At 38.5% G+C, this 71,930-nt stretch overlaps 4 protein-coding genes and 2 long non-coding RNA genes across 10 annotated transcripts in view; 1 reads left to right on the plus strand and 5 right to left on the minus strand.

Annotated features, from left to right (window-relative positions):
- LOC131017474 (uncharacterized) overlaps window positions 1-1,410 on the plus strand; it is a 4,487-nt gene extending 3,077 nt beyond the window's left edge. The window contains exons 3-4 of the mRNA XM_057946224.1: window positions 121-348; window positions 1,031-1,410. Coding sequence (XP_057802207.1) covers window positions 121-348; window positions 1,031-1,084 — 282 coding nt within the window. The 3' untranslated portion in view covers window positions 1,085-1,410. The remainder of the gene's footprint in view (window positions 1-120; window positions 349-1,030) is intronic.
- Window positions 1,411-1,459: 49 nt separating this feature from the next.
- Window positions 1,460-5,988, minus strand: LOC131017473 (U11/U12 small nuclear ribonucleoprotein 48 kDa protein). 3 transcript variants are annotated; one of them, XR_009099629.1, is made up of 6 exons: window positions 4,645-5,988; window positions 4,162-4,276; window positions 3,585-3,692; window positions 2,490-3,355; window positions 2,124-2,395; window positions 1,460-1,770 (listed from the first exon to the last, which is right to left on the minus strand). XR_009099629.1 is itself a non-coding variant. In XM_057946223.1 (4 exons), exons 1-4 carry the CDS (start codon window positions 5,922-5,924, stop codon window positions 2,579-2,581), a joined length of 2,280 nt encoding a protein of 759 aa, XP_057802206.1. In that variant the 5' UTR covers window positions 5,925-5,988; the 3' UTR covers window positions 1,460-2,578. The 3 variants fall into 3 exon arrangements, 1 of the variants encoding a protein (XP_057802206.1); XR_009099630.1 differs by lacking the exon at window positions 2,124-2,395; XM_057946223.1 differs by having other exon boundaries at window positions 1,460-3,355.
- A 3,774-nt stretch (window positions 5,989-9,762) lies between these two features.
- Window positions 9,763-14,156, minus strand: LOC131017475 (disease resistance protein RPP8-like). Its single transcript, XM_057946225.1, has 2 exons — window positions 13,121-14,156; window positions 9,763-11,497 (listed from the first exon to the last, which is right to left on the minus strand). Exons 1-2 carry the CDS (start codon window positions 14,034-14,036, stop codon window positions 9,792-9,794), a joined length of 2,622 nt encoding a protein of 873 aa, XP_057802208.1. The 5' UTR covers window positions 14,037-14,156; the 3' UTR covers window positions 9,763-9,791.
- A 6,111-nt stretch (window positions 14,157-20,267) lies between these two features.
- On the minus strand, window positions 20,268-21,868 carry LOC131017476 (uncharacterized). The gene is made up of 5 exons (XM_057946226.1): window positions 21,699-21,868; window positions 21,490-21,619; window positions 21,096-21,407; window positions 20,907-21,011; window positions 20,268-20,813 (listed from the first exon to the last, which is right to left on the minus strand). Exons 1-5 carry the CDS (start codon window positions 21,851-21,853, stop codon window positions 20,454-20,456), a joined length of 1,062 nt encoding a protein of 353 aa, XP_057802209.1. The 5' UTR covers window positions 21,854-21,868; the 3' UTR covers window positions 20,268-20,453.
- Window positions 21,869-23,364: 1,496 nt separating this feature from the next.
- Window positions 23,365-26,995, minus strand: LOC131017478 (uncharacterized). 2 transcript variants are annotated; one of them, XR_009099634.1, is made up of 7 exons: window positions 26,410-26,995; window positions 26,228-26,338; window positions 25,865-25,977; window positions 25,559-25,663; window positions 24,364-24,940; window positions 23,729-24,252; window positions 23,365-23,621 (listed from the first exon to the last, which is right to left on the minus strand). It is a non-coding gene; the product is annotated as an uncharacterized LOC131017478 (long non-coding RNA). The 2 variants fall into 2 exon arrangements; XR_009099635.1 differs by having other exon boundaries at window positions 25,865-25,924; window positions 26,410-26,994.
- Window positions 26,996-41,014: 14,019 nt separating this feature from the next.
- Window positions 41,015-47,631, minus strand: LOC131017477 (uncharacterized). 2 transcript variants are annotated; one of them, XR_009099633.1, is made up of 3 exons: window positions 47,324-47,573; window positions 46,155-46,223; window positions 41,015-45,718 (listed from the first exon to the last, which is right to left on the minus strand). It is a non-coding gene; the product is annotated as an uncharacterized LOC131017477 (long non-coding RNA). The 2 variants fall into 2 exon arrangements; XR_009099632.1 differs by having other exon boundaries at window positions 41,015-46,223; window positions 47,324-47,631.
- Between the last annotated feature and the right edge of the window lie 24,299 nt (window positions 47,632-71,930).

Genomic DNA, 71,930 nt, shown 5'->3' on the forward strand with positions numbered 1-71,930 from the left:
ACTAAACGAATCTTATGCCTTGAAAATTTATTACAATTAGAATGTCATAAACATATTATACACGATAACCAGTAATCACTCGTACCAAACGAGCCTAATATATTTGAATATTTGTCTCAGACAAGAGGAACGAACAAGGGGTATCCACAATCAAATGAGCAAATGAAGAAAGTTAAGGTTCGTGACTTGATGAGTCAACCAAGAAATCAAGCACCCGCTCACAAACACCACCAAAAACAGACTACTAAATCTGGAAACCTCGTACAGCAGAAATCCTCAGTTTCTGCTAAACCTGTGGATGAAGATCTCTACAAGATCCCTCCCGAGCTACTCGAAAATTCCAAACGAGTAAGTTTGCTTTCAGTTTATACACACTTTTTTTTTTCACTCTAATCTGGATATATATGTGAAGTCTAATTTGTAGTAGTGAAAACATTTTTGTTAATTCAAAAACACTTGCATCTCTTTTATACTCCATCCGTCCCACGAATTTTGAGTCATTTCCTTATATGGCAAAAAAAATTCTCTTTATTCACCTTTTCACCTACCACACTGGACACACTAAATATTATTTTCTTAATTATTGTGCCGAAAAGAATTGACTCAAGATTCGCGGGACGGAGAGAGTACTTGCAATCGTTTATAACTCGATTTAGAAGCTGTGACAGTGGAAAACATGTATTTTTACCATTTTTTCATTTTTTTCATATGTTCTGTAGAGTTGATGATTTTTATTTCAAGCACAATGATTTTTTTTTTTTCTAGACAGCTCATTTTCTCTTGTTCTCACTTCAATTCATGATAATTTCATCACGGGGTATTGATATGATAATATTTTACCATCAGATGAGATAAACTTTCTTTTACACTTTAGAGAACATGAGATAAAAAGTGGGGTCCACTAAAATATGATAGAATTTTCTCATCTTTTTTTATTCCTCGTTTTTTTTATGATAAATTTGTAATAAAAGAGAATGTATCCTCGGTCTCATACTATTATATTAACCTCATTTTCCCAATTTTTGTTCAGAAAAAGATGTTGGGATTCTTCTCCAAATGCATGGTGCCTCCTTGTGCTGCATGAGTCGAGCTCTGAGTAGTTTGATATCTTTTCAACTAAATTGAGCTGAGGTTGGAGCAGGGAAGATGAACTACACAAAGCTATTGGACTTTGTGTAGGAAGATTATCAAAGGAATTTACAATCACTTTTCATCTTCCTTGAAATTTTTTGTACCACAAATTTAGCTAAATCGAGTTACGAAGAATATATAGTTGCTGATACCTAAGAATTATTAGTAATGTGTATGTAATCATGTTTGTAAACTGCTATTTCCAATAATGACACCATTGATTGATTAAACACAAAATTAATCTTGGTGCAATATATGAGAATTGATGGTTCATCTTCATTATTCACAAGTCATAACATGTCTGCTGTATACATAATGAAATGAGAAGTGCAATCCAAAGGCAATGATTGATTTCATATAATAAAATAAGGAAAACACCAAATTCAGAGATGCTAGAACTAGTCATACAAAGACTGGGGAAACATACTGTAAATGATCCAAAATACTAAATCTTTAATTATCTGCACAAAGTCAAGACCCAATTTAACTCAAACCACCTCAAACCAATCCATACAGCAATTTGACAAGGCAGTGTGCTGGTTCATCTCTAGCAAGACTTAATTCATCTTGCCAAAATTTGTTTGCTGGCAACGAATCCATATTTCGAGCGTGTGCATACCGCTATCCGTGGTGAAGCAGCTGCATAAGAAAACCAAAAGACCCCATTGACAAGATCTAAATATTACAATCCCAACAGAATAACATCTGGTAGTGGATCAGAATTACAAGGCTGTAAAAAGAATAGTAGATAGATACGCGAACAAGTAAATTCAGCAGTTTCTAGTCTTGGCACTATACTATGAATCCTAAATTGCATGCTCTCTATACATCGAACAGTAAGATTTGGAGCACAAAATTGAGAATAGTGAACCATCACATCAAAGATATTAAACCAACGGAAGAATTCAAAGTTTGGTGGAACTTAAACTACACATACTGTTTTAATTCACAGGTAACAAATAATAACACAGCATACTAAAATGGCTAATTACCTGAAAATGTCAAACTCATAGTTTTTCCATGCCCAAACTCGATGCTCAAACGAGTCAGTTAAAATACATGAAGAAACGAGTGAATAAAAAAGGCAAGAGCATATAATAAACAATCTAATAAACCATGATTTCCCATATCCTATGAACAGAGAAGCTCATTAGAACAGAGAGGAAAAACTCAGCTGTAAAAAGCAACAGAATTAGGAATTCTCAAGAAGGATACAGAGAGGATACGGGTGGTGGATAAATTGCTAACACCAGCATGCTGCTTGCTGCCAAATTTGGTGAACGAACAAAAGCAAAGAACCACGCTTACTATTAACCCACATAGAAGGATTTAGGAAATCTGATGCAAAACAAACTTACCCCGCAACTTCAATTATAGTTGTTCCATGTTTTGGTAAGATAATTTGTACGAGCAAAGCACATATCCATAAGCAAGTTCATTGCAAACGTCAGTAATCATCCTGATACAGATCATGAGAGACCAGAGGATCATATCTGTCATTAAACTCATGCAATTCACGTCGAGAGCTACTACTCCGAGTTGTTTTGCTTTTCCTCCTATCAACATGTCCTCTCTTGTCTTCATCTCTCTCTCCAGAATCCCTGTCTCTTTTGCTTCTCTCTCGGTCCTCATGCTCCCAATAGTCTTCACCTCTCTCCCTCTTGCGATTACTTCTGTCATGTTCATCTCTTCTTCTTTTATGAGTTTTGTGCTCATACTCATCTCTAGTGCTTTTATGATACTTTCTGTCCTGTGACTCACTCCGTCTTTGGTGTGATCTTCGTGAATCATCTTCCGCAAAGGCCTCAACAAAGTCTGACTTTTCTCTACCATGCATCGGCACTCTTGCGCGACTATTAGATCGTCTTCCATCTCTTGTTGCAGAAGTACCATCTCTGTCATACCGGATACCCTCATTGCTTCTATTGGGATATTGATGCCAATCATCCCAACTTGAATCCTGTCTTCGCTGCTGGTTGTCATCCTCAAAATCTCCTGCATAATGACGAGAGTGTATATCTTTCCTGTGACCAACTGATCGGCCAAAATTATCTTCAGGAACTTCAGAATTTCTTCTGGATCCAAAATCATCATCTGCGCTTGCATGGCTATCCATATTTTTAGAAGCCAAAGTTTCATTCTCCTCCAAAGCCTTTGATGTACCATCAATCCCTTCAGCTTGCCTCAATTCCTCCATATATTCGTCTATAATACCCCTCATTACCTTCAAGACATTAGAGGTAAAAGATAAAGTTAAATATGCCGACCAATTTGAACATTTGACATAATCATAAGGGAAAGGAATCATTAACTCTTATATATACATTATGTTGACAACTTGACATACACAATTTTTTCCTTCTTAAGGCTATAGTGACCAAAAAAATAGTTGACCATATACAGTGCCAAAATATACAAGGAGAAAGACAATTAGTTCCTTAAGAAAAGCTTACCTCCACAGTATTACGTTTCAGTTTCTTGCCACGGTATGACATTCGCCGCCGTTTGTAGTCTCTTTCCTCAGCTAATAACTCCTCCTTTGTCTTTACTTTGTTGGCATCCTACATGATCACAAAAATATACAATGTATCAGAAAAAGAAAGTATTAAGCAAGAGAAGAAAATGTCAATAATCTGAAATGTTTACAATTTATCCTCAAAATTATGGAATTCCGAGTTCTCAGTGAGGGGCAATTTCAAAGCAGTATGGTAAATGGGCTGTTAACTTTTGAAAAACCAAAAGTCAAACAGGATATCAACCACCTCCTTCCTCGTAAATGGAACATTTTGAAGAGTAAATTGTGAGTGTGTGTGTGTATCTGTGCACAAATAGCCAAGAGTGATAAATGTAAACATATGCGAAAGTTTCCATATTATAGGATAACACGGGTGAAAACAACAAATCTGCAGCAAAACAGAACATGATTACCTTCCTTGAACAGTGGAAAAACCTCCTCAAGCAATAATAGAATGCAGATGCATTACTAAAACTTAAAACATGAGAAAACAAGCTCACTTATGACGATGATACCTGATTGCTTGACCTATGCCGCAGAAAACCATCATATTCAATTATGGGTCTATAATCTGGACGTTTTTTTCGTTCCTCATCAGCTATCTTGGACACATGAGCATGTTCCATATTACTGTAAAAAGATTACCAACAGAAGGTGCCTCAATCTCTGAAAGCAAGCATCGAATTAAGACTACAATCAAGAAATTAGAGAAAGCAAAGATGAATCCATTAAGCTTCTCATCAAATTCATGATAAATCTTTAACTCCAGAGCCGAACTTCTGAAGAATGTAGAGTCCTATCCTATGAAAAACAGGAAAGACTTCGCTTCAATACAGTTCAACCTATAGGTTTCCGTGATGAAGTGCTTCTCCAGTTTAACACAAAATCATTCTATATATTATATATTGCTATTCATCATAGAAGCTAATGCTCCATAAAACTAGAGTTGTCAATACTAGATATGAATTTAAGCAGAAAACAACCGAAAAATAAAATACCGTTGGTACGTAGAGGTTGGCCTAGCATTACGCAATGCTTTAATCTTATCTTCAATAAAAGCGCGTTCATGTAATGCTGCCACAGCCGCAGCCACTTCAGAGATGAAAATCCGAGTGTTGCCAACTGTTTCACATTCTATGCTCTCTCTCTCATCCAGCAGCTTATCAATTGATACAACACTTTGCACCTGCTCGCCATTACTTCCCGCCTCACTCAACCCATCTTCCTCTCCCTCCAAAGAAAACAACGAAGCTCGCGATGCAGAGTTCAACACACATTCCTTCAACAGAGCAACAGCAAAATACATTCCATTAACTTCACCATACAATACATTGAGCTGCAATGCTAGCCACACCACCACTCTAACTAAAACCGGGCATTCAAAACTCTGATTGCCCAAACCCCACAAAGCCTTCTTCATTTCCTTCGTCTCTCCATCGCTATACGTAAAGCCTGCCAGCTCAAGAGCCTCCCCAACGATCACCTTCAAAGACAGCTTAACCAACAAAACCACATGATCCCTCATGGCACAATCAATAATCACACCATATCTGGGCGAATTCGCAATGATCCAATCATACAAATGCAATAATTTACAGTCTCTCAACCTCAGAATCGCACGCAAAATTCTCGAAGAGTAAGCAGCGGGGAAACCACCGCCCCACGATTCAATTTCACCACGAATTGCAAAAATCTCCGACGGAAGAAACCGAATAAAATCCAGCGCGGCAGCCTCCGGCCGAGGTTCTTCATTGAAATCGGCGCACTCGGTGTATAAAACCCTAGGTAAATTGAATGATGAAGGCGGTGGAGCAGAAGGTGTGACTGGGCCGGGGCAATTCTGGTAGAAGAAACTATTGGCCGGGGCATTATAGGCAATGTAATTATCAAGAGAGACGGTGAGCTCGGACGAATCGGCCGGGAGGGTCGGCGGGGCAGCGGTGGTGGATGAGGAGGAGCTGCGCGTGAGTGGGTAGTGGAACGTGTGGGGTAGAGAGAGAGGGGAAGGGCAATTGAGGTAGTGAGAGAAGAGAATCGAAGGAGGGAGGCGGTGGTTAGGGTTGAAAGGGCAGGGGACGAAGGTAGCAGCAGCGGCGGTGGAGGTTTCGGCGTGGATTGGTGTTGGGAGGGAACGGAGGGCGGTGGCAGAGAGGTGGAGAAGAGATTTGAGGTCGGAGAGAGCAGTGGTAACAGACGGCGGTGGCGGTGGCGGTGGCGGAGGCGCTGGATTTGGATAGTAGGAGGCGGCGGGTAACGGCGGAGGAGGTGCCGGATTCATGGCGGCGATGACTGAGAAACGAGAGTTGTGAAACTTAATAAAATCGCGTTGGTTTTTGGGTGTGGGAAAATCGCGTTTTGCCTTAATATCCGAAATATGTGGGCCGGGTATTCAAGTAACTTATTGGGTTAGAATTAATTATATTGGGCCTGTTTGAATGTTTGAATGGGCCTTCAGAATTAATTATATTGGATTGAATTTTGAATGGGCCTTTATATTGGGAAATTTACTTGCCCTTTCTTATCCGGGTAATTGCAAAATAAATTAAGAATTTGGGGAAAAAAGAGGAAAAGGATCATTTAAAAAAAATCAAGAATTTATATTTAGTTTATAATTTCGATCACACTTTCAAAAAATTTGCAAGTAAATAACAAATAACAAATTATTTTAATTTTTGTGATCGAAATTTTCCCAATTCTATATAATACTCTCTCCGTCCCACGAATCTTGACACGTTTCTATTTTGATTAATAATTATTACATTCCCTCTCCTATTTTATCACTTTTATTACATTCTCTCTCCTACTTTATTACTTTTATTACCTTCTCTATCATACTTTATCACTTTTATACTTTATTTATTACATACTTAAAACACTAATCTACTATTTCTTAATTCCCGTGCCGAAAACCAAACGTGTAAAGATTCGTGGGACGGAGATAATAATCGAAAAGATGAGATAGACATTAAATTATACTAAAATCGATTTGAAAAATGACATGAACGTCAATTTGGCCTAAAACAACGTTGCTCATTGTGTAATTTCAAAGTTCTTGGATTGGATCCTATTCCCACCTACTTCAGTATTGGGTTTAATTATACAATGAATAATGTTGTTTTCATATAAATGATTATTTTTCTTTGATTTCTATGTTATAAAGTCTTTTATTAATTATTGGAGAAAATTTAAATACATTAAACAAACACAAAAATCATATTATCGAATTAAAAATTAAAGTAATAAAATTTGAAAAATAGTAGAAAAAATTTCGATTAATCAGATCAACCCATTCAAATTTTGAGCTCGGATTATTTTTAATTCAGGCCATTCGGACTGAATTTTACTTGGACTAAAAGCTTTTAGGCTTAATCCGCCTTTTTATCATTTTATCAACTCTTTCGACTTTTTTTTTTATTATTATTAAATAGGTAATGGTTGGTTGCCACCGTCTTTTTTCTTCTTCGTTAAAGAATTAGCTCCCCCTATTATCTAATCCATTAGAGTTTATTATTACAAAAAATATTATTAAAAAGTTAGTTATAATTTGATCTCATATTCAATTTTTAATCTGAATTTACAAATATTATAGATAGAGTTAAATCTACGGATATAAGTAGAGACTATATTTAAATATTTGTAAATCCTATTAAAAGTTAATAGTATCTTCTCAAAAAAAAAAAAAATTAAAAGTTAATAGTATAAGATTAAAATTCGAACTAATTTATAATAGTACTTGCATCTTTTATAACTCTAATTCTCAATCCTAGATTCCTAATCAAAGTCAAAAAAGAAAAAGAAAAAATTATACTCCCTTTTCCTAATAATAACCGAGTTTATCTAATACTTCCATCCTAATCCTAATCAAAATCGAACATAAAAAATACCTCCTTATAAATATAATATTTCGTCCAACCCTTTAATCACATAGTTGGGAGCAATAAGCAATCAAAATATCACCCAATTTTTTTTTTTTTTGTTTGTGTGTGCAGTTGAAGTAAAGATGAAGATGGAAGAGTGGATGAAGAAGGAAGCATGGATCTGGTTTTCAAGTCCAATGGATGTGATTATGGTGGAATGGGTGGGCCCTCAACTTGGCTTTACTCCTCCGTCGTGTTCTCCTTTCGCGACGGAATTTCCAAGGCGTAAGCCGTCGCCCAATTCCTCCGCCCCACGATCGCCGGAGGCGGAGGGTTCCGCCGTCAAGACTCCAAAATCATGATTAATAAAATATTCTAGATTTATTTTAAATAGTGTACACTTGAATTTTGATTATTTACGTACCTTTTATTTTGTCAAATCCTAATACATTGGCTGCTTTTTTTTTTTGTCTAGTTGAATTATTTTAATATTTATTTTGAGTTAATTGTACGTAAATAAACACTGTATACCTAATTTCTTGTTGATTATTTATACATTAATTTTGAACATTTTTAAAAGTTTAATTCGTAATAAAGTTCCACGATTTATACCTAATTTCTTATTTTTAACTAATACTGATTTTTTGGTTAATAATACATAAATTTTTGAAGATTGATTCGAAATTAAGTAAATATAATCATGCAGGACTGCAGGAGTAAAACTAGTTCAAATTATAAGTCAACATTCAAATTAAAAAGTCAATACATCAAATTTCAAACTAATACTTCCACGAAAGAACATATCTTTTCTTGTTGGGACGTATCTATTTTTGGATTATACCCCACTACTTATAATTACTCTTACTTTACATTTTTTCACAACTCTTAATATTAATTATAACACTTTTTCACTATTTCCAATACACTCAACAATATTTTCTCCACTCTCAATGCACTTAACAATTTTTTTCTTAAAACTAGTGCCACTCTTCTCTCCTAGGAAGTTTCTTTGTGGACGGAGGGGGTAATAATAATCAGAATCTTCTTTTGGCGAGCTACTCAGAACCTTATTGCCACTGATCGCAACCTGCATCGTCATCATATTTCTACCACCGGAATTTGCTCATGGTGTCGAAAAGAATGGGGTATTATGGAGCATTGCCTTCTCTTTCGTGACGCTGTTAGGGAGGTGTGGAAGTATTATATTAGGTTTGGTGGCCTACCATACGTTCGAAGAGTTATTTAACTTTGGAAGACTTATGTAGAACTATTGCTGATGAATATGGAGTTGATAGCTTCGAATTATTTGGCGTGTGTCTTTGGTGGATTTGGAAACTTTTGTGTCACGTTAAGCTCGACAAAAGAGAACAAGGCGATCCGAACTTGATTGAGGCCAACGAGATCTTCCTCAAACAGTATAAGGATGCTCGTATTGAGGCTGCCGATATATTCTCCCTCGTGAAGGTGATAGTTACTGGATTCCACCGCGCAAGGGGACCTTTCGACTCGACGTGGATGTGGCGATTCACGATGGTGGTGGAACGGTAGGTGTGGGTTTCATTATGAGAGATTGGCTGGGTTCTATGAAAGCGGCGGTGGCTCGATGTGTGGGGCGCCGCACGGAAACGACCCTTATGGGAGAACTCCATGCGCTCTTGCTGGGTATTGGTTTCTGCATGAAAAATGATCTCTCGCCTTTGTTTGCTTATATATTCTGATTCTTTGCTGGCTTTCCATGTTGTTTCGGACTCGCCTGGAGGGATTGACTCGCTCTGTGATGATTTATATGAGGCATTTGCGCATGCCGAAGAGTATTTTGTTTTTGATTTTCACCATGTTAGGTGTGAGGTCAATGGCGCTGATCATAGTCTTGCGAACTTTTCCATAATGTAATGGCCTAGAAGTCGGACTTCCCATCATGGCTTCTAGATATTGCCTAGCTCGTCTTCCCCTCAAAAAATTAATATAATAATAATAATAATAATAATAATTCAAAATAATTCCCCATCGAAATTTGATGGATTACACACTAGTATTTTTTAATAATAACAGGATCTTTTATATCCAATTCTCACTTCTCACTCTAGTTAGAATTTTTCCATTAGCAATGGAATTTTACGTTGATGTACAATTGTTGTAGTGTGCTTGTGCAATGCATATATAATTTGTAAGAGGTAAAAAATAAATTTAAACTACTTGACTCATTTATTTTCTTAATTTTCTTTAATTTATCACATAGAAGAAGAAAAACATACAATAATAAACATAAAATTCATAACAAATTTTGATTATGCAGATGACAATGATGCAACAAAGTGTTCCGGCAAATTCCTAGTCTCCAAAGCAGGGCAATGACGGATGCGTAGTAGTTTGAGATGCGACATTCCACCTTCTTCCACATCAATACCTCTCAAGAAATACATCCCCTTGAGCGAGAGGCCTACGAGGCAAGGGAAGCCGTCGTGCAATACTCTCATCCTCTCGTCCAAGCACGCGTAGCCAGTTAACTTGAGGTACTGCAGCTTCGGCAACCTGCCGAGCTCCGCCATCGGATCCTCCTCCATAAACGTCTCCACCAGCGTCAGATAAGAGAGATTCGGCGGGAACACGCTCGGATCGGGGCATCTTCTCATCCCACCCCTCAGCTTCAGCTTAGTGAGACGGGCGAGGCGAGGAATCATCATAGGCTCGATCGAGAGCGACAGATCCCAGAGTAGTTGTAGTTTCACGAGATTCGCCATCTTCTCTAGCGACGCTCGCGCTTTCATCATCTCCCCGCTCTCGCTTTCCCCGTCGAGAAACAAACCCAGCTCGCGAACTGGGCAGGCGGCGAGAAACGCCGGTGACGAGCTGCACCGGAGCAAGTCGTCCACGCTGATGTATTTCAATGTATGCATAATTTTCCAGCTCTCGATGCTCGTTAGCCCGTGGACGCGAGCCGCGCTGAAGTGACGCAGCCGCGCCATTTCTAGCGTGGTGTTTGGTAACTCGACGTTCTCGCTCCTCATGTCGAGAACCTCGAGTTTTCCGAGGTGGTCGAACCACCTCGGGATCTTGAGTGTCTCGGAAGAGCTGCCGCGTATTCTCAGGTACTTCAACCCGATCAACGAGCGAAAAGAATGTGGAAACTTCCGCCAGCCAACGCCTTCTAGGTAAAGTATCTCGAGCAGCTCAAAACTCTTCCAGAAACGGAAGGGAGTCTTCACGCAGTTGTCAACTTCACCGGCGTCGGCATTGAGCACGAAGAGAGAGCGGAGATGCCGATTATGATCCCCCGACAGAGTGTCGAGGTTTCCATAGACGACGCGATGGCGAGGCTTGCACGATGAAGAAGTCCCCTCCTCACCCTTCATGATTATTTGAAACCCTAATTCGTCCTTGGCTTTTACCAAGCACACATCGCGAAACAGATCGTGGAGGTGACAGTTTTTGACGCGATTATCTAAGGTTAAATCCTTGATTTGAACCATGTTTCGATTGATCAGCTCATCTAAATAGCCTCTGGCTATCTCATTTACTGTTCGTCTCCCTTCGTGCTGGATCAGCCCCTGTCCAACCCATATATGAACCAACCTCTTCGTGGGGATGTTAGCATCTTCTTTGAAGCATGCCAGGCACAAGAAGCATGATTTCAACTGTGGAGACAGATTTTGGTAACTCAATTCCAAAATTGTTGATATGTTGCTTTCTGCGGTTCCGAAATGAGAATTGACTTGATCCAAGACATTTTCCCATCCACTCTTCGTCTGTGTCTCGACTAGTAAGCCTCCAACCACGCTGATTGCTAATGGCAGGCCATTGCATTTCTCCACGATTTCTCTCCCGATGGGCTCGAGTTCTTCTGGACATTCGGTGTGGTTACTGTGGATGAATGCCTTGTTAAGGAACAATTGCCAGCTCTCGTTGAGGTCTAGAACATTCATCTCGAGGGCGTAATCACCATACTTTGTGATAACCTTGTTGCGAGTTGTGATTAATAATCTACATGGTTTATCTGTCGGAGAAAGAAATGATTCAAGAGATATCTTAGAATAACTTTGGTTCAATTCTCAATGTATATATGAATTGCATGCACGTAATTTTCTAACCTAAGAAAAATCATAAGTTAATGTGCCTTTCTTGTATTTATGTTTTACTTGATCGTTAAATCTTAGCACTTATACTAACGGATGGTGAATTGATCATTCAACTATCAACTTTAAATGCAACTGTGATGAACTTTTAAAACTTTTAATTCTAAACTATTCTTACAACTTGCTTTCTAAATTATTTATTCTAAACTATTCTTACCGGCCACCTATCCACATATACACTTTTCTTTGACTTTTTAGTATTTTATTTTTTGTTTACAAAATATTATTTTTTATTTAGATTTTTCTAAAATGTGCACAAACAGTTATTGCTCTATATAAGCATAAATAATATAAACTGATAATATTTTTTACACCAATAATAATAATCAAACTAAAAAAGCAAGGTCTACATACTCTTATGTATACGTCCATACTCACATACTTTAATAGAACATTTGTATGTATCCTATTAAACACACTAATAGGACATTTACAAGTGTTATATTAGAGTATGTGAATGGTAGTGTGCGGACGACCTCATAGGAGAATATGTGCAACTAGAAACCACCAAAATATGTTACAATAACCAACAAAACCCTAAATAATTTTCAGATTGGAGTTTTACATTAATGATCACGATTCTAAAAAATCCTAATTAATTATACACAAATTTAGTACATTTAGGAGAGGTCTAGTTGTGTTTGATGCACATATAACAAATAATTAGTTAATTTTTAAATTATATATATTTATTAGTAATAATGTTACATAATTAGAACACCATGAAATAAATAAATAAATAAATTTAAGCATAATAAAGTAAAAAGGTAATAAAATTTTGACTTTAATACCTCGGAAATTGGACACAATTAATTTTATAAATTACATAAACATCAGAGCTCGTTTTGTTATATATATACATATACTCACTTTGTCACATAATAAGTGTCCTAGTTTCCTAGTCCTAAAATAAAAAAAAGTGGGCTCCACCACCTTTTACCTGTTATACCTTTTAATTATCTATACTTTAATTCTTTTCCTATCACAAAATAAAAGTGGGCTCCACCATATTTTTATTTTTTACTTTTAAATCGTATTTATCTAAATTCTCGTGGCGAAACAAACTAGGACATTTGTTATGAGATGGAGGGAATATTTTATATAACAATTTAACGAGCTGATTGTAAAAATAGGACCATAACTTAAACTGTTTTTAAAAAAGAGGATGTACTATATGTTACGAAATTTGCAAATGAGGACTATATGTTACGAAATTTGAAAATGAGAACTATAACTTTCATTTTTATATTTACACTCTTATTTAACACATCAAAATAAGGACTATAGCTTCCATCACGGTTCAAAATAGGAGTGTAAATGTAAAAAATGAAAGCTATAGTCCTCATTTTCAAATTCTGTAATATATAATCCTCTTTTTGAAAATACTGAAAGTTACGGTCCTGTTTTTACAATCAGCTCACAATTTAACTACAACATGACTTTGAATTGAGTAGGAAAAACGTATATATGCAATTTGTACGGACCTTGTTCATCTGGAAAAGCACACCTCAGTGATTCCCAATCTTCCTTCTCCCACACATCGTCGAGAACTATGAAATACGTTTTCCCCCGCAGCTCTCCGTGAAGCATTTCTTGAAGCTGTTCACGGAGGTACAGCTCATCCCTCGTCGACTTCTCCATCTTCTTCATCTCGTCGCGCACCTTCTCCTGATCCTTCGCGGACCTCGGCAGCTGCATGATCAGCTGCTTGATCGTCTCCCTCGCGTTAAATCCGCTCGAAACCACAGCCCAGCAACGGCAGTTGAATCCGCCAACAACGCCGACGTTGTTGTATATTTTCCGAGCAAGCGTCGATTTCCCGATCCCGGCCATGCCCTCGACGACCGCAATCGAGAGCCCTTTCCTCCTCTCCTCATCCAAAATCGATTCCCGCAGCAGCTTCTGCATATCGCCTCCCATGCCCACCAAGTGTTCGTCGTTTTGCCAAGGAGGCAGCCGCCGCCGCGACTCCACCTGCGATCGCGACACCGACTCCGCTTCCTCTCCGAGATCCTTTATCCCGTAGCTCTCGCGGCTTCGGTGGATGGCCACTAGTCTCTTTTGGATCGAGTCGATCTCGATCCCGACTTTGTTGACGTAGTGAAGGTGTTTGGGGAAGGCGGAGAACCTCCCCAACCGCCTTTTGCTCTCGACTTTGAGCACGAAGATCTCGATCACGTCTCTGGCGTCGTGGGCGACCTCTCGGATCTCCGACAACCAGTTGCGCACTCTGTCGTCGTCGGCTTGCTTTCTGTTGGCGTCTTTGAGGAAGGATTGGATCCGCTTGAGCTCGTCTTTGAGCAGCTCCACCTTTTCTTCGACGCCTCCTAGGAAATTCACTTTGTCGACAAGTAAGTCGCTCAGCAGTTGCAACGTTGTTGAGACTACTGCCTCTACCATCTCTCTCTATGTCAATGTGTTAGAACTTGACTTTTTTTTTTTTTTTTTTTGAATGTGTTGGATTTTTAATGGTTCGAAGGCAATAGCTTGCTATATATGGATTTTATTGGCTGACAAAGGCTGAAACTATCAACTCTCTCTGTCTCTATCTGCATATATAGATGACGAAGATGTAGTAGTTTATGTTGGCAACTAGGGAATTCAAACATCACAGTCGGATTTAATTAATTGTTATAGGATAATACCACTAATAATCATTACGTACACTTGTGCAACAAGTTGCGACGTCAGGTCCCATTGGACACAATTCAGATTATTTAAAAACATGTGCGACGTTTTCTATTGCATTCACTGATGATTGACATGTTACTATATACTCTTATTAGGAATTAATGTGTTCTCTTTGATTGATAAATTTATCGATCATGCATTATCACTTTATTTTTAGTGTGCTAATATCATCCCTCATTGAAATGAAAAGAAGGAATGAAAATGATGAACTTCTAAATTTAAAGACATAAATTTTTATTATCTCTTCTTTGTCCATGATAAATTTATCAATAAAAGGGAACACACCCTGAAGGTGTTTGGTTTGAGTGATAAGGCATGATTGATAAAATAATCCACGTTAATTAAGTGTTTGGTTTGCATGATTGAGTCCGTGATTGATAACTTGGCCCATATCTAATCACCCAAATAAGTGATTGTTTATCACCTCAAAGTTGAGTGTATTATTTAATCACCCCTCCAATCCTATTAATTTTATCTATCCCATCCACTTTAGGTAGGGAGTGGTCATTCTATAGACTACATTTATAGTGTAAGGGGGTGTTTGGTTTGATGGATGAAATAGATAAGATTGATAGAATTAGAGGAGTGATTAATTAAATAATCCACCCAACTTTGGAGTGATAAATAATCACTCAATTGATTGATTAGATGCGGGCCGAATTATCAATCACGGGCTCAATCATACAAACCAAACACTTGATTAAGATGGATTATTTTATTAATATCATGCCTTATCACTCAAACCAAACATCTAAAGGAGTCCATTATGAATCGTGGTGGTCCCCCTCGGACCGTCCGGATCCACAAGTGAATCGAAAGTTGGATCTACATTGAATATCACCCAAATCTCCCCATCTATCCTCTTGAGGATGAGTTTGGTTATGCCATACTAAAGTGCCTTGGATGATCCACATCTTAGGGTCAGGCGCCGACAAGCTAATAGCCAATTGTGTGAGCCTTCCATTGGGGGATCCACTATGTCAAAAATGAGAGAAACGCTGTGAAACATTATAAATTCAAAATATATATTTAGAATTTTTGTCACCTACGAAATTTAAACTCTAAACCTTGAATTCATTCAGTAAAATTTTATGCCACCATAGATCATTACGATCTAAGAGCTAAAAATTTAAGATTTAGGATTTATATATTAAAAATATACGCCATAACATTTGGCAATGTTACATCCTTAGGATTGCCACATGTCATTAGTCTATGTATGTCATTAACCTTAAATGCATCATATGATACTCATATCTAGTAGCATGGATGTGTTTGTTTTTTATCCATTTAAATATAGAGATAATATAATAGGGGAGGGCTAAAATAAAAACACTTCTTAAAATATAAAATATAAAATATAAACAATTTTCAGCCCTTAGATCATCAAGATCTACGGTTGATTCGTAACCTTGTTGGATGAATTCGTGGTCTTGGGTTCGAATCCCAAATGTAGCAAAAAATTATTTTTCACAATTCGTAACCATGTTTGATGAATTCGTAACCTGTTGGATAAAATTCGTAAATCAAAAAACGTTTATATTTATATTTTAAGAAGTGTTTTTACCATAGCCCTCCCCTAATATAATAAGGTATAAATTTATTACTTAAAGTAGGGATCATATTTATTATATCTTGTTTGTTTTATATTTATCTCACTCTTTATAAGGTGGTATAAAATTATACAACCCCCTTAAGTATAAAATTATACATTGCACAAGGAAAAATATGTTGCTCGAAATTTTATGCTGCTTGCTCAAATATTTATTAGGTCAAATTAAACAAAATATAAAATTATCCATTATTTACATCTCAAAGCACATACACTAGATCGGATCCCATGTCCCCAATACCGTGTCCCACTCCATGTCCCATCCCAATATGCAAATACACCCCATAAGTATATAAGCATATTTGTAATTTGTTGACATTAATTTGATTGTTTAGATCCCAATATGATGAACTAGAATATATATCGGAAACAATTAATCAAATTAACTAGTATAAACTAGATTATATTTGAAATTAATAATTAAATTATTACAAATTACATTAAATATTTAAAATAAAATAGAAATAGAAATATAACTCGGTACGTCGATGGAATTGAATCAATGATCTCATGTAAGAGACATGTGAAACAATCAACCTATCATTGAATAGTTCAAATTAGTCAACGAAGGCACCAACTAATGCAATTTTTTTACGCCACCAAATAACATAGTTAAATAAAATATTGCGTTTAGTTCAAATTAGTCAACGAAGGCACCAACTAATGAAATTTTTTTACGCCACCAAATAACATAGTTAAATAAAATATTGCGTTAACCACATACGTCATAATGTGACTCCAAAGCATATGATATTTTAAATCACCAATAGTAGAAGGAACTAAAAGTCTGATATGTTTATCTTGGAATGAAGCCCACTCAGCACTATTATTTTTCCTTTTATTTACTATCAATTTATAGGAGCTGTTGTAATTTTTTTTTTTTTTGATAAATTAACAGTATTTAGATAAAGAAATTTAAAGGTCGTGCCACAAGGGACTCGAACCCAAGACCTTTAGTATCGGGTGTTAATCCCTTACTTCTTGGCCAACACACGCACACAACTGTTGTAATTCTAATTCCACTTGGGATGATCTATTCCAATTTGGTGTCCAGGCCAATACTATTTTTTAAGTTTTTTTTCTTTTCTTTTCTTTTCTTTTTAATACCAACCACACACATATATATACATAGTTATTTATTTTTTAGAATTTAATTTAATTTTTTAAAATTAAAAATGGATTATTATTTATTGAGGGCATATAATTTTTAAATCTTCAATTTATAATAATGAATATTCATTAGTTTTAATATAATATGATAAATTTTATTTTTATAATAAGCATTATTAAAAATAAATTTAATTGTGGGTCACAGGTGGGATATACTCCCTCCGTCGACGAAAATTAAACTTCTTATGAGAGAGTGATACAAATTTTAAGAAAAAAGTTATTGAGTGTAGAGTGGAGAAAAAAATTGTCGAGTGTATTGGAAATAGTGAAAATGTGTTTTAATTAGTATTGAGAGTGGCAAAAAGGTGAAAACGTAAGGGTAAATGAAATATTTATAAGTGGTGGGTATAGTTCAAAAATGAATAGAAAATTATTTTGTGAACGTCCTAAAAAGATGAAGTAGAAAGTTCTTTCGTCGGCGGAGTGAGTGTATAACGCTGTCATCGTTTTTATCCACGTTCATCTTCTCTTGTTTGATACAGGGTCGAATGTGTTGATGTGTTTTTTCCGAAAATATTCAAATAATTAGATAAAAAATTTGGTATTTTGTCTAAACAAATGTGTGGCTACTATTGTTTGGATAACAATAATTTTTATAACCAATAAAAAGAAGCATATTGTTTTGATATGAGCAAGAGGTGTATATATATATCTTGTATATAAAAAAAAGAGACACTCTCCCTTGCAATTGGTTGCACCGTGCAACTGGTTTCTGAATGACACTACTTTAACATACAAATGACACTTGAAGATCTTCAAGTGTCATTTGTATGTTGAAGTAGTGTTATTCGGAAATGTTTAAGTGTCATTTTCCGAATGAAGTAGTGTCATTCTGGAAACTAGTTGTATGGTGCAACCGGTTACACGGGAGTATTTGTGTAAAAAAAATTTGTTAGGTTGATTGATATGTACGTTAAACTAAAATACATAACATGCTTTAAGATACAAATTTCAACGCGAACGATAAAAGCTTGATAAGAAACGGAATCAAACACTAATGAAAACATAAAAAATATTAAATTATCTTGGCGTGTTAAACACACATATATATACAAGGTAAAATTATGCAATTAATACACAAGTTACAATCACCAATGAGCCCATATTAAAATGGTCTTGTCAATTCTATAACAAACAACTAGGTATCTATTCTATAAAAAATGATGCCTAGTAGTTATGTAATCTATACTATATTAAAACAGCAGTTTTCAATTAGAAATTGATTTCAAATCAATTTGAAAATTGAATGACGATTTTGTAGTTAAGACAAAATTGAAGATTTATTTATAAACTCTATTTATTCTTTTCATTTTCTTTTCTTTAACTTCTTATTTTTTTGTTTTATTTATTTCTAAAATTATGAAATTCGATTAATTATAAAATATTCAATATGCCTATCAAATTAAAGATCACGATAAGAGCTTTAATTTGATATAGTTTATGTAAATATAAGATTTAAAATGTAAAAATTATATTAGTTTAAATATTAAAATTTTAAAAATTTCTCTCTCCTCTCTCATCTTTTTTTTACTAAATCTATTCTTTAATTCATTTTTCATTATTTTTTAATTTTGTAAACTTTTTTTTACTATTCATAATTTAAAATAAAATATTAAAATATTTAAGTCAACTAACTCACATTTCTAACAAACGTTTATTTACAGTTCTAGAATCTATAAAAAGGATTTTATTTTCTTTTTCTTTATCTTTTTATTTCTTTGTTTGTTCCTTTCAAAATTTTTGAAATTCGTTTAATTATAAAATATTTAATATGTATATTAAATTAAAGATTGTGATAAGAACTTTAATTTGATATATTTTATTTATAATATAAAATTTATATTTATTTAAAAATTAAAATTTTTAAAAATTATATCTCCTCTCATTTTTTTTTTGAATAATTTTTTTAATTGTTTAAATTTTTAATTTTTTAACTTATTTTTTTTATTTACATAATATCAATTTTTTTATTATTGGGGATTCTTTTTTTTTTTAATATTCAATAAAATATATTTAATTAGTTAAAGTTAATTTTTTTTATTATATGTATAAATGTGATATTGAGTTATTATCAATTTGATATAAATTTAGAAATATAAAAATATTTCCCGTGCATTGCACGGGGTGCAAATGCTAGTAATTTTTTATTTGAGAATGTGGTTAGGTAATTATTAGGTGGTAATGTTTCTATCCTAGTTGAATATAGAAGTCGCCAAAATGTTTAATTAAATCTCAACTAGAGATGAGTGCTTTCCCAAATCTACAAGGATGAGACATATTTTGAAAGTCAGCTCTGATACATGAACGTACAATAAGTACAACTTGACTACATGAATCAACAATAATAAATTCAATATTCATGCATGTAGTTTAGATAATATCAAATTAATGTTTCAACAAGCACAAAACACTCCGTTTCTTATCACACATGACACATAGACACAAGAATAACAAAAGATAAGTAAAGTAAGGTTGAGTTTATTGAGTAAATATGTTGATGTGTTGCGGTAGATTCCTAGGGCATTCACGGATTCGGAGATGTTTGAGCTTCGGCATTCCACCTTCTTCTATGATGACGCTCTTCAGTTCATCCAAATCTCCAAGGACCAGGGCTTCGAGACAGGGGAACCCATCGCACAAAACTAGCATCGTTTCATGCTCCACTACAAAAAAATTCGCAATTCTCGACGGAAAATCCTGTCGACAAATATCAAAAACCCGTCGTTATTTTTGTTCTCGACGGATTCTCGACGGAAATCGGGAGTCATTAATTTAATCGTAGGGAAATTAATTCTCGACGGAATTTAATTCTCGACGAAAAATTCCGTCGAGAAAATATTTTAGCCCGTCGATAGATTGTTGGAGAATTATGCCAAATCTGACTAATTAATGGCGGATTCTCGACGGAAATTCCCGTCGAGAAATTCTCGACGGAATTTTCCGTCGAGAATTTGTTTTCCCTCTTAAAGTGGATTCCGTCGAGAATCCGTCGAGAATTCGACAAGTTTTGCTTTCCGTCGAGAATTTGTTTTCCCTCTTAAAGTGGATTCCGTCGAGAATCCGTCGACAATTATTCAGTTTGTATATATATATATTTCTCAATATTGAATATCCTGTAAAAATCAATATAAAATATTCAAATTCAAATATACTTATAATGAACATCCAAATTCAAACATATTTACTAGACATCCAAATTCAAACATACTTACTAAACATCCAAAGTCAAACATACTTACTAAACATCCAAATTCAACATACCTAAATTAAGCTAAATATCAAATATCATAAGTTCTAACTCCATAGTTACTACATAAATCCAAATTCAAACTTCATAAAAAGTATCAATTATGACCCTTATTCATATTTGCCATCAACTGCGCCACCATACTCTTGAGATCATTAATGGTGCCATCTTGCTCCAGCAGACGTGCCTCGAGTTCGTTCCCTCTAGTAGCCTGAGCATTCACTTCAACTCTTAGCGCCTCGACCTCCTCAAGAGAAGCAGCAGGGGCAGTCTGAGACGTGCTAGTGGACTGAGTACTAGATCCACTAGACACCATCTGTGTCATCATTCCCATCCCGAGCACACGGCCTTTCGTGTCCCTCTTCACCACCTCCTTAAAGATGGCGTGTACCTCTTCTGGTGTCGGATCCCTACCTTGAGTGGCTTGAATATCTTGAATGCGACTCTCAATCTCCACCTACAATTAGTTTAGTTGAATCGAATTAAAACTATATATTCAAGTAAAAATGGAATAATGAAACTTTAACACATATTAAAGTAATACACTTACCGCGTGTGCCTCGGAACGTATGCCCGTGTATAATCCTTCCTTCCGGTGTATGCGTAGAAATGTATCATACGCAGCACAGTCAACCGGGATATTCTTTTCCCGAGCCTATAATAAAAACATAAGATGTTAACAATATATATATAAAAAAATAATTTAATTTATTACAATGAAATAAATTATTTAACTCACCAGATGCTCGGCGTGGTCAATGGCACTACGCGAGCCGCCATGATGTATGGCGATTCCTGTACCGGGACCACAATGTTCAGAGCGCCGGTTCTTGCTCGCCTGCTCGGATATGCGCTTCACTTCAGGTAGATCCCAATAGGCTTTCCAAGCCGTTTCAACATGTTCCTTCAGATATGCTGGCGTCTTCTTTTCAATTAAGACGAGCTTCTTTGTCGCGCTTACAAAGTCCTTGTAAGCAATTCTAGCCATCCTGATCCATGCAGTGCGGATAACTTCTCTTGAATACATAGAAGGGTCCCACTCAAATGCATTCTGTATATTTTAGATGATGTCAATTTCTTATATAACATTAATATTATAATAGCGTTAGGAAAATAATTAAACAATCACTTACAACAAACCGATTGAAGTAAACTTCAATCGTGTCTTCAGTAAGCGCCTTCCATGAGGTGCCGGTGACCTCTATGTATGCTTGAAAAGTATGTGATGTGTAACGCCGGATTTTATTGGTTGGTCGTAAAATCCTTCAAATTACAAATTGGAGGTTATATATTTGTATATTAAAACAATATAAATTGTATTAAAACATTATAAATTACATACCCATTAGTTAAAGTGCATAAAATCTTCCCATTAGGAAGAACAGTGATATTCTCGCCTGACCGAGAGATATGTGACGATGCAGGCTGCTGCTGCGGCTGCTGTTGCGGGATCTCATCACTAGAAGTAGAGGTGCTACCAAGTGGCTGGGTGCTCATCTATATCACAAAATAAGAGTTGTATAAATAAGATATATGCCGATTATATAACAACATGAATGATTTAGAATTTTAATATCATAATATCATATCATTGCATAAGGTAGAAAAAAACAAGGATGATAGTCATTTTAAAGATCTAAGCAATCATTTGAATCACTATTTACCTGAATTTCAAAGATCAAAGGTAGAAAAAACACCATGCCTAAAATAAAACACAAGCACGTGTTTTATTCGCTATCATCTGAATCATTATTTGTAGAGTCAGATGTTTCTAAGACATATTCATTGGTGTCAACATCTTCTTCATCATCCTCATCTACTAGATATACCAAAGCACCATCTGGATGAATTGGCATTGTATCATCATCAATTGTCGTGTGAGGGGTTCTACCAACAAGCTCTTCTTGAAAAGGAGTAGGATCGATAGGAATATTTTGAATAGTTGATACTTCTACAAGTGGTCTTGCCTTCACCTTACAAGCTGCCAACCAATCTTTCCTACTTTGATTTTTACTTGGATATGTGCAGTAAAATACTTGAGAAGCTTGAGTTGATAGGATGAATGGTTCATAGTTGTCATATCGACGACGTTGGTTAATTGAAACCAATTTGAAGTCACGATCAACTAACGTCCCCGATGGTCTGGGGTCAAACCACTCACACTTGAAAAGTGTGATCGTTTTAGTTGGTACACCAGAATACTCAAGCACCACTACTTCAACCAAACGTCCATAATAATCCAACTCCAAACCTTTTCACTACTAGAAAAACGCTCATAGATAACGGATTTTTTCCGTTATCTATGAGCAAAAAAACCGTTGTGTATAGTGGTGTTATCTATTCTATACGTCATACACAACGGTTTCAAAACCGTTATGTATAGTAGCATAGATAACGGTACGATGCGTCATACATAACAGTACGCATCCGTTATCTATAAAGGTTATACATAACGGTTTTTCACCGTTATGTATTAAGATTTTTCCATTATGTATTAATTTTTTTTTATTTTTTTTATCATAGTTAACAGTTTTTTGTACTTTTTATAACGGTTTTAACCGTTATCTTTGATAGAATACATAACGGTTTTTCACCGTTATGTATTAAGATTTTTCCGTTATGTATTATTTTTTTTTTTATTTTTTTTATCATAGTTAACAGTTTTTTGCACTTTTTATAACGGTTTTAACCGTTATCATTGATAGAATACATAACGGTTTTTTGCACTTTTTATAACGGTTTTTTGCACTTTTTATAACGATTTTTTGCACTTTTTATAACAATTTTTGCACTTTTTATAACGATTTTAACCGTTATCTTTGATTAGAATATATAACGCTTTTTTGCACTTTTTATAACAGTTTTTTGCACTTTTTATAATTGTAGTATATTTTTAAATTTTGCACTTTTTATAAAACGACAAAATGATAAAATCAACAATAACAATATTATATATCATTCAAAATATTCATACATTATTATACAAATGAACCAAATATCAAGTATACATCATCATTGCATATTCCTATTCAAAATTGAAAATACCAACTACCTTATAGCTAAAATAAAAATCTATCATACAATGTTTCTAGCACCAAGTCCTCAAGAACTAGTTAGTCAACCTGCTATGATTCTCTGGTTGTCTTTTGACCTCAAAATAATTGTAAAAAGATACCCACAGCTTGACCAATTTCCGACATCAAGCATGAAAGTCCTCCTATCACTTTCTCATCTCCACTCTTAGGAGCTTTGCTGACTTTGTTGCCTGTGTTCATAAAATAAATGTCAAATGGAAGCATGTGAAATCAAAATAGGTTTAAAGTCACACAAGGATCATTGTATTTGTATACGAAATGAATGCAAATATCTCACCAGATTTGGTGGTGAATGTGCGACGGTATGTGTTGACATACTTCCTAACATCATCTTCCTTGTTAAGGTTGAAGAGCTTGCGGATCTTTGAAGCCCTCTTTGGACCTCTCATCCTTGGTTTCTCAGTATCAGTGAGACCAGGAAGATCAGACAAAAGAAGAAGCAAATTTAGGATCTATCTGTGAATTGGCATTTTAATTAACTACGAGAAGGAAAAGAAGAAGAGGAAAACAAAGCAAAGATAGGGAAAAAGAACAGACTGAAACAAGTAGAGTACTACTATAAACAAACCATCCGAATTGAGAAAAAGGCAAGCTAATTATGGTTCACAAAATACACAAAATTTCATTGTCTGATACTCCACAAGAACAACTAAAGCAGCGCAGCAACACAAAGTTTTGTGCCATATTATAGAATGAAAAACCTCTTTGGAGACAATGCAGAGCTTCCCATCAGCCACTCCATGCTCAACAAAAGTCCGAGCAGCATAACCAACTGAATTTCCACCACCTACTATAACATATCTACAACCACAAATACAAACAGACATAAAAGAGTGATTAACGCAAATTCACCTCCAAAAACAAATATATAACATTAGTTAGATGTAATAACCAAAAGGCGGCAGTAATTACTCCCGATTCTCGTTCACTGAAGCTAACTGGGGGCACCAGAATTGGGAAGTTATTTCTTGGCCAACCATGAAAAAGTACCTTTCAGTATCTTTGCAATGATATGTATTACCACTACCAGGAACCAAAAGAAACACAAAGAACAATAACAAAAGGCCAAGCCTAATAAATTTGGTGGAGAGAGGGATGATAAGAAACCAGAGTAATAGAGCATCATGAAACCAAACAAGTATGCTTCAGAAAAATATATTAGATAGTTTACCTGTTTGATAGAGTTCTAGTATGCTAAATAAGAACTAACACCAATTCCAACCTCACCCTTCTCAATATATTAAATTGTTCCAAATTATTCAATAAAAGAGATTGATAAGCAGATTACCAAATACCAACCTCTCAGCATGCAAGCGATAAAGTTGCAAAGAAAATGAGTGGAAAGTGCTAATAGTGAGTATTAGCACTAAAAGCAATGGTATAAAATGTAGGAAGAGGATATAAAACTAAAACTAAAAGCAAGAGGATATAAAACTCACCTTGAAGCTTATCTCTTTATCAATCTCTCTATCACCGTGTACTTTCAAACCTAAAACAACATAAATGTAAAGATTAGGGCACTTAAGCTCCAAAAATTAAAATGAAGGAATGAAACCTTAGATAAGAAGATGAAACAGAATGAGGAATGAGCCATACCCTAAAAGTTTGAGAAATATCCTACCTTAACATAGAATCGTATCTAATCAAATTTGAACCAGAATAACCTTAAATTTCTTATAATTTGAGATGACCAAGCAACATCGACTTACAATCTTAATTAAGATCTTAATAAAACACGGAGTAAAACACGGTCAGTAATCATACAGAAGACTTGGAATTCTCAGTACCACATCCTATTAAACATAGAGCTACTTACAGATGTTGGAGGTGTTTCATCTTCTCTATCGAGTATGGAAAGCTCTGACTAAATTTGTTCTCAGCGAAGTTTCTGATATGCATTGAAGAGAACCAAAACAGTTACTATTGTAAAACTTTTGAAGCAAATGGTCTTAGTTCTTACACGAACAAGCATATGTCGAGTATCTTACAGGTGCGTGAGGTTGGGAGGTAAACTGTAGGGGATTGATCCCTCGATGTCATTTGAGAAAAGATGGATGCCAGGGGAAACAATCTTTGAGCAGAAAATGAATAAAAGAAATCATGATACCAGCTCTAGGGGTAACAGGTCTGATTGTAGATATAACCTCTCTGACAGCTTTGCTTTTGCAAGTTGTTCGGCAAGAGCATCTAGATTAAGAGAAAGAAAAGGTGCCTGCATAATGAAGACCATATCAAGAAAAAAGATATATCAAAAACATCACAAACACCTTCTTGATTATCTTGGTAAATTCAGCAATCACACTATCCATCAAGAAAAATATTAATCAGGTGCAACCCAAAAATCAATTAATTAGGTGCAACCCAAAACAGGAAACAAAGTATAGAAAAACAAAAAAAAACATAAAGAACCTACATATCAAAGCAGCAACAGCAGCAGATTTGTTATTCCAACACTTCTTCTGCTTCGAACAACCTAATTAGCATGCACAGTTTCAGCCCTAACTTTGGGGAAACAAACAGTTTCTCCTATTGGGAAGGAGAAAGTGGAGCGCTCATCAGAGATAGGGGCAGCAATGGCGATGAATTTAAGCAACTTCTTTTCAGAAAGCAGTGTTCAATATTCTCAATTCAGAATAACCAAGAACAAAAAGATGAGATGAACTGAAACAAGAAAAAAAAACTAGCGAAAATTCAAGCCATAAATCCCTAAAATTCGAGTCCAAAATGCCCTAAAATTTGCTACCTAATGCACTCTTCAATTTCATTTAGTTGTTACCTGAAGAATGAGGGCGACTGTTGTCGGAGTCAGAGGCTGGAGGCAGGTGCCAGGGGTAGTGGTGGTGCGATTGGAGCGGTGGTGGGCGCTGAGCCGACGATGGAGGTTGCTCTGCCCAAATTCAAAAATTACGCAAAGATAGAAATACATATAGAAAATGGAGAGAGAGAGAGAGAGTATACCGTGGTGGTGGAAGCGAGAGAGGGGTGATGGGGATGGGGGGCGACGCCAGGCTGGAGAAGGTGGCGGCTAGCGGCTGCTCGCCGGAGACAAAGGCGGCGCAGAGAGGAGGTAGAGAGAGGGAGAAGGGGCAAAACTCTTGTTCGACGCCCAATTATCAACCTCATCTGCTCTCGATTGCAAATTAGAGAATTAGGGCTTTCCCCCTTTCCTGCCTCGATTATGTGGAGTTGAGAAGAGAACCGGCCGTAGAACACCATCGGCTCGCCGATCCTCGGACCACCAGCAACGATGGGCGGGCTTTAGGTCGCGAACAGAGAAGAACTAGGGCTGGGTTGTTTCGAACAGAGAAGAACTAGGGCTCGACCAATCGAATAGAGAAGAACTAGGGCACGGGGCAGCAGCAAGGGTGGGCGGCGACGGGCCGGTGCAGGGCAGCGGCGTCGGCGGCGGAGTTGAGAGGGGAGAGAGGGAGTCGAGAGACAGATAAGGGGGAGAGAATGTTCTTTAAATTTTTAGGAGAGCTCGATCTTGGAGGGATTTGAGAGAAAGTTTCAAATGATATAATATAATATAAGTTTTAAAAAAATTTTAAAAAAAATAATTAAAAAAATTAAAAAAAATTATACATAACAGTTTTTAGATACGCTCAAACATAACGGTTCCAAAACCGTTGTAAATGACTCTTATACATAACGGTTCTTTAACGTTATGAATAAACCGTTATAAAAGATGGTCATAGATAACGGTGGCTTAACGGTTTTGTAATACCGTTATGTATGCAACTAATAGATAACGCAAAAACATAACGGTTTTTCAAAAACCGTTATCTATGCATATAGACAACACTACATAGATAACGGATTTTTCCAAAACCGTTATCTATTCCTAAAAGTGCGCTCATACATAACGGTTTTTGAAAAAAACCGTTATCTATGCACTGTTATGTATGTAAACTTTTGTAGTAGTGTTTACACACAATCCACTATTGTAGGTTGATTTCTTTGATCCGTATTCGATCGTGTGAGAAACATATGTTGTTCTCTCATGCACATCCAAGGTGGAAGATTATATGGGGTAATTATTAATGGCCATGATGAGTATTGTTTGCCATATTTATTGAATGGTTGAAATCCATCTGTACAGAGCCCCAATCTGACATTTCTAATCTCAGCTGCAAATTCTGGAAATGTATCGTTGAAATGCTTCCACGCCTTCGAATCAGAAGGATGTCTCATCACACCATCAGACACCGAGGTGTGATGCCAACGCATTTCAGCTGCAGTAGCTTTAGATGCATACAACCTTTGAAGTCTTGGAGTGATTGGGAAATAGTGCATCTGGCTGTTTGCAACACGCTGTCGTTGTCGGCTCCCACTTGCACCACTCAAATCTTTGTAACGTTTTGCCTCACAAAACTTACACTCATTTAAATTTTGATCAACCCCCCAAAAGAGCATGCAATTGTTTCGACAGCAGTCTATCTTCTCTACTGGCAAACCCAGCCCACGCATCAGTTTCTTGGCACCGTAGAAGTTTTCTGTCACCAAATTATCTCCAGGAACAAGCTCCTTCATTAACTCACAGATTTGATCAAAACAACGCTCTGACATGTTGTTTTCTGATTTCAAACTCATCAATCGCGCTACTAATGAAAGTTGTGTGTGAGTTCTACAACCGGGCCACAACTCTCTCTCTGCAGCTTTTAACATATCATATAAGTGTTGGGCTGCAGCATTTGGAGGTTCTTCCACTATTAATGACGCAGTGCTGATCTGAACATTAGCCGCATCCATTATCATCGACTCATACCGATTCGCTACAGTTTCAGGCGTATTGATTTCTACCTCATGTGTAGAATGGATTGTTTCCCCGTGATACACCCACTTATGATAATTAGGAACAAAACCATGTCTTACGAGATGAAGTCTCACAGTCATCGGATAATCATATTTTCGATTTTTGCATTTAGTGCACGGACACTTAATCTTTTCCCCATTCATGTGTGTTGGTTGAGAACTAGCAAAAAGCACAAAAACTTCGACACCCTCTATGAATTCCGTAGTTAGAGATCCATTCGCAACACGCCTATACATCCACCCTCGATCTAAACTCATTTCTAAACGTCCTGAAATAGAATTATAACTAGAATTAATTTTATATTGTAGTTGATGGTTGAATGCTTGTTATTAATTTTTTTAGTTCTTAAGTTTTAGTCACAATAGTTATTAAAAACCAGGGCAGTAGCCATTGCTACCACCTCCGCCTCTCCCCCACCGGCGGCCCAAACTCCAAAATAGAAAATCGCCTCTCCCCCACCGGCGACACAAGCATACTAATATTAAAATTAAATCATGCTCAACGCACATAATCATGCTTATTCAAATTCAATCAAACATGTTATTCGCCTCTCCCCCACCGGCGACATAATTAACAAAAATAAAATCAATTGCAATAAAATTACGCATGTATTCATACAATAATCCTAAAACCTAACACATAAATTAAGTAAGTTTATAAAAGACTAACCTTTTAGCAAATCTTGATAAAAGCTCACGAGATGTCTGTATTGAAGCTCACCCAACAATCTTGCAAAAGCTACAATTTTATACAAATACATTCAAGTTAGCTCAAGTTCACTATCAAAAGCAAAGAAGACTAATAATGGGTACGAATCAAACAAGTGAATGAGTACAATATGTTATAATATTTGTTGCAATGACTTCATTCCCTACCTTAAATATTCTGAATTTCTCAATCTATATCTTCACTAAAAAGTCAAACGTAGTGAGCTGCTCCAAATCTCTGAAGTGAGCACTCAGCTGTTTCGAGACCTGCCCAAACATAATTCAACATTCATGCATGAGTCCACTAATTTGAAAACAAATAATCAACAGAATTAGAAAAACAGAGACCATATGAGTGTTTCATGCACCACTCGCCATCTCTATTCTGATTGTTTCAGAGCATCAACAAATGCATCCTTTAGAAAACCATTTGAAGCTGCTACGCATTGAGCGGTGATATCAAATTCGTTCCCCGAGCTGTTACACGAAAATATATCATGATCTGCTGATGAATTGCAGCATAAATCATTATCACCACTAATACAAAAACAAACAGCTTGACTTTTGCTTGTCTGCGCGTTTTGTAATGAACTACGTCAAGCAAGGTACCTCAACAGTCAACAACTTTAGAGACAGCATGTTGCTTTCTAGCCCATTGAAAGATTATACAAGATGAAATTGGAGAAAGTGGGACGACAGTCAACAACTAGTGTTCATCTAGTTCACAAATGTGTCAACTAGCCAACAAACACTTAAGGCTCACTGTGAACTCATGTGAAATCACAAGTAAACTCATGACTCATATGATTAAGCAATTAACTTATAGAAGGAACAAGGAGCAGCCCAATAAACAAGAAAAATATAATAACATGTAAATGCTACACAAACACATCTATCAACATCCAAGATCCAACCAAAAGCACAATCTTAATTAGCCAAAAGAAGAAATGAGAAATTTCATCCTCAAACATTCATTGCTAAATTGGTGCTTGCTTATTGCTAAAGTAGAACTAAGCTAGAAGTTGGAAGAGGAATATAAACCTAAACCCGGATGCTAGTGATACAATTCTCTACACTGAAAGAGGAATCCGAGTTTTTATTTTCGCCTTTCATTTCGTTTAGCCAGTACGCAACTGATTCATCTTCACCAAAAAAGGGGGAAAAAGAGAAGCAAAACTAATAATCAAAATCGACAGCTACCTTAATCCGCTTAGCTTCCGCAGCAAAGCCTGTCGCAGCAGATAGCAGACCGAGAAATCCGACGACGCAGCATACTAGAATCACCTTTCTTCTCTCCAATAGACAGCTAATTAATCAAAATGTGATCTGCTCCTGCTAGCTAACAATAGTGTGCGAGATGAGTTGCTATATAGGGAATGACTGCACTTCAAAATGGCAGGGAGAAAGAGCGAGAGGGAGAGAGAACCGTGGTGAGCGAGAGGGAGAGAGAACCGATGGTGAACGTCGAGGGAGGGAGAGGCAGCAAATCGACTCCGGCAGGGGGCGAGCAGCGGCGGCGGAATCCGGCAGCAATTGAATTTGGGTGAACTGACCTTAATTTGGGGGAATGGTGTAGGTCAATTGAATTTGGGGGAGAAGATACTATTCACTATTCAACATTAATATTCTCGACGGTTTAATGACGGGAAATAAAAATATTAAAAATAATTATAAAAAAATTATATTTCTCGACGGATTGTCGACGGGCACGTAAATTTTTAATTAAATTTAATAATTATCGACAGATTCTCGACGGACGAATTAAAAAATATATATATTTTAAGAAATTAAAAATTCTCGACGGATTTGTGATGGATTTACGGCGGGAATTAAATTCCGTCGAGAATCCGTCGAGAACGCCGCCATTTTTCTCGACGGAATCCCTTCCGTCGTAAAATTCCGCCACTGTTCACGCGATTTTTTGTAGTGCTCGTAAGCATTATTCTGTATCTTGAGGAAGAGCAGCTTTGGAAGCTTACCCAGCTCTGCCATCGGATCATCCCATAACCGGGAACGCGTCAACGTGAGGTGAGAGAGATTTGGAGGAAACATAGTCGCAGTTGGACATTTGGGCATCTTACCTTCCAGTTTAAGTTTGGTGAGATTGGCGAGCTGCGGCACAGCTAATGCTACGTCAGTAACATAACCATACAACCATATTAAGTGAAGTATGACAAGATTCTGCATCTTCTCCAACGACGCTCTCACTTTGATCAACTCTTCACGCTCTATTCTTTCTTCATCAAAACGTATACCTAATTCACGAAGATGGCAACTGCTCGTTAGAGATGAGATGCACTTCATCCAATCCTTGTGCGTTATCTGTCTCAAACACTCAATATCTTTCCACATGTTTATCTTTGTCAGTCCACGGGCAATATATGCACTGAGGTAACGTAGCCTGTCCATTTTCAATGAAAATACTATTGGGAAATGTACAAAGCACCGTTTCATGTCAAGAGCCTCGAGGTTTCTAAGATGATCAAACCAGCTTGGGAGTTTCATACTGCCACCTCGGTATATTCTCAAGCACTTCAATCCAATCAATAACCGAAAAGAGTTGGGCAATCTATCCAAGAAAAAGCCGTCAAGCTCAAGTGTCTTAAGGAGTTGATAGCTCTTCCAATAATGAGATGGAACACTTACATATTGTTAGAGTATTTCTATACTCTAAGTTTTGTTGTCATTATGTAGACAATGTACCAGAAGTATCTCAGGATGTTCTGATACGATTACAAGCAAAGTACCATTCAATGTCTGGTACTTTGGGTGATACTTTCTTGTGCAGATTTCCTGCAGCAACATTGCGATTTTCCAGTTCATTAGTGTTTGAGTATATCATGTCTCTTATGGTTATATCTCACATTATATCATCTATATGCTCGAAATATTGAGGGATTATGATTATAGATTGAGTATATCATCTTTATTAGAGTTCTACTCAAGATATAACTCTTTCTAGGGTTTGCCTATTTAAGGAAGAGAATGAGGACGTTTTTGGTGGCTGATTTCATTGATATTCTTCTACATATTGGAGTGTAATTTCGTGGGTTTCAGATCATACAATTTCGTGAGTGTGTGTGATCTTGTTCGATTGCTTTTTCGTGGGTTTATTGAGCAATCTGTTGGAGTAGTGTTTTCTTATTCGTTTGTTGCTTTCTCCAGCCTGTTGGTGGATGATATTTTCATGGGTTTAGGTGGTGAATGTGTAGTATTCACGCTTAGAGAGTTGATTATTATTCTTCTCTCAATTATTCATCGTTGTGAGGGTTTGGGAAGATATTGAGGCTAGAAGGCTAGAGAGTCTGTCGCATAAGTCCTGTAAATATCTTATCTTCACTAGTGGATAATTTACCCTGGGCGTGGCCCCCCAGACGTAGGTTGTTTAACCGAACTGGGTGAACAACTCTTGTGTTCAGTGTTGTTACTTTCGTTGATACTTTGTGCTGCACGTTTGCTTTTTGTGTGTGCGATATATGCAATTGGATAGGTAACTTTTCACATATCTATAATCATCGTGGACATGAAGTAGGAATAGAGAGCGTACATGCTTATTTTGATTCAATGAGGAAGTCTCAAGATTTTCGGCATAGACAACACGATGGCGAGGTTTAAATGATGATTCTGATGAAATCCCCTCATCCCCATTTACTATCTCCATACCTATTTCCTCCTTTGCTTTTCTTAAGCAAACCTCGTGAACAAGATCATGGAGCCGACAACTTTTTACTCGATTATCGATAGTTACAACCTGAATTTGAAGCATGCTTCGATTGATCAACTCATTTAAGTAACCTCTTGTTATCTCATCAGTTGTACTGCTTCCTTCCTGTTGGATCAAGCCTTGTGCATCCCATATGTTTACTAGCCTTTTTACCGGGATAGTAAAGTCTTCTTTGAAAAAGGCTAGGCACAAGAAGCATGATTTTAATTGGGGAGACAAATTCTGATAGCTCAACTCCAAAATTGTTGATACGCCGCTTTCAGTCCTTCCCAAATAAGAGTTTATTTGGTTAAGAACTTGTTCCCATCCACTCTTGGTTTGTGTTTCCATGAGTAAGCCTCCTACCACGCTGATAGCTAATGGTAGACCATGACATTTTTCCAAGATTTAACTGCCCACACTCTCGAGTTCTTCTGAACATTTGCCAATTGCGGTACCAGTGAATGCCTTTTTCAACAACAATTCCCAGCTCTTTTCGGGGTCTAAGAGACTCATCTTGTGCACGTATTGATCATACTTTGTAATAATCTTGATGCAAGTTGTAACCAATTCAGAGTAACAACTAATTAATTTAGAAAAATTCAACAATTCAACGATTCCACTAGTCTCAGTCTGTTTTGTATTGTATGATGTATCTATCTTGTAAAATATACAAGTGAAACTATGAAACAAGGTAAGTCCAAATTTGTCAACTAAAGAGAACATTTTTATTCAATCATTGCCGTATATCATTGTATAAGTAGATTTAGGCTCCGACCATAAAATAAGTTGTTGAATATATTTCTAAACTAATTAAAATTTTCTTATATAAATGGATTCAATGGATATAGACTAGAGATGGCAATGGATATTGGACCCTGCCCAGATCCGTGGATTCAGATCCATTTTTCAGGGTCTGGAACTCATTTTTTTGGACCCGACGGATCTGGATCTGGATCTTGAAATTTTAGATTCGGATCTGACCCGTGGATCCATTTTATTTAATATATATATATATATATATATATATATTATATTTTATATTTTATATTTATTTTACTAATAGTATTAAATATATTAAAAATTAAAAACAATAAACAAATTGACAATGAAGCGCAGTCTATTGGTAAGACGCTTCTCCTCCAACCAGTAGGTCGGGGGTTCGAGTCACCCTAGGAGCTAGAGTGTGAGTGGGTTTTTTCCTTTCTTTGGTTGTAAAAATTAAAAAAAAAAAAAAAACAATAAACAAATTAGAAATCAAAACATAGAAACCCTAGTTTCTTTCTACTCCAAGTCCGCCTCCCTACTCCAAGGTTGTGACTTTGCGTGCTGCGTTGCCCATCTCCATCTCCGGTCGCAGCCTGCGACTGCGACTCTGCCTCTCTACCCTCCCTGAGCCCGCGACTGTACGTGCTGCCCATCTCGATCTCCGGTCGTCGCCTGCGACTGCGACTCTGCATGCTACACTCCCTACGCCACCGTCCGATCGCCGCCTGAACAGGCCACCATCCGGTGCCAACGTCGCGAGTTCAGCGGCCCAGAACAGTGCATCGCCTCGAGAGTTCAGCCACCAGAACCTCCATCTTTAGCCGCTATTGTTCGTCACCAGACTCCACCGCCGCCGCCGTTCAACCTTTCGTAACTTTTTTTTGAATTTAATTTAATAGTAGTAGATCTATGGATCTAGACCCATGGATCCGCGGATCTGACGGATCTGGACCAGGATCCCAAATTTTCAGATCCGTTGAATTTGGGGCAGATTTTGATCTGATAAATTAAAACGGATCTAGATCTGGTATTGATGAGATTCGGTCCAGATCTGGCCCGTTGCCATCCCTAATATAGACAGTGCTATTTGGGCACACTGTGGGTAGCTACACGGCCTGTATCTAATTTAAGCAAACAACTGATTTTCTCTAAAATCGGACCCATTGAATATAATGTCTGGTTCATCTAGAAATCATACATTTTTTGAGACTATTATACCATTAGGCTGCATTTTCTTTAATGGATAAATTTATTCATGGAAAACGATGAATATAAAAAATTTATGCCTTTAAATGTCTCATTTCGTTTCCCACATTTCTCACAAAAGAGAAGTTCACTATTTTTCCTTCCTTATTTTCATTTCATGGATGAATAATATTATCTCTCCATTCTCTCCACAAATGGAGGGATAATATTATCCATCTTTGAAGTGAAAATAAGGAAGGAAAAATGTTTTTGTGTCAAATGTTGTAAAAGAAAAGAGACATTTAAAGGTATAAATTTTTATGGGTAAATGGTTGAAAATGCCCATTCCTAAAAACAAAACCTAAAATATACCCACCTATTTAAAAACCTATAAAATCTACCCACTTTATGTTGGATTTGTATACTGAAAGCAAGAACGTTTTATGCTTGTATACAATGTTTCCTGAGTTCACTATCTAATCTCCTATCTGATTGTGTTCATGATTGCATATGTATGTTCTTTATCTCTATATAAGTAGATTATATGGTGTGTTGTAGATCACAGAAGACCATATAATTGGAATAACCTTAAGAGATATAATATGATCACAGCCGAAATAACTCTAGGACAAGTTATTGGTTTAGGCTGCAGTATAGATGGAAGTAGTTTGTCTTGGCTACTTGTCTATACTGGTACGTCATTACGTATTGATAGGACCACAGTTTGAGATGTATTCTTCTATCTGACTTAAGTGAAGAATCAAGATCTCGGTGACTTATAAATCTTAATACTAATAAGTATTCAGATATATATATTAATTCGTATATCACTTTGACTTACTATGGGTGAAAGTTATATACTAACTCGAGTACTCTGTATCTTGGGTGATAGCGGTTAATATATGATATTTGATTATCTGTATTAGTACCCGTATCCGGTATAGGATAATGACATCCCCTTAAGGAGCTCAATAAGGTTTATTACGCTAAACCCTGCAGGTTGATTAAGTTCAGGCGTAATAATAAAGTTTGAGTGGTACTGCTTAAGGAATTATTAAGAGATTAATTAATTTAAGCTGTCAGAGCTCTAATTAATTAATGGATGTCGGATATTTTAAATACGGAGATTTAATAAGTCTAAATACAAGCCCCCGACTCATCACTGGCAATAAAGGGGTAAGTCAGTATCGGTTCTCTAGTGGAATGAACTGATATTTATAAATTAATTATGGTCTGGGCTGACCATAGATAAATTAATTTATTTGAGGCCCATCTTTATTCCTTGTATCTGGTCCCTGGACTGGCCCAAAGACTCCTAGCCCTAGTATAGAGAGAACACGCCTCCTACATTATTTTCTGGCGCCTCCTACGTATTTAATTCTATTAAATACAGCTGTCAGCTCTCAGGAAAATAGACTGATAAAATATTAGGGTTTTGAGAGAGCTGTGGTGCGCAGGAAAACGTGTGGAGCATTCTCTCTTGGGACTTTCATAGATCGTTGTCCATCCAACGGTGAAAGCTGAGCGGGATACAGTCGAGAAGATCAGAGCTGGAGTCAGATTTTCGCAGGAAACCAAGTTCTGGCAGTCTCCGTAAAACGGCCATAACTTCCTCCACAGAACTCCGATTCAGACGAATCAGGCGGCCACGGAAAGCTCTTTCGAAGACGAAGAAGTCGTATTTCTGCACAAAATACGATTGGAGGTCGTTTGAGGGGTCAAACGGAGCGTTGAAGTTGGCTGACCTGTTCAGCGACAGATTGACGAATTCTTCTGAATTCTTCAGGTATTTCTGAACTCCAACGTGCAGCTGTTAAATTCATAGGAGCATGTTAGGATTAATCGTTGTATGATAAATTGATAATAATCCAAGAAACGATCATCGGGCAAAGCGGAACGTTAATTCAGTTTAATATTCCTTCACTTTAGACATCTTTACCCCTTGGTTATTTCCACTCTTAATATTACTATGTCCAATCTTGCTATTGTCACTCTAATTTTGCTTTTGACAAGTAATTTTTGGAATTCTCTTTACTTCATTATATGCATTAATCCGCGCTTCGAAATTCCCTCTTGAGACAATTTTGCCCTTATGCACATTCTGGTGCATTGCTCGCTGCAAAGTGTCGAGTATGTCGAGCGTGTCGAGCATTATGCAATTTTACCCTTAAGCATGTGATTCTCTATAGTTCATTATGAATACAATTCCTCGTTCTTTATTGGAAATAGTCGGTAAAGACTTTATCAGGCCCAACATGCTTTCGTAACAATTCAAAATTAATCTAAACATAAACCAACATTATACCTTATTACCTTTAGTCGAATGGTCTTCTTCGGGAGTCAGTTCTTGTTGCGTTTTACGGACCGTCTGCCCCCAAGGCTCCGTCCAACCACGCACTCGCAAGGGATGGTTGCAACCTTCCTCCTTCACTAAGTTCCGACGTAAGTATGCCGAAAAAGCCTTTGAAGAAAAAAGGCTAACACTTTGGCAAAACAAGATTGCGGGGAGCAAAGAGGTTCGTCGCAGATTCTGTAATATGGTTCACTTGGGCCATTGGAATGAGCATGTCTGCATGGAATGTCCCACGCAGAAAGAACCAGAATTTTCCAAGGGTTTCCTTCCGAAACCCGATAAAAAGAAGTTTCGGTCCGACGAGTATGAAGAGCACAGGACTTACGTCGGAACTTAGTGAAGGAGGAAGGTTGCAACCATCCCTTGCGAGTGTGTGGTTGGACGGAGCCTTGGGGGCAGACGGTCCGTAAAACGTAACAAGAGCTTACTCCCGAAGAAGACCATTCGACTAAAGGTATAATGTTGGTTTATGTTTAGATTAATTTTGAATTGTTACAGAAGCATGTTGGGCCTGATAAAGTCTTTACCGACTATTTCGAAATAAAGAACGAGGAATTGTATTCATAATGAACTATAGAGAATCACATGCTTAAGGGTAAAATTGCATAATGCTCGACACGCTCGACATACTCGACACTTTGCAGCGAGCAATGCACCAGAATGTGCATAAGGGCAAAATTGTCTCAAGAGGGCAGATTTTATATGTTTTGAAAAGGGTGGGTATATTTTTGTTTTTGTCTTTAAGAATGGGTATTTTTCATTTTGCCTCAATTTTTATTATCTATCATTTTTCATTGATAAATTTATCTATTAAAGTAAATGCAGCCTTAATTTAAAATCCCTCAAGATTAGTGTAAATAATTTTTTTCCTCCCATTAACTCACCAAAATCTTATATATATATATATATATATATATATATATATATATAGGGAAGGGATCAATAGAGAGGCTTCTCAACTTCTCAACGCATTTGAGCTTCTCAATTGAACCACTCCCTATATATATATATATATATATATATATATATATGGGGCCGCTCCAATGAGACCCCCTAATTTTAGTGAGATCTACGGCACGATCTGGTGCGTTTATTTTATCAATCCTATGTCTGATATTGTGTCTGGAGGGTGATTTTTTTTCGCAGGGTTCGAATCCTGGAGGGAGCAGAATATTTTAAATTTTGTTATTCATCAGTATATATTGCATTGTTCATCAGTATATACGGCCCTGTTCATCAGTATATATGTCTTATTCATTACGAATTTTTTAAATTTTATTTTTCATCAGTATATACATCTTGTTCATTAGATATACGTTTTATTCATTAGTATTATATGTCTTATTCATTGTACTCATGTTACACGAAAAATAGGGGGTCTCACTGGAGCGCGCCCCTATATATATATATAGGGGGCCGCTCCAATGAGACCCCCTAATTTTAGTGAGATCTAGGGCACGATCTGGTGCGTTTATTTTATCAATCCTATGGCTGATGTTGTACTTGGAGGGTGATTTTTTTTTTCACAGGGTTCGAATCCTGGAGGGAGCAGAATATTTTAAATTTTGTTATTCATCAGTATATACTGCATTGTTCATCAATATATACTGCCATGTTCATCAGTATATATGTCTTATTCATTACGAATTTTTTAAATTTTATTTTTCATCAGTATACGCATCTTGTTCATGATTAGATATACGTTTTGTTCATTAGTATTATACTCTATTAAAACATATAACACTCAATTTCTTAATCTCCGTGCCCAAAAAAAAGTGGCCACTTTTTTTGGGACGGAGGGAGTATGTTTTATTCATTGTACTCATGTTACACGAAAATTAGGGGGTCTCACTGGAGCGCGCCCCTATATATATATATATATATATATATATATATATATATATAGGGAGAGGATCATGTGCGAACTGATGAACAACGATGTTCATGTGCGAACCAATGAACAAATACATAAAATACATGAACAAAAACGCATGAACAACGATGTTCATATGGAGAACCATGAACAAATACATAAAATACATGAACATAAGCACATGAACAACGATGTTCATGACAGTAAGTCATGAACACCGTTGTTCATGTGACGCATGAACAGCGATATTCATGACTTAATGTTGAACAATCGTTGTTCATGTCCAAATAAAGGGCTGTGATTGGTTCCCCATTCTCACAAAAGGATGTAATTCTCACTTGATCCCATCCCTATCTATATGAGGCAAAATGGAAAGTACCCTTTTTCAAAGACAAAAACAAAAATGTACCCACCCTTTACCAAACATATAAAATCTACCCATTTGAGACAATAATACCCCTATGCACATTCTAGTGCATTGCTCGCCAACAGACTGTCGAGCATGTCGAGTGTGTCGTGACAGACTGTCGAGCATGTCGAGTCTGCCGAGCATAATGCACAAATCCCTTTAAACAAATGATTCTCTATAGTTCATTATGAATACAATTCCTTGTTCCTAATTGGAAATAGTCTATGAAGACGTTATCAGGCCCAACATGCTTCCGTAACAAATTAAAATAATTCTAAACATAAATCAACATTATACCTTTTGCCGAATGGTCACCTTCAGGAGTCAGTTCTCGTCGCGTTTTACGGACCTTCTGCCCTCCAGGCTCCGTCCAACCACGCACTCGCAAGAGATGGTTGCAACCTTTCCCCTTCACTGTGTTTCGACGTTTAATACTTTGTTGATAAATGTAAGAAAATCTTTTCAAAACCGGAAAGTTGAGCAAAAACAAAAGCGTTTAATGAGAAATTATAAAATACTTAATTTATTTCATAATATCTCCCTAAGGAGGAGACTAACTTGTTTAGCTACTCATAGTAGCTAATTCTTGTGTACATAAAATTAAAAGAACTAAACTAAAACTTGAAAAACTAAATTTTAAAATACAAAGATAGATTCTGAAGAGAGAGTGTTGTGTGATGAAGTTGTGAGGATTTTCGATGCCTCTTCTTCTCCAGAGCTTGAGTTTATATAGAAGTTTGATGCCCTCTATAATTGCTCGGTAGTTGGCCTTGGATTCCTTCTTCGTGGCCAGCTAGCTTGGATGGTGATAGCCACCTTCTTTTGTCGGCCATAATTGCCGACACTGATTAGTGTCATCACATGGTGCTGGACCCTTGCTTTATCGTTTTGTGATAATGCTGGTAGGGGCCGGCTGCTTTTTTCTTCCACTCACGTTTGTCCTGGAGCTTTTGGTGAGTGGTCCTCCTGTCATTCCACCCATTTTTTGCTTTCTTTGTGGGTGCGATCCTTGCTGTGAATCACATGATTCACTTTGCTTTGTCGGCCACTTTACTTTTTTGGTGCCCGGGGTGCTCTTCCCTTCGGAATCTGTCGCTCATCATGTTCATCGGACCGAAACCTTCTTCTGTCAGGCTTTGGGAAGAATCCTTTTCCGAATTCCGGCTTCTTCTGCGTTGAACATTGATCGCAGATTTTTTCGATCCAATGGCCCAGATGAGCCATATTGCAAAATTTGCGACGAGTCTCCTTGCTCCCCGCTATCTTGTTCTCCCACAACATTTGCCTTTTATTTTCGAAGGATTTTTCGGCAAACGGTGTCGTAGTTCCTGTCATGGTGTTTACCAGGAACGTTCCCAGATCTGAGCTCTGGTAGAACTTGAATCTGGACTTCATTTTATCCATCTCTGTGAGACAGACCCATAGACCCCATGCTCGTCTGGTGGAGATTTGGTCCTCCTTAAATGTTGAGACGATTGCGGCCTGGAAATCGGGAACTTTGATCCGGTTAAGGGCTCCCGTGTCAGGTCTCCGAAGCTTGATGAAGTGAAAAGCTTCATGGATTCCTTTTCCAACTGGTTCTGGGGCTGCACTGAAGAAGTACAATTCCAGAACATCTCCCCGTTTGAGGGACTCGTTGTGACAGCCCTGATTTCCCGGGAGAATAAGAAATGGGCTATGTGACGAAACTACTAAACTTTATTTGAATTAAATGGGTAATAGGCCAATAGAGCCGGGCATCATTTCATCAATTGAAAAATATGTCATATTCCAAAGGTAATAAGCATGACATTATGATGTAATTGTTCTCCCTATCAGGATCGAAAGTTCGAAGGTCTGAGCCCAAAATAACATTTCATATTAGGCATATAATATATATATGCAGAATAACAATCACTTGGGAAAACGATGGAAAATGGAATCCAGATTAAAACAATTTAAAGTATAGTTAGACATAAGATTATATTCACCAAGTGAATTTATTTCAGCGGAAGTAAAACAGAGTGTTCTTCAATATTACAGCAACAATCTTTCCTCAGCCTCGCACGTCACCACCAGCTGCTCAATCTGCAAAAGGTTTTGAAAACAATTGCAGGGCTGAGTACTAGTGTACTCAGTGGGTTGAGCCATTTAAAAACATTTTAAAAAAAATCATTTACTGAAAAAGATAATCCATGCCTTAAACAGTATAACACAGAATGTTTTTAAAGATGAGTCATTCCATGCATACTAAAATAATCTGAGCTCATATTTTCCTGGCCATCTATTGGGCATGCTATCTACAACTGGTTGTCACCGATCTCTCGAGACAACAGGTTCTGGTGTACGTACACAATTCTGGTTAGCAGAGCTAACAATGTTCTGGTTGGCGGAGCCAACAATGTTCTGGTAGAAGCAATAACCAATAGAGAGCAAAAACATTTTAAGCATGAACTATCAACTTTAACTTTACATAAAACCGAGCTTATTAGCTCAAACATACATTTCGTAAATAAAGCCTCACCTGATTTGGAGAAAATTCAAACAATATAACTCAGCTGATCAAGAGCCTAAATATCCTCTTCTGTAGGACCTACAAGATAAGTTCTCAACTTAAACTCATAGTCCTAAAATCAAGCTTAACATTCATGACTTGTCAAAATTTTCTAACTAGATTCGCAACACCCGGGTTTTCAAAATTTCAACATATAACTTAAAAATCATCAATAATACCCTTGCTCGGCTTTTACATAAAAACTCATCTTGAGCATAAAATCAACTTAAAAATATTTTGCTTACAAACATTTGTAAGACTTTAACTTATAATAAAAACATATAACCAAACAAATAAACATGCAGCCCAATAGAAGTATATGCATGAAGCCCAATTACTTAATTAATCTGAGCCCATTAATAGATCAACCTAGGCCCAAGCCCATCTTCCCTTTTATCCTAATTTAAAACCCCAATTACATCACAACACAACACAACACATACGCAGCCCTACACCTTCACTCTCTCTGCTGCTCTCTCCCTCCCTCGTTCTTCCTGCCGCTGCCACCAGACGGCAGCCAGTCGCCGGAGGCCGGCGGCTCTGGCCTCCTTTCTCTTCCCCTTCTTCTTATCTCCCTCTCACCCCTCACTCTCACCCTCCTCCCTGCCCCTGTCCTCGCTGCACCAGCCGCGGCCCCATCTTCCCCTTCTCCGACGACCCTTCGTCGCCTGCCAGCACCACCACCACCGCCCTTACCTCCTTCTCGCTGACAACAGCAGCAGCCACCATCGCCGCCCTCGCGTCGACAGCAGCGCAGCACAGTCATCTCCTCCTTCTGTCGCGACCGGAAACTCACAGCAGCAGTCAACACGATAGCGCCGCCGCCGCCCCTGCTTCTCTTCGCCGCCGCCCCTGCACACGCAGCGGCGTCGTTGCTCCGGCGAGCAATCCCTCCCCCAAACTTCATCAATTTTCCCTTTTGTCCATCTAGATTTCTAAATCTGAGTTTCTTTCTTGTAAAAAAAATCAGTGAATATGCATTCTATTCCAATTTCTTATGAATTACAGATGAGATGAAAATGATTCATTATGCAGTGTAAAGAAAAGAAACAGAATTTGTGGGAGTTTTTGGTTTTTGATGCAGATATGAAAATAATGAAGAAATTGTGAATAAAGCTTTACAAAATAACTAAAATTACCATTGAGATTTCTGCAGTAGGAAGAACCAGGATGAATTATAAAAGACTGAATTTTTGTTGGATTTGTTGGGTAAATGCAGTGAAATAGATGAGATATATATACTGGGTTAATACGTGCTGCTCAAGAATTTGGAGGTAATGGTTGAGAATGAAGCGTAAATGTGTGGCTGATGAAATGAAGAAACGTGGCTGACCAGGAATCAATTACAAATAATTATACTGGGCTATCAGCTATTGGGCCCAAGCTAAAAATCAAAATGGATCAATATGCTAATTCAAATGATTAAAAACAATCTATATAATTAAGCTCAATTTGCTTTAAACTTCAACCAATAATTGTTGGAATTAAAACAATTTTTCTCCGGGGTGCGAATCGATGTATTTCTAAACTCAGTAATTCTTCTAAAATCATATTAAAGAAAATTCGGGGTATTACAACCCTCCCTCCTTAAAAAAAATTTCGTCCTCGAAATTTCGAACTTCTAAGTGTCATTCTCAGCTCGTAGCTATCATATACTCATTCTGCTTCATAGTGATTCTACTAAAACAATATGCTTGCTTTTCTAATTCTGACTATCATGCCGAAGGATAAATACTTTCTATAACTACGAACTTCAACTTATTCAAGTACGTCAATTCTATATGGTCGTACCTTCTACGTCTTCTGGTGCCTGAGCTTCTTGCTGCTAATTAAGTGCATATGCTCTTGCTATTTGAAGTGGCCTCTGGCCTCGATTTCTTCCATTATTCTGACGTCCTTGTGGTGTTTCTGGGCATTGTCGAGCAAAGTGACCCTTTTCTCCACACTTGTAGCAAGCGCCGCTCCCAGCTTTGCAAACTCCGAAGTGATTTTTGTGGCAATTATGGCAAAACGTTCTTGTTGCTGGTCATTTCGCTCTTCTTGTTGGTTTTGCTGCATTTGATTATCAGTTCCTTGCCATGCTCTTTTACGTTTGTTATTGTTGTTTGCACGCTTATTGTCAGGGGCATGAATAGGTGTTTTCATTTCTTCTGCCATCATAGCTTCAATAACTCGAGCTCTGCTCAAAGATTGAGCATAGGTTAGTATTCCTTGACTAGCCAGGGGCACTCGTATCTCATGTTGTAGACCTCGCCTGAACTTCTCGGATCTTTTCTCCTCCGAATCCACCAAATGTGGAGCGTAGCGTGATAACTGGACGAACAATCTATCGTACTCAGTGACAGATTTATTCTCTTGTTGAAGATTCCAGAATTCCGATTATTTCTTGATTCGATAACTCTGAGTAATATACTTCTCGTACAACTCTTCTTTGAAATTTTCCTACGTATACCCTTCCCATTGTCGTGGCGCTAAAGTCCTCTGCACTGATTCCCTCCGATAATCGGCCTCGTCCGTTAGTTGAAAGATAGCACATGTCAAACGTTCTTTGTGAAGTCCTTGAGTCTTCCATACTTGTAGAATGCGTGAAACCATTCATGCATCATTCCACTTATCTTCGGCTCATTCATTTGTGTCTTGTTCTTCTCTTTTGTCTTTCCATGATCTATCTTTCTAAATTCTAAACTTCTACGTTCTATCTCTTCGTATGATGTCTTTCTATGTTCTGTCTTCCTTCGTTCTATCTTTCTATTCAAGCATTCTAAGTTTACGTGCTTCCGTTGAGCACTCTAATTTTTTCTTGATTCTTCTATAGCATTTCATGCTAGCAGTGTATCTCATAAGATTCTCGTGTTACTATCTAGTGTATTTCTCTAACTGCGAGAAAATAACACCTTTATGAACCGATAACTGAGGCAAAAACTAGGTCTGCCTATTAATAACTGCTTGTCATAAATACGTAAAATCATTATGACAATTTCACTGACTGTTCTGCCTGTAACATATAACTGATTCTGGAGTCAAGGCTCAAATACTGGTCATAAAAATATGACAACTTTCTGGTCATGAATATGACAAATCTTTCTGGTCATGACAATCTTTCTGGTCATATAAATGACAAATCTTTCTGGTCATGACAAACTTTCTGGTCATATACATATATATGACAATCTTTCTGGTCATAAAAACATGACAAACTTTTCTAGTTATTCAAGCTAAAACTCGAAATGACATTTTTCTGGGAATCTAGTTGTAAAATAATACAACAACTGAAATATTTTCTTTTAACAAGAACTCTTGCTTTTAAAACCACTATAAATACTTGTACGCACTTTAAGTAAAATTTGTTAAAATCACGTACCTTTCTTTCTTGAGAGCGGTGTGAAGGCGAGCTGAGGGTTGCTATGTAGCTTAGAAGTCTAGAGATGCTATGACTCAACATCAATGAAATAGCGGTCTCAGAGCCAAGAACATTTGCTCTGATACCATTTGTGACAGCCCTGATTTCCCGGGAGAATAAGAAATGGGCTATGTGACGAAACTACTAAACTTTATTTGAATTAAATGGGTAATAGGCCAATAGAGCCGGGCATCATTTCATCAATTGAAAAATATGTCATATTCCAAAGGTAATAAGCATGACATTATGATGTAATTGTTCTCCCTATCAGGATCGAAAGTTCGAAGGTCTGAGCCCAAAATAACATTTCATATTAGGCATATAATATATATATGCAGAATAACAATCACTTGGGAAAACGATGGAAAATGGAATCCAGATTAAAACAATTTAAAGTATAGTTAGACATAAGATTATATTCACCAAGTGAATTTATTTCAGCGGAAGTAAAACAGAGTGTTCTTCAATATTACAGCAACAATCTTTCCTCAGCCTCGCACGTCACCACCAGCTGCTCAATCTGCAAAAGGTTTTGAAAACAATTGCAGGGCTGAGTACTAGTGTACTCAGTGGGTTGAGCCATTTAAAAACATTTTAAAAAAAATCATTTACTGAAAAAGATAATCCATGCCTTAAACAGTATAACACAGAATGTTTTTAAAGATGAGTCATTCCATGCATACTAAAATAATCTGAGCTCATATTTTCCTGGCCATCTATTGGGCATGCTATCTACAACTGGTTGTCACCGATCTCTCGAGACAACAGGTTCTGGTGTACGTACACAATTCTGGTTAGCAGAGCTAACAATGTTCTGGTTGGCGGAGCCAACAATGTTCTGGTAGAAGCAATAACCAATAGAGAGCAAAAACATTTTAAGCATGAACTATCAACTTTAACTTTACATAAAACCGAGCTTATTAGCTCAAACATACATTTCGTAAATAAAGCCTCACCTGATTTGGAGAAAATTCAAACAATATAACTCAGCTGATCAAGAGCCTAAATATCCTCTTCTGTAGGACCTACAAGATAAGTTCTCAACTTAAACTCATAGTCCTAAAATCAAGCTTAACATTCATGACTTGTCAAAATTTTCTAACTAGATTCGCAACACCCGGGTTTTCAAAATTTCAACATATAACTTAAAAATCATCAATAATACCCTTGCTCGGCTTTTACATAAAAACTCATCTTGAGCATAAAATCAACTTAAAAATATTTTGCTTACAAACATTTGTAAGACTTTAACTTATAATAAAAACATATAACCAAACAAATAAACATGCAGCCCAATAGAAGTATATGCATGAAGCCCAATTACTTAATTAATCTGAGCCCATTAATAGATCAACCTAGGCCCAAGCCCATCTTCCCTTTTATCCTAATTTAAAACCCCAATTACATCACAACACAACACAACACATACGCAGCCCTACACCTTCACTCTCTCTGCTGCTCTCTCCCTCCCTCGTTCTTCCTGCCGCTGCCACCAGACGGCAGCCAGTCGCCGGAGGCCGGCGGCTCTGGCCTCCTTTCTCTTCCCCTTCTTCTTATCTCCCTCTCACCCCTCACTCTCACCCTCCTCCCTGCCCCTGTCCTCGCTGCACCAGCCGCGGCCCCATCTTCCCCTTCTCCGACGACCCTTCGTCGCCTGCCAGCACCACCACCACCGCCCTTACCTCCTTCTCGCTGACAACAGCAGCAGCCACCATCGCCGCCCTCGCGTCGACAGCAGCGCAGCACAGTCATCTCCTCCTTCTGTCGCGACCGGAAACTCACAGCAGCAGTCAACACGATAGCGCCGCCGCCGCCCCTGCTTCTCTTCGCCGCCGCCCCTGCACACGCAGCGGCGTCGTTGCTCCGGCGAGCAATCCCTCCCCCAAACTTCATCAATTTTCCCTTTTGTCCATCTAGATTTCTAAATCTGAGTTTCTTTCTTGTAAAAAAAATCAGTGAATATGCATTCTATTCCAATTTCTTATGAATTACAGATGAGATGAAAATGATTCATTATGCAGTGTAAAGAAAAGAAACAGAATTTGTGGGAGTTTTTGGTTTTTGATGCAGATATGAAAATAATGAAGAAATTGTGAATAAAGCTTTACAAAATAACTAAAATTACCATTGAGATTTCTGCAGTAGGAAGAACCAGGATGAATTATAAAAGACTGAATTTTTGTTGGATTTGTTGGGTAAATGCAGTGAAATAGATGAGATATATATACTGGGTTAATACGTGCTGCTCAAGAATTTGGAGGTAATGGTTGAGAATGAAGCGTAAATGTGTGGCTGATGAAATGAAGAAACGTGGCTGACCAGGAATCAATTACAAATAATTATACTGGGCTATCAGCTATTGGGCCCAAGCTAAAAATCAAAATGGATCAATATGCTAATTCAAATGATTAAAAACAATCTATATAATTAAGCTCAATTTGCTTTAAACTTCAACCAATAATTGTTGGAATTAAAACAATTTTTCTCCGGGGTGCGAATCGATGTATTTCTAAACTCAGTAATTCTTCTAAAATCATATTAAAGAAAATTCGGGGTATTACACTCGTTGTTCTCCCATGCATCAAACACCGTCTTTTGGATCCATTTGGGTAGACCCTTGATCTCGGTGAAGGCTGGAGAGGTAGTATAAACTGAGGCCAATGCCCCGAACTCATACCATTCCTTGACGTCGTCTGGGTTGGCTCCTGGAGTCATCCACACCCGAGGATATTTTCCTCCAACATCAACCCGGCAATTCCCCGGATTAATGCCCTTTCTTGTGAGAAGTTTCTCCCACCTGTCTTGATACATCTGCCAAGAAGGAGAAATTTCAATAAAATCAGTGTCAACCTTAACTTGGCCGGTCATTGGCCTAAGATTGACCTCTTCCTCTGTTACCCCAGAGGTGGAGGGTTGACATGTTGACTCAGGGTGTGACCCCTTAACAACATCTTCTCCTTGGGGTTCCGGCTGTGAAGCCATCACCTCAGGACTTGGGCTAGGGGTACTTGAATCCCCTGCTACAGGTAATCCGCCCTGTACGGAAAGCATTGCTTTAATCTGATTTTCACGGATAGCGCGCAAGAGCGGCCTGTTGATTGCTTCTTGAAGATTAAACATCTTCATGAAGCATGCATCGATTTGGTTAGATACTTGGGCTTCGTCAGCCGTCTGTATCTTCCCTGCTTGTTTGGTGTGTAAGACACACTTTTGCCATTCCTGTTGTAGCAGCTCTAGACTTTCAAAGAGCTGCGCCTGTTTTGCTTCGATGGCCTCCACCTCAGGGAGCTCCATCCCTTGTTAAGAAATCTGCAAGAACATTTTGATCAGATTTCAAGATGACAATATCATAATCATAATATTGGCATTCTGCTTGCCATCTAAGCAATCTAGCCTTTTCAGGTTTCGATTCTATCTTTTTTGTTAAGAAAGCTTTAACATTAGTGTTATCTACCAGCTTTTACAATTGTTGGTTTACTATGGTTTGAAAGTATGAATGCAATTTACAGCATTTTAACATTTGTGAAAGAGATAAGTAGCTACTGATTCTTGTCTCAGTGAGTAAGGTGATTAAAGGTATAACCTCGAAGTATGGAGTGCTTGTATGGCTTCGATTGAAGCTTGTTGATGAGAAGAGCTTGCTGTTTAGAGTTGTGGATGAGAAGAGCTCGAGAAGAGCTTGCTGTTTTGAAGGTGAAAATCAAGTGGGGGTGGGTTTCTTTTCAAGGAAGAAATAAACAGTGCAAACTACGTGGCTTAGCCCTCTCCACAATCCCCTAATCACCATTAATAAAATATCTAGAGGATTAAGGAATAGATTGGGCTAGATGGGCTTGGAGGTGTGGGTTGGATCTATAAATGAATGGGCTCTCATTTGGTTAATCAAGTATTTTTAACTTAAGGGGCTTCAATATAAAAATTAAAGCCCAACGCACACAAAATAGTTAAAGTCCAACATAGACTTTAATTTAAATCTTGTAAAAATCAATATCAGTAATATGTAAAATATTTCATATAAGCACATACTCATATTTAAATTAATATGCAATGCACAAAAATTTAAATAACTTACATATTTATAAAAGTTTTCGCAAATCTTTTTTTTTGTTGGAATTAAAATAAATCATTCATTTTTTTTTCCGGCGTGAATCATCTTAATCTATTAATCTAAGCTTAAAATAAATTCTAAACTTAATAAAAATGGGCGGGGTATTACAAAGCGTGGTGATGATGGCAGACTCCGAAGACCGCAAATGAAGGATCAACGGAGATTCAGAGATATTCTGCTCAAATGCAGAATCAAGGGATTCCCAGATCTCTCCGAGGAAGAAATCCAAATCCTCAAAGTTTCCCAGATATCACACAAGGATATCAAGGAGGAAGAACAGGTGTCCATAGCCGATGTCAAAAGGAGGATTCAAAAGTGTTACCATGAGAATCCTTTAGCATGGTGGGACAAGAATCAGCTCAGAGCTACCTTGAAAGTTAAAACTGGAAAGGAGCATGAGTTCGTAAGATATAGACCTATCCTGATGAACCCTCAAGATCAACAGGATATGCAGAATATAATCCAGGAACACCTGGATTTAAAGCTGATTGAACAAGGAAGATCACCCTACAGCAGTCCGGGATTTCTGGTGAGAAATCACGGGGAGATCAAGCGAGGAAAACCAAGATTGGTCATTAATTATAAAGGGATTAATGACATTCTTGAGTTTGACGGATATTTCATCCCAAGCAGAGAGCACCTTATCAACTGCATCAGAAGTGCAAGGGTATTCTCAAAGTTTGATTGCAAATTAGGATTCTACCAGATTCGCATGGAGGAAGGGAGTAAGAAATTCACAGCCTTCTCAACTCCACAAGGACATTATGTCTGGAATGTCATGCCAATGGGGTTAGCCAACGCGCCTCAGATATTCCAAAGGAAGATGGATAATCTCTTCAACGATTATTCTTCGTTTATGTTTGTTTACATTGATGACATTCTTATTGCATCAAAAAACATTCATGAACATGTCAGGCATCTGGAGATCTTTGCGGATGTTTGTCAACAAGAAGGACTAGTGCTGTCAGAAAAGAAGGCAGTCATAGCTACCCAGAAGATGGAGTTTCTGGGGATCGAGATCGATGAATCTGGGATAATTCTACAAGACCATATTGTGGAAAAAGTCCAGGGATTTCCGGAGGATCTCAAGGAAAAGAAGCAGCTCCAAAGTTTTGTCGGAGTTGTTAACTTTGCAGGAATGTTTATCAAAAATCTTGCAGAGCACCGGAAAATCTTTAGTCCATTACTAAAGAAAGATGTTCCATTCATATGGAAGGAGGAGCATCGGGAAGGTATGAAGAAGTTGAAAGAGATTTGCAAAAATCTCCCAAAACTTTCAATACCACAAGATGAGGATGACCTGGTCCTCTATACAGACGCAAGTGATTTCTGGTGGGCAGCAGTGCTCACAAAGATCACCCCATATGGAGAAGAACCTTGCAGATATTGTAGCGGTCTTTTCTCCGACAACGAAGCTGTGCGATGGCACATCAACGAAAAGGAATTCTTTGCAGTGCGAAAGGCGTTTAAAAAATGGCCGCTTTTCTTACTTGCTAAGAAATTCGTTTTGAAAGTAGATAACACTAATGTTAAAGCTTTCTTAACAAAAAAGATAGAATCAAAACCTGAAAAGGCTAGATTGCTTAGATGGCAAGCAGAATGCCAATATTATGATTATGATATTTTCATTTTGAAATCTGATCAAAATATTCTTGTAAATTTCTTAACAAGGGATGGAGCTCCCTGAGGTGGAGGCCATCGAAGCAAAACAGGCGCAGCTCTTTGAAAGTCTAGAGCTGCTACAACAGGAATGGCAAAAGTGTGTCTTACACACCAAACAAGCAGGGAAGATACAGGCGGCTGACGAAGCCCAAGTATCTAACCAAATCGATGCATGCTTCATGAAGATGTTTAATCTTCAAGAAGCAATCAACAGGCCGCTCTTGCGCGCTATCCGTGAAAATCGGATTAAAGCAATGCTTTCCGTACAGGGCGGATTACCTGTAGCAGGGGATTCAAGTACCCCTAGCCCAAGTCCTGAGGTGATGGCTTCACAGCAAGGAGAAGATGTTGTTAAGGGGTCACACCCTGAGTCAACATGTCAACCCTCCACCTCTGGGGTAAAAGAGGAAGAGGTCAATCTTAGGCCAATGACCGGCCAAGTTAAGGTTGACACTGATTTTATTGAAATTTCTCCTTCTTGGCAAATGTATCAAGACAGGTGGGAGAAACTTCTCACAAGAAAGGGCATTAATCCGGGGAATTGCCGGGTTGATGTTGGAGGAAAATATCCTCGGGCATGGACGACTCCAGGAGCCAACCCACACGACGTCAAGGAATGGTATGAGTTCGGGGCATTGGCCTCAGTTTATACTACCTCTCCAGCCTTCACCGAGATCAAGGGTCTACCCAAATGGATCCAAAAGACGGTGTTTGATGCATAGGAGAACAACGAGTCCCTCAAACGGGGAGATGTTCTGGAATTGTACTTCTTCAGTGCAGCCCCAGAACCAGTTGGAAAAGGAATCCATGAAGCTTTTCACTTCATCAAGCTTCGGAGACCTGACACGGGAGCCCTTAACCGGATCAAAGTTCCCGATTTCCAGGCCGCAATCGTCTCAACATTTAAGGAGGACCAAATCTCCACCAGACGAGCATGGGGTCTATGGGTCTGTCTCACAGAGATGGATAAAATGAAGTCCAGATTCAAGTTCTACCAGAGCTCAGATCTGGGAACGTTCCTGGTAAACACCATGACAGGGACTACGACACCGTTTGCCGAAAAATCCTTCGAAAATAAAAGGCAAATGTTGTGGGAGAACAAGATAGCGGGGAGCAAGGAGACTCGTCGCAAATTTTGCAATATGGCTCATCTGGGCCATTGGATCGAGAAAATCTGCGATCAATGTTCAACGCAGAAGGAGCTGGAATTCGGAAAAGGATTCTTCCCAAAGCCTGACAGAAGGAGGTTCCGGTCCGATGAACATGATGAGCAACAGATTCCGAAAGGAAAAGCACCTCGGGCACCAAAAAAGTAAAGTGGCCGACAAAGCAAAGTGAATCATGTGATTCACAGCAAGGATCACACCCACAAAGAAAGCGAAAAATGGGTGGAATGACAGGAGGACCACTCACCAAAAGCTCCAGGACAAACGTGAGTGGAAGAAAAAAGCAGCCGGCCCCTACCAGCATTATCACAAAACGATAAAGCAAGGGTCCAGCACCATGTGATGACACTAATCAGTGTCGGCAATTATGGCCGACAAAAGAAGGTGGCTATCACCATCCAAGCGAGCTGGCCACAAAGAAGGAATCCAAGGCCAACTACCGAGTGATTATAGAGGGCATCAAACCTCTATATAAACCCAAGCTCTGGAGAAGAAGAGGCATCGGGAAAAATCCTCACAACTTCCTCACACAACACTCTCTCTTCAGAATCTATCTTTGTATTTTAAAAATTTAGTTTTTCAAGTTTTAGTTTAGTTCTTTTAATTTTATGTACACAAGAATTAGCTACTATGAGTAGCTAAACAAGTTAGTCTCCTCCTTAGGGAGATATTATGAAATAAATTAAGTATTTTATAATTTCTCATTAAACGCTTTTGTTTTTGCTCAACTTTCCGGTTTTGAAAAGATTTTCTTACATTTATCAACAAAGTATTAAACGTCGAAACACAGTGAAGGGGAAAGGTTGCAACCATCTCTTGCGAGTGCGTGGTTGGACAGAGCCTGGAGGGCAGAAGGTCCGTAAAACGCGACGAGAACTGACTCCTGAAGGTGACCATTCGGCAAAAGGTATAATGTTGATTTATGTTTAGAATTATTTTAATTTGTTACGGAAGCATGTTGGGCCTGATAACGTCTTCATAGACTATTTCCAATTAAGAACAAGGAATTGTATTCATAATGAACTATAGAGAATCATTTGTTTAAAGGGATTTGTGCATTATGCTCGGCAGACTCGACATGCTCGACAGTCTGTCACGACACACTCGACAGTCTGTTGGCGAGCAATGCACTAGAATGTGCATAGGGGTATTATTGTCTCAAATGGGTAGATTTTATATGTTTGGTAAAGGGTGGGTACATTTTTGTTTTTGTCTTTGAAAAAGGGTACTTTCCATTTTGCCTCTTTTAATATAGTATAGATAGATTCCTTAATATGATGAAATCAAACTCCAATTAGCTAATTAAATTTGGGATTTCAAAATTGAGTCACCAATTTGATCAAAATTAAATGTAAACCCGAATAAATACACCCTCCGTCCCACGAAGCATGACACAGTTTTCTTTTTGGTCTGTCCCACGAAGCATGACACGTTTATAAAAATAGCAAAAAATTTACTCTTTATTCACATTTTCACTTTTTCATCTACCACACTTAACAGACAAAAATACCAATTTCTTAATTTCCGTGCCGAAAAGAACTGTGTCATGCTTCATGGGACGGAGAGAGTAATAAATTTTCACATAAATAAATTTTTTCACATTACACTATTTCCAACTTGTTTTCGATTTTTGTTTTGTTAATTATTTTTTTTATTTTTTTTAATGGTGAGGTTTGTACTCTAAATCTAGCTGTTTAGATACAATCAAAAACAAATTAATTAGAATAGGAAATGGTATGGTTACCTTGTTGATCTGGGAAAGCAGTAACGAGTGATTCCCAAACATCATCGAGCACTATGAAATATGATTTGCCCTCCAATTGCTTACGAAGCATTTCTTTAAGCTTTTGTAGGAGATATAGCTTTTGTTGGCGTCTTTGAGAAAGGATTGCATTCTCTTCAGCTCCTCTCTCAGCAACTCCACCTTCCCCTCGACGCCTCGCAGGAATTTAACCTTCTGGATGAGCAGATCGCGGAGCAGCTCGACTGCAGATGAGATTGCCGCTTCCGCTGCCATGAAATTCCTAAACTTTGTTTCATCAAGTTAAGTTAGTGTTGGCTTAAGTAAGTATAGAAATCATAAGGGAAGGATAGTTCCATTACCACTACAGTTAATGTGAAAGAGTATGTCGGAGATAAGGCACATCTTTATACACGTGGTGCTGCGCTAATTGGGCCCAAGAAAATGTTAAAAAAATATAAAGTAAATATGCCAATAAAGTCACCATATTTTGCAAAGGGAACTGAGCTTAATTATTGAAGACAGTGGCCGACAAATTTAAAGGCAGGACAGTAAAATATAAAAAAGTACTATAAAATTCTTAAACGCACAACAATAAAGGTGGATGATACCCGGTAGATGATACCCTGCCTACGGAAAATGATACCCCGCTACCTCCTCTCCGAGGATGCACCTTAAGATCTTGCCACATGGCAAGGTAGACCAAACCCCACTTTTATCTAATTACACAAAGAACCCCAAGATTTATGTCCATATCTAGAAATGCCCAAATATTTCTTGAAAAATTCAGGATTTTAGCATTTGATTAAAAGATTCTTAAAATGGTATCAGAGCGGGTTTTTATAGAGGAATTATATTATATTTAATTTATTTTATGATTAACCTATGTGATTAGCCTATGTGGGAGGAGACTCCATAAGAAATTGTATGGATTCGGACGAATGTCCGAGATGTCTTGTATACAGGATATCTTTCCAATATTTGGAAAGAGAGACTAGTCGCCTACTAGGCGAATTACGATGGTATTGGCGATCTCTTATGCTCAACATTACCGAGGACGATGAGACTGTTCGTGAGAATATTACGAACGTCTAGGGATATCTTGACGCCCTACTGAAAAATGCCGAGGCCAAATCGGCAAACAGACGAGCCAGAGCCAACCTCCATCAATTATACCATTGATGGAAATGAAGGACAAAGCAGGAGTAGCTTATCCTAGCTACCAAAAGATCGAGCCAAATTCTTCCGACAATGTCAACTTGCGGGAGATCCAAATAACGGTGGAATATTATAGCGTCAAGCTGTATGAACTACCGATGGAAATGAGCAAAATATCACTTAAGCAAGAGGAAATTCTAAACCTCTTGTGTGATATCAAGAAGAAGGTGGAGGACATCGAACGGCGAAAACCATGTTCCGGAAAAAGTCGGAATAAATGGTCCAAAGACCCGACGTATCCACTACCACTCAATACAGCTCCCAAGGAGTTGCAGCCGGAGGATATAATTCGACTCGTGAAAGGAAAACAACATGAATAACCTTGATCGAATCGGATTAGAGGATCTACAAGAGTTAGCAGAATCTTTTGCTAACCTCAATATGGTTGATCTAAAGATGAACCAAGAAGGAGAGGTGCCCATGGCTGAGCATCAACAAGCAGAATCGTCTAAAAGAGATGGGGCTCAAGAAGATTCGAGCCACTATCAACGAACCAGACGACGACGGCCGCAGATGCGGGATACTCCCGTAGGAAAGGCTACACTGGAACCAATCCATCCATACGGATTGATTCTCAACCTCGATGAAGCCAGTTTCAAAGATTGGGAATGACTCATCGATGAATGGGCTTTAGCAATGAAGATCATGATTGCCACGATAGAATATGACAAAGATGAATTTGTCAAAATCTTCAAGGCAAGTTTTGCTGGTATGGCAAAACAATTCTGGGATAAAGCAGCAACCAAGGAGAAGAACGAGTTGTTCAACAAAACATCAGTTTCAGAAATCCTTGAAAAGGCCACCCACCAGATTAAAATCCATTTTCTTGGAATGGGTTTTTTCGAAGGATCAGCAGAGGAGAAGCGCAAAAAATATCGACAGGCACTTTACAATCTACGATTGGTAGTGCTAGAGCCAAAAGCTCTTGATGAATTTTTACGCTTATACACCCTATATATCCATATGGGGTAGTTGATGATCAAACCGCCAAGGACCTCTTTTTCACAAAGTTTCCGAGTCCATGGAGGGAGATGCTCATCAACGAGTACGTATCACTAGGAGATTATCCTCTTGATAGTGCGTCAAGAAGGATGTCATACGTCCACAGGAAGCTGTCCGAATGGTGTCAAAAGGCAGCAGACCAGAGAAATCTCAAGAAATTGAGAAGACTCAATAAAAGATCTCCATTGATGTGTGACAACATTGATCTTCCAACAGAGATTGGAGCTGAGTTGTTGTATCAACGGAAGAGCAAAAAGAAACATAAGTACCAACCCTATGAAAAAATATCAAGGAGGAGTTCTTGGAAGCCAAGAACTATGTGGACAAGACAGAAGGCACGCTCCTACAAATCAGGCCAACGGAGCGGACCATCAAGAAGCTGGTTTTCATCTCAAAAGAGAATCCCGACAAGGAAAACTTTCAGGCGTACCTAAGCCAAAACAAATGAAAGTTTCAAAGATTGCAACTGCTGGACGTGCGGTGCAAAGGGGCATATTTCTACCAATTGCCCAGACAACGAGAATAGAGGGATAAGGAGATGCCCTTTACCACCAGAAATTGATACCCGTGTATCAGTTCGAAGATATATCCTCTGACGAGAGTATATACGAACAGGAAGAAGTCTTTAGCTCTGAGGATTCAGATTTGACCGATGGATCAACCGGAGATGAGTCAGACTAAAGAAGAGAACGAGGTTTTCCACACCCAGACGGAGGATCAGAAATGATTTACCAGCCATTTTCTGATTCCACAAGAAGAGGTGGTGAAGAAGCTCGTGAAAAAACTCAAGAAGGAAACCGAAGAGGTACAAACATACCAAGGGTTTTCTAGTGGAAGAATGAATCAAGTTTTACATAGCTTGAGTCCATTCAAAAGGAGGCATCATGTTTATTTCGGCGTTACCAGTCGAGAATTGGCGCTTCCAATAGAGATAACAAGCAACCAGGTGGAGATCCAACTTGTTCCAGCCGAAGACATTCGGCGAGATCTCAAAAGAATGAAGCCAGAAGTCGCCAATACGATGAAATGGATTCATATCGGAGCAATTCAGTTGGTAATCAAATCTGCCCTCTCACTCGGGACAGATCAACCGATTGATGTTGCACTCTACGACAAAAGGATTAGAGATGCCAAAGATTCTGTTCTTGGAGCTTTCTCAGGCAATCTCTATGCCAAGAAGATTATAATCGAGCTTTACCCACAAATCGCTTATAATCTATAAGATTCATCCTTCAGCCGAGCCCTGACACTTTATCAGGATTACAAGAGGAAGGATCTTATGACGAGAGGAAATAGGCCATACTCTCTGACATATCAAGTCTCGTATGCCCTATCAAATTCCCATCACACAGAATTATTTCTAGGAAAGGAGTTCATTGAGGTACCAGAAATATTCAAAGATGTAGCCAAGGCAGTCAATTCGAACCGAGTAGAAATTCCCCAAATCCGGGAAATTGATATCGAAGTAGGAGACAAGCAGGTGCTAAACCACGATCAGAATCTCAGATTGGGAGCACCAAGGCTATCATTCCAGGGAAATAGGCTAACTTCAGGGCCTATAACAAAGAGTTTTTCTCATTCTTATGAGAGAAGGACGATTCCGGAAACACCAGCTCCAGAAATGAGGATTAAACTCAAATGTCCCAAAGGATGGAGGAGGGTTTCCACAAGATTTGATACAACCGAAAAGAGAAACCAGTTTTCTTGCAGTACGTTGTATCATTTGGCAAATCCAGAAAGCGGCCGTTACAACGGAATTTTGGAGGTCGGAGGCTTTGAAATCTAAGTCGAAGGCCAAGCCCGACAAGAAGTTGATGTCCTAATCCTAGGACGTACTTTCCTTGACAGATATACACCATGGTCATGGAAAGCAGGCGGAATGGAGATCACAATCGGCAACAAAAAAGTGATGATCCAATGACAAGTCCATTCTCGATTTACATCTCGGTGGGGATGCTATACGAGAAATACAAAGCATAATATTTTGATGCTTATGTGGATTCAGGAGCAGGAATTTGCACAACAAAACGAGGAGTTTTCCTAGAAGGAGTTGAAGAAGAACTACCTCAAATTGCAGGACGTGATTTCTCCAAGAAGATTTTGCTCCTACCAAAAGGAGTAAAACAAACAGAAATATTGATCGGCGGAGCTGGACAAACACCTTGGTATAAGGTCAAGACTCCACCAATCTATTTCCATGATACCGGAGTAGATATATTATTTGGAAATAATTTTCTGCAAACTTTCAAACGGTATACACAAGACAATGAGGCCAGGAGGCTGGTGTTCACCACAAATTGTGACCACAAGATCATTGTACAAAGGCTCGCAGGAGCTTTTAATCGTTCGATGCCATTAAAATTCCACAGCAAGCGTGGTGATCATGGCAGACTCCGGAGACCACAAATGAAGGATCAAAGGAGGTTCAGAGATGTTCTACTCAAATGTAGAATCGAGGGATTCCCAGACCTCTCCAAGGAGGAAATACAAATCCTCAAAGTTTCCTTGATATCACACAAAGATATTGAGGAAGAAGAACAGGTGTCCATAGCCGACGTCAAAAGGAGGATCCAAAAGTGTTATCACGAAGATCCTTTGGCATGGTGGGACAAGAATCAGCTCAAAGCTACCTTGAAAGTTAAAACTGGAAAGGAGCATGAGTTCGTTAGATTCAGACATATCCTGATGAACACTCGAGATCAGCAGGATATGAGGATTATAATCAAGGAACACCTTGATTTGAAATTGATCGAACCAGGGAATTCGCCTTACAGCAGTCCTGGATTTGTGGTGAGAAATCATGGGGAGATCAAGCGAGGAAAACCAAGATTGGTCATTAATTATAAAGGGATTAATGATATTCTTGAGTTCGATGGATATTTCATCCCGAGCAAAGAACACCTTATCAACTGCATCAGAAATGCAAAGGTATTCTCAAAGTTCGATTATAAATCAGGATTCTACCAGATTCGCATGGAGGAAGGGAGTAAGAAGTTCACAACTTTCTCAACTCCACAAGGACATTATGTCTGGAATGTCATGTCAATGGGGTTAGCCAACGCGCCTCAGATATTTCAAAGAAAGATGGATAATCTCTTCAAGGATTATTCTTCGTTTATGTTTGTTTATATTGATGACATTCTTATCGCATCAAAGAACATTCATGAACATGTCAGACATCTGGAGATCTTTGCGGATGTTTGTCAATAAGAAGGACTTGTGCTGTCTGAAAAGAAGGCAGTCATAGCCACCCAGAAGATGGAGTTTCTGGGGATTGAGATCGATAAATCTGGAATAATTCTACAAGACCATATTGTGGAAAAGGTCCAGAATTTCCCGAAGAATCTCAAGGAAAAGAAGCAGCTCCAAAGTTTTCTCGGAGTTGTTAACTTTGCAGGAATGTTTATTAAGAATCTTGCAGAGCAAAGGAAAATCTTCAGTCCACTACTGAAGAAAGATGTTCCATTCATATGGAAGGAGGAGCATCGGGAGGGTATGAAGAAGTTGAAGGAGATTTGCAAAAATCTCCCAAAACTTTCAATACCACAAGACGAGGATGACCTGGTCCTCTACACTGACGCGAGTGATTCCTGGTGGGCGGCTGTGCTCACAAAAATCACCCCTTATGGAGAAAAACCATGCAGATACTGTAGCGGTCTCTTTTCCGACAATGAAGCTGTGCGATGGCACATCAACGAGAAAGAGTTCTATGCAGTTACAAAGGCGTTTAAAAAATGGCCGCTGTTTCTACTTGCAAAGAAATTTACTTTGAAAGTCGATAACACTTATGTTAAGGCTTTCTTAACCAAGAAAATAGAATCTAAACCTGAAAAGGCTAGATTACTTAAATGGCAGGCTGAGTGCCAATATTATGATTTTAATATTATCATTTTGAAATCTGATGATAATGTTCTTGCAGATTTCTTAACAAGGGATGGAGCCAACAGAGGTTGACACCATCATGGATAACCAGAGGCAGCTCCTGGACAACCTGGAGATGCTACAACAAGAATGGCAAGAGTGTCTACTCCATGCCAAACAAGCGGGAATGATACAATCGGATGATGAATCCAAAGTGTCTAACCGTATACGAGAATGTCTCAAAAAGATGTTAAATCTTAATGAGGCAACACACAAGCCGCTCCTGCGCGGGATCATGGCTCCCATGATCGAAGCAGGCATTACCGTACCGGCTGGATTACCGATAGCAGGGGATTCAAATACCCCTAGCACAAGTTCTGAGGCTAAGGTGTCAAAACCGGATCCCTCGAGAAAAAGATGTTGCTAAGGCTTCACCGCCTGAACCAACATGTCAACCCTCCACCTCTGGGGTAAAAGAGGGAGAGATCAGTCTTAGGCCGTTGACAGGCAAATCTAAGATTGATACTAATATTATCGAAATATCTCCTGTTTGGCAGCTGTACCAGTCCAGATGGGAGAAACTCAATACCAGAAAGGGAATTAATTCGGGATACAGCCGGGTTGATATCAGAGGAAAATATCCTCGTGTATGGATGACCACCGGAGCCAATCCTCAGGAGGTCAAAGAGTGGTATGAATTTGGGGCGCTAGCCTCAGTTTATACTGCATCGCCAGCATTCAGCGAAATCAAGGGTCTACCAAGGCGGATCCAAGAAACGGTTTATGATGTTTGGTCGAACAATCCGTCTCTAAACAGAGGAGACATCCTGGAGTTATATTTTCTCAGTGCAGCTCCAGTACCAGCAGGCAAAGGGAATCATGAAGCTTTTCATTTCATTAAGCTTCGGAGACCCGACACAGAGGCCTTAAACAGAATTAAGACACCAGATCACCAGATCTCCATCGTCACCACTTTTACGGAGGATCAAATCTCCACAAGACGTGCATGGGGACTATGGGTCTGTCTCACGGAGATGGACAAAGTAAAGTACCAATTCAAGTCTTCTCATAATGCAGGACTTGGATCTTTCTTGTTAAATTCTATGACAGGAAAAACCACGAGCTTCGCAGAGAAGGCCTTCGAAGACAAAAGGCAGACTCTTTGGCGCAACAAGGTGGCAGGTAGTAAAGAAACCCGTCACAAGTTCTGCAACATGGCCCATCTAGGCCATTGGATAGATCACATCTGCGCGGAGTGTCCCACGCAGAAGGAACCGGAGTTTGGAAAAGGCTTATTTCCAAAGCCTAACAAGAAGAAATTCTGATCCGACGAGTATGAGGAGCACCAGACTCCACATGGACGAGCACCGCGAGTACCAAAAAAGTAAAGGGCCCGACAAAGAAAAGAGAGTCATGTGACTCAGGACAGGAGGACCACCCACTAAAAGGAAAACGACGAAAGTGGGTGGATAATAATGCAGATCAACTACACACTGACTAAGGTGGGTAATTCTACAGGAGTTCCACTAATCAAAAGAAGACAAATGATGGTGGAAAAGTTGCAGGCCCCTCACAGCATTATCAGCCGAATAATGAAGTATGGGACCAAGAAAGCACCACTCACCGAAAGCAGGAAACAAAGCTGAGTGGAGGAAAAGTAGCTGGACCTCACCAACCATTATCACAAAAAGATAAAGGAAGGTTCAAGCCCATGTGAAGGCACTAACTAGTGTCGGCAACAATGGCCGACAAAAGTAGGTGGCTGTCACCATCCAAGTTAGCTGGCCACGAAGAAGGAATCCAAGACCAACTACCAAGCAATTATAGAGGGCATCAAACCTCTATATAAACCCGAGCTCAGGAGAGAAGTGATCATCGAAAATTCTCAAGACTTTCACACAACACACTCTCTCTCTAGAATTTATCTTTGTATTTTAAATTTTGTTTTTCAAAGTTTTTCAATTCTAGTTTTAGTTTCCTTTTATTTTATGTATACAAGTATTAGCTACTAATGAGTAGCTAAACAAGTTTGTCTCCTCCCTTAGGGAGATATTTATGAAATAAATTAAGTATTTTATAATTCCTCTTTAAACACTACGTTTTATCCAACTTTTCGGTTTAGTAAAATTTTTTCTTTTCATTTATCAACAAAGTATTCAACGTCGGCACTTAGTGAAGGAGGAATGTTGCAACCATCTCTTGCGAGTGCATGGTTGGACGAGGCCTGGAGGGCAGACGGTCCGTAAAACGCGACGTGAACTGACTCCTAAAGAAGACCAGTCGACGAAAGGTATAATGTTGATTTATGTTTAGATTAATTTTGAAGTGTTACGGAAGCATGTTGGGCCATTTAAATATATTGCTGATTAAATTTTGAATTTCATGATTATATGAGGGCTTTTCTGTTTTAATAAAAGTTTTGTTGGGGGCTTGTTGTAATATGAGATTGTTTGGGGATTGAATTGATATTTATATTAGTTTATTATGGCCCACCCTGCCAAGTGTCAGAATCTGGGGATACATCCTTGGGCACCTCTCCTTCTTGGTTCATCTTTAGATCAACCATATTGAGAGAGAGTGTGTTGTGTGAAAGTCTTGAGAATTTTCGATGATCACTTCTCTCCTGAGCTCGGGTTTATATAGAGGTTTGATACCCTCTATAATTGCTTGGTAGTTGGCCTTGGATTCCTTCTTCGTGGCCAGCTAACTTGGATGGTGACAGCCACCTAATTTGGTCGGCCATTGTTGCCGACACTAGTTAGTGCCTTCACATGGGGTTGAACCTTCCTTTATCTTTTTGTCATAATGGTTGGTGAGGTCCAGCTACTTTTCCTCCACTCAGCTTTGTTTCCTGCTTTCGGTGAGTGGTGCTTTCTTGGTCCCATACTTCATTATTCGGCTGATAATGCTGTGAGGGGCCTGCAACTTTTCCACCATCATTTGTCTTCTTTTGATGAGTGGAACTCCTGTAGAATTACCCACCTCAGTCAGTGGGTAGTTGATCTGCATTATTATCCACCCACTTTCGTCGTTTTCCTTTTAGTGGGTGGTCCTCCTGTCCTGAGTCACATGACTCTCTTTTCTTTGTCGGGCCCTTTACTTTTTTGGTACCCGCGGTGCTCGTCCATGTGGAGTCTGGTGCTCCTCATACTCGTCGGATCGGAATTTCTTCTTGTTAGGCTTTGGAAAGAAGCCTTTTCCAAACTCCGGTTCCTTCTGCGTGGGACACTCCGCGCAGATGTGATCTATCCAATGGCCTAGATGGGCTATGTTGCAGAATTTGTGACGGGTTTCTTTACTTCCTGCCACCTTGTTGCGCCAAAGAGTCTGCCTTTTTTCTTCGAAGGCCTTCTCTGCAAGCTCGTGGTTTTTCCTGTCATATAATTTAACAAGAAAGATCCAAGTCCTGCATTATGAAAAAACTTGAATTGGTACTTTACTTTGTCCATCTCCGTGAGACAGACCCATTGTCCCCATGCACGTCTTATGGAGATTTGATCCTCCGTAAAAGTGGTGACGATGGAGATCTGGTGATCTGGTGCCTTAATTCTGTTTAAGGCCTCTGTGTCGGGTCTCCGAAGCTTAATGAAATAAAAAGCTTCATGATTCCCTTTGCCTGCTGGTTCTGGAGCTGCACTGAGAAAATATAACTCCAGGACGTCTCCTCTGTTTAGAGACAGATTGTTCGACCAAGCATCATAAACCGTTTCTTGGATCCACCTTGGTAGACCCTTGATTTCGCTGAATGCTGGCGATGTAGTATAAACTGAGGCTAGCGCCCCAAATTCATACCACTCTTTGACCTCCTGAGGATTGGCTCCGGTGGTCATCCATACACGAGGATATTTTCCTCTGATATCAACCCGGCTGTATCCCGGATTAATTCCCTTTCTGGTATTGAGTTTCTCCCATCTGGACTGGTACAACTGCCAAACAAGAGATATTTCAATAATATTAGTATCAATCTTAGATTTTCCTGTCAACGGCCTAAGACTGATCTCTCCCTCTTTTATCCCAGAGGTGGAGGGTTGACATGTTGGTTCGGGCGGTGAAGCCTTAGCACATCTTTTTCTCGAGGATCCAGTTTTGACACCTTAGCCTCAGAACTTGTGCTAGGGGTATTTGAATCCCCTGCTACCGATAATCCGGCCGGTACGGTAATGCCTGCTTCGATCATGGAAGCCATGATCCCGCGCAGGAGCGGCTTGTGTGTTGCCTCATTAAGATTTAACATCTTTTTGAGACATTCTCGTATACGGTTAGACACTTTGGATTCATCATCCGATTGTATCGTTCCCGCTTATTTGGCATGGAGTAAACACTCTTGCCATTCTTGTTGTAGCATCTCCAGGTTGTCCAGGAGCTGCCTCTGGTTATCCATGATGGTGTCAACCTCAGTTGGCTCCATCCCTTGTTAAGAAATCTGCAAGAACATTATCATCAGATTTCAAAATGACAATATTAAAATCATAATATTGGCACTCAGCCTGCCATCTAAGTAATCTAGCCTTTTCAGGTTTAGATTCTATTTTCTTGGTTAAGAAAGCCTTAACATTAGTGTTATCGACTTTCAAAGTAAATTTCTTTGCAAGTAGAAACAGCGGCCATTTTTTAAACGCCTTTGTAACTGCATAGAACTCCTTCTCGTTGATGTGCCATCGCACAGCTTCATTGTCGGAAAAGAGACCGCTACAGTATCTGCATGGTTCTTCTCCATAAGGGGTGATTTTTGTGAGCACGGCCGCCCACCAGGAATCACTCGCGTCAGTGTAGAGGACCAGGTCATCCTTGTTTTGTGGTATTGAAAGTTTTGGGAGATTTTTGCAAATCTCTTTCAACTTCTTCATACCCTCCCGATGCTCCTCCTTCCATATGAATGTAATACCTTACTTCAGTAGTGGAATGAAGATTTTCCTTTGCTCTGCAAGATTCTTAATAAACTTTCCTGCAAAATTAACAACTCCGAGAAAACTTTGGAGCTGCTTCTTTTCCTTGAGATCTTCCGGGAAATTCTGGACCTTTTCCACAATATGGTCTTGTAGAATTATTCCAGATTCATCGATCTCAATCCCCAGAAACTCCATCTTCTGGGTGGCTATGACTGCCTTCTTTTCAGACAACACTAGTCCTTCTTGTTGACATACATCCGCAAAGATCTCCAGATGCCTGACATGTTCATGAATGTTCTTTGATGCAATAAAAATGTCATCAATATAAACAAACATAAACGAAGAATAATCCTTGAAGAGATTATCCATCTTTCTTTGGAATATCTGAGGCGCGTTGGCTAACCCCATTGGCATGACATTCCAGACATAATGTCCTTGTGGAGTTGAGAAAGTTGTGAACTTCTTACTCCCTTCCTCCATGCGAATCTGGTAGAATCCTGATTTGCAATCGAACTTTGAGAATACCTTTGCACTTCTGATGCAGTTGATAAGGTGTTCTCTGCTCGGGATGAAATATCCGTCAAACTCAAGAATGTCATTAATCCCTTTGTAGTTAATGACCAATCTTGGTTTTTCTCGCTTGATCTCCCCATGATTTCTCACCAGAAATCCAGGACTGCTGTAAGGCGAATTCCCTGGTTTGATTAGCTTCAAATCAAGGTGTTCCTTGATTATACTTCTCATATCCTGTTGATCTTGCGTGTTCAACAGGATAGGTCTGAACCTTACGAACTCATGCTCCTTTCCAGTTTTTAACTTTCAAGGAAGCCTCGAGCTGGTTCTTGTCCCACCATGCCAAAGGATTCTCGTGGTAACACTTCTGTATCCTCCTTTTGACATCGACTATGGACACATTTTCTTCTTCCTTAATATCTTTATGTGATATCAAGGAGACTTTGAGGATTTGTATTTCCTCCTTGGAGAGGTCTGGGAATCCCTCAATTCTGCATTTGAGCAGAATATCTCTGAATCTCCGTTGATCCATCATCACCACGCTTGCTGCGGAATTTTAATGGCATCGAACGATTAAAAGCTCCTTCGAGCCTTTGTACAATGATCTTGTGGTCACAATTTGTTGTGAACACGAGCCTCTTGGCCTCATTGTCCTGTGTGTACCGCTTGAAGGTTTGCAGAAAATTATTTCCAAATAATATATCTGCTCCGGTATCATGGAAATAGATTGGTGGAGTTTTGACCTTGTACCAAGGTGTTTGGCCTGCTCTGCCGATCAATATTTCTGTCTGTTTCACTCCCTTGGATAGGAGTAAAATCTTCTTAGAGAAATCGCGTCCTGCAATTCGAGGTAGTTCCTCTTCGACTTCTTCTGGGAAGACTCCTCGCTTTGCCGTACAGATTACCGCTCCTGAATCAACATAAGCAGCAAAGTATTCTGCTTTGAATTTCTCGTATAACATCCCCACCGAGATGTAAATCGAGAATGGACTTGTCATTGGATCATCACTTTTTTGTTGCCGATTGTGATTTCCATTCCGCCTGCTTTCCATGACCATGGTGTATATCTGTCAAGGAAAGTTCGTCCTAGGATTAGGACATCAACTTCTTGTCCGGCTTGGATTTCAAAGCCTCCGACCTCCAGAATTCCGATGTATCAGCCGCTTTCTGGATTTGCCAAATGATACAACGTATTGCAAGGAAACTGGTTTATCTTTTCTATTGTATCAAATCTTGTGGAAACCCTTCTCCATCCTTCTGGAAATTTGAGTTTAATCCTCATTTCTGGAGCTGGTGTTTCCGGAATCGTCCTTCTCTCATAAGAATGAGAAAAACTCCTTGTTATAGGCCCTGAAGTTAGCCTATTTCCCTGGAATGATAGCCTTGGTACTCCCAATCTGAGACTCTGATCGTGGTTTAGCACTTGCTTGTCTCCTACTTCGATATCAATTTCCCGAATTTGGGGAATTTCCACTCGGTTCGGATTGACTGCCTTGGCTACTTCTTTGAATATTTCTGGTACCTCAATGAATTCCTTTCCCAGAAATAATTCTGTGTGATGGGAATTTTATAGGGCATACGAGACTTGATATGTCAGAGAGTATGGCCTATTTCCTCCCGTCATAAGATCCTTCCTCTTGTAATCCTGATAAAGTGTCAGGGCTCGGCTGAAGGATGAATCTTGTAGATTATAAGCGATTTGTGGGTAAAGCTCAGTTATAATCTTCTTGGCATAGAGATTGCCTGAGAAAGCTCCAAGAACTGAATCTTTGGCATCTCTAATCCTTTTGTCGCAGAGTGCAACATCAATCGGTTGATCTGTCCCGGATGATAGGGCAGATTTGATTACCAACTGAATTGCTCCGATATGAATCCATTTCATCGGCTGGAACAAGTTGGATCTCCACCTGGTTGCTTGTTATCTCTATTGGAAGCGCAATTTTCTCGACTGGTAACGCCGAAATAAACATGATGCCTCCTTTTGAATGGACTCAAGCTATGTAAAACTTGATTCATTCTTCCACTAGAAAACCCTTGGTATGTTTGTACCTCTTCGGTTTCCTTCTTGAGTTTTTTCACGAGCTTCTTCACCACCTCTTCTGTGGAATCAGAAAATGGCTGGTAAATCCTTTCTGATCCTCCGTCTGGGTGTGGAAAACCTCGTTCTCTTCTTTAGTCTGACTCATCTCCGATTGATCCATCGGTCAAATCCGAATCCTCAGAGCTAAAGACTTATTCCTGTTCGTATATACTCTCGTCAGAGGATATATCTTCGAACTGATACACGGGTATCAATTTCTGGTGGTAAAGGGCATCTTCGATATCCGGTGTGGATTCGAATCTCCTTATCCTTCTATTCTCGTTGTCTGGGCAATTGGTAGAAATATGCCCCTTTGCACGGCACGTCCAGTAGTTGCAATCTTTGAAACTTTCATTTGTTTTAGCTTGGGTACGCCTGGAAGTTTTCCTTGCCGGGATTCTCTTTTGAGATGAAAACCGACTTCTTGATGGTCCGCTCCGTTGGCCTGGTTTGTAGGAGCGTGCCTTCTGTCTTGTCCACATAGTTCTTGGCTTCCAAGAACTCCTCCTTGATCTTTTTTCATAGGGTTGGTACCTATATTTTTTTTTGCTCTTCCGTTGATACAACAACTCAGCTCCAATCTCTGTTGGAAGATCAATGTTGTCGCACATCAATGGAGATCTTTTATTGAGTCTTCTCAATTTCTTGAGATTTCTCTGGTCTGCTGCCTTTTGACACCATTCGGACAGCTTCCTGTGGACGTATGACATCCTTCTTGATGCACTATCGAGAGGATAATCTCCTGGTGATACGTACTCGTTGATGAGCATCTCCCTCCATGGACTCGGAAACTTTGTGAAAAAGAGGTCCTTGGCGGTTTGATCATCAACTACCCCCATATGGATATATAGGGTGTATAAGCGTAAAAATTCATCAAGAGCGTAAAAATTCATCAAGAGCTTTTGGCTCTAGCACTACCAATCGTAGATTGTAAAGTGCCTGTCGATATTTTTTGCGCTTCTCCTCTGCTGTTCCTTCGAAAAAACCCATTCAAAGAAAATGGATTTTAATCTGGTGGGTGGCCTCTTCAAGGATTTCTGAAACTGATGTTTTGTTGAACAACTCGTTCTTCTCCTTGGTTGCTGCTTTATCCCAGAATTGTTTTGCCATACCAGAAAAACTTGCCTCGAAGATTTTGACAAATTCATCTTTGTCATATTCTATCGTGGCAATCACGATCTTCATTGCTGAAGCCCATTCATCGATGAGTCCTTCCCAATCTTTGAAATTGGCTTCATCGAGGTTGAGAATCAATCCGTATGGATGGATTGGTTCCAGTGTAGCCTTTCCTACGGGAGTATCCTGCATCTGAGGCCGTCGTCGTCTGGTTCGTTGATAGTGGCTCGAATCTTCTTGAGCCCCATCTCATTTTGACGATTTTGCTTGTTGATGCTCAGCCTTGGGCACCTCTCCTTCTTGGTTCATCTTTAGATCAACCATATTAAGGTTAGCAAAAGATTCTGCTAACTCTTGTAGATCCTCTAATCCGATTCGATCAAGGTTCTTCATGTTGTTTTCCTTTCACGAGTCGAATTATATCCTCCGGCTGCAACTCCTTGGGAGCTGTATTGAGTGGTAGTGGATACGTCGGGTCTTTGGACCATTTATTCCGAATTTTTTCGGAACATGATTTTCGCCGTTCGATGTCCTCCACCTTCTTCTTGATATCACACAAGAGGTTTAGAATTTCCTCCTGCTTAAGTGATATTTTGCTCATTTCCATCGGTAGTTCATACAGCTTGACGCCATAATATTCCACCGTTCTTTGGATCTCCCGCAAGTTGACATTGTCGGAAGAATTTGGCTCGATCTTTTGGTAGCTAGGATAAGCTACTCCTGCTTTGTCCTTCGTTTCCATCAATGGTATAATTGATGGAGGTTGGCTCTGGCTCGTCTATTTGCCGATTTGGCCTCGGCATTTTCCAGTAGGGCATCAAGATATCCCTGGACGTTCGTAATATTCTCACGAACAGTCTCCTCGTCCTCGGTAATGTTGAGCATAAGAGATCGCCAATACCATCGTAATTCGCCTAGTAGGCGACTAGTCTCTCTTTCCAAATATTGGAAAGATATCCTGTATACAAGACATCTCGGACATTCGTCCGGATCCATACAATTTCTTATGGAGTCTCCTCCCACATAGGTTAATCATAAAATAAATTAAATATAATATAATTCCTCTATAAAAACCCGCTCTGATACCATTTTAAGGATCTTTTAATCAAATGCTAAAATCCTGAATTTTCCAAGAAATATTTGGGCATTTCTAGATATGGACATAAACCTTGGGGTTCTTTGTGTAATTAGATAAAAGTGGGGTTTGGTCTACCTTGCCATGTGGCAAGATCTTAAGGTGCATCATCGGAGAGGAGGTAGGCGGGGTATCATTTTCCAACAATAAAATATAAAAAAGTACAAATGTAAAAATTCAACAAGGGATCAAAAGGTCCCCTTCATCGACACCTCAAACTTCCATTAAACATCTCGAATAAGGGCCCAATCTAAAGTCCTCCATACCTAGGATTTTGGAAAGGGGTAATAGCCCCTAAATATATTATCTTTCCTATTTTTTAAAATTGCACATTATTTTTGAAATTCGCCTCATAATACATAATATATATATATATATATATATATATATATATATATATATATATATATATATATATAGGGGGCCGCTCCAATGAGACCCCCTAATTTTAGTGAGATCTAGGGCACGATCTGGTGCGTTTATTTTATCAATCCTATGGCTGATATTGTATCTGAATGGTGATTTTTTTTCACAGGGTTCGAATCCTGGAGGGAGCATAATATTTTAAATTTTGTTATTCATCAGTATATACTGCATTGTTCATCAGTATATACGGCCTTGTTCATCAGTATATATGTCTTATTCATTACGAATTTTTTAAATTTTATTTTTCATCAGTATATACATCTTGTTCATTAGATATACGTTTTGTTCATTAGTATTATATGTCTTATTCATTGTACTCATGTTACACGAAAAATCAGATAAAGGACCCAAAATTAGTGTGTTAATTAAAAATTTTAGAAATTCGAATTTAATAGAAAAATAATACTCCCTCCGTCTATCAAAAGTATAACACTTTTGGTGGCACAAGTTTTAATAAAATTGGTGGTGATTTTTATGCAGTAGAGAAATGATCCCACCAATTTCGAAATGAATGGTTGAAATTAAATTGAGGGTGATTTTTTTGTAAATGAGGGGTATTTGTAAGGATAAAAGATAAGGAAAAGATGTGGGTACATGTTCAAAAAAGAAAAGTGTCATACTTTTGATGGACACTCAAAATGACAAAAGTGTTAAACTTTTCGTGGATGGATAGAGTATTAAAATATAAAAAAGTTCTAAAAGATATATATAAAATTATTTAACTTAGTGGCAGACAAATTTGTCAGTGAATTCAATAGCCCTAGTAATAGGTTTAATAGTTCCTTTATGAATATCATCATGTCCTAAGAATCTTATTTTTGTTTGGAATAGTTTTACTTTTGAGGAAGAGATGGCTAATCCGTTTCTTTTAACTACTTGTATAAATACTTTTAGATGTTTGAAGTGTTGTTCTGTCACACCCCAATTCTTGAAGGAATTAAATATAATCGAGGTGTGAATAATTCATAGAAATAAACAAGGGAAAAACCTTGTTATAACCGAAATAGGATTTGAAATTCGGGCTATGCCCCTTTGGATCACAAGTTTTGTTTCATGCTTCTGACAATCGACATTCATTAGCATAAATTTAGTAGTGAAGAGTCTAAGCTCGGTCAGGTATATCATTTGACATTTAACATGAAGATCTTAAGTTGGGAAAACAAAAGACGGATATGAGCAATTGCTACAGCGGAAGTCTAACATAGAAAATTAACCATAGCCTCAGCTCCGTCCCGTCAGCACCATCCAGCCAACCTGAAAACATTTGAAAGTAATTTTGGGCTAAGTACTAATGTACTTAGTGGGCATGCATTTTCTGAAACATTTCATATTTTCGTAAACACAGTTTATCCAATCATACTTGACATAACTTAGAAGGTTTTAAAGTGAAATAACTTCTAAGCATGTTAAAATAATTTATTTCATTTGTGCGCACATGTCACACTCCCTTTCTGTTACTCGCTGTGATCCCGGACCTTTTAGCCACCGACGGATCTATTTCTCCCATTGCACTTGCCCTGAGGACGTAACTCAGACAAGTTGAATTGACCTCGGGACGCTACCCAGGCAGGCCCTTACATTACATGCTTCGGAACACATCCAGCAAGCACCCTTATAACGCCTCTTAGTTAGTGCCTGATGGAGATCAACCCACCAGGTCAGCTAACGAGTGTACACAATTCTCAAATAACGTGTTAGGCCATAAGAGAACCTCAATTGATTCGTTGTGGCGAGCCTTAAACAGAGCAGAGTGCACATAAACATTTTATTGGATAAACAGTTTGCATTTCATTAAATAAATAATTTGCATTTCAT

The sequence above is a fragment of the Salvia miltiorrhiza genome, chromosome 3 (genome assembly GCF_028751815.1).
Source record: "Salvia miltiorrhiza cultivar Shanhuang (shh) chromosome 3, IMPLAD_Smil_shh, whole genome shotgun sequence".
NCBI lineage: Eukaryota > Viridiplantae > Streptophyta > Magnoliopsida > Lamiales > Lamiaceae > Salvia > Salvia miltiorrhiza.

What these genes read in the sequence shown, in the direction of transcription:
- LOC131017473 (XM_057946223.1), bottom strand. Translation starts at nt 5,924, where the DNA reads ATGAATCCGGCACCTCCTCCGCCGTTACCCGCCGCCTCCTACTATCCA. An exon ending in CCAACCTCTACGTACCAACG is followed by an intron (nt 4,277 to 4,644) that starts GTATTTTATTTT and finishes ATCTTTTTACAG; the next exon opens with TAATATGGAACATGCTCATG. An exon ending in TGAAACGTAATACTGTGGAG is followed by an intron (nt 3,356 to 3,584) that starts GTAAGCTTTTCT and finishes AATGTCTTGAAG; the next exon opens with GTAATGAGGGGTATTATAGA.
- LOC131017475 (XM_057946225.1), bottom strand. Translation starts at nt 14,036, where the DNA reads ATGGTAGAGGCAGTAGTCTCAACAACGTTGCAACTGCTGAGCGACTTA. An exon ending in TGCTTTTCCAGATGAACAAG is followed by an intron (nt 11,498 to 13,120) that starts GTCCGTACAAAT and finishes TTTCTCCGACAG; the next exon opens with ATAAACCATGTAGATTATTA.
- LOC131017476 (XM_057946226.1), bottom strand. Translation starts at nt 21,853, where the DNA reads ATGAGCACCCAGCCACTTGGTAGCACCTCTACTTCTAGTGATGAGATC. An exon ending in TTTACTTCAATCGGTTTGTT is followed by an intron (nt 21,408 to 21,489) that starts GTAAGTGATTGT and finishes TAAAATATACAG; the next exon opens with AATGCATTTGAGTGGGACCC. An exon ending in TTGACCACGCCGAGCATCTG is followed by an intron (nt 21,012 to 21,095) that starts GTGAGTTAAATA and finishes TTTTTATTATAG; the next exon opens with GCTCGGGAAAAGAATATCCC.